This window comes from Callorhinchus milii, unplaced genomic scaffold (assembly GCF_018977255.1).
Source record: "Callorhinchus milii isolate IMCB2004 unplaced genomic scaffold, IMCB_Cmil_1.0 Scaffold2, whole genome shotgun sequence".
In the NCBI taxonomy this organism is placed as follows: Eukaryota; Metazoa; Chordata; class Chondrichthyes; order Chimaeriformes; family Callorhinchidae; genus Callorhinchus; species Callorhinchus milii.
The window spans coordinates 122667293-122738290 of NW_024704743.1; the positions used below are offsets into that span (position 1 = coordinate 122667293).

General features: G+C 46.4%; 3 protein-coding genes across 4 annotated transcripts; 1 reads left to right on the forward strand and 2 right to left on the reverse strand.

Annotated features, from left to right (window-relative positions):
* Positions 1-3780: 3780 nt before the first annotated feature.
* Positions 3781-20454, reverse strand: rnmt (RNA (guanine-7-) methyltransferase). Its single transcript, XM_042332346.1, has 10 exons — positions 20196-20454; positions 17680-17815; positions 15712-15834; positions 14075-14190; positions 13199-13380; positions 11881-12045; positions 10893-11010; positions 10334-10432; positions 7146-7179; positions 3781-4714 (listed from the first exon to the last, which is right to left on the reverse strand). The coding sequence occupies exons 1-10, from the start codon at positions 20406-20408 to the stop codon at positions 4677-4679; spliced, it is 1224 nt and encodes a 407-aa protein (XP_042188280.1). The 5' UTR covers positions 20409-20454; the 3' UTR covers positions 3781-4676.
* A 7580-nt stretch (positions 20455-28034) lies between these two features.
* Positions 28035-47314, reverse strand: LOC103179646 (leucine-rich glioma-inactivated protein 1). The gene is made up of 8 exons (XM_007895025.2): positions 46921-47314; positions 46487-46558; positions 41921-41992; positions 41260-41331; positions 32747-32818; positions 30499-30668; positions 29833-29997; positions 28035-29271 (listed from the first exon to the last, which is right to left on the reverse strand). The coding sequence occupies exons 1-8, from the start codon at positions 47112-47114 to the stop codon at positions 28451-28453; spliced, it is 1638 nt and encodes a 545-aa protein (XP_007893216.1). The 5' UTR covers positions 47115-47314; the 3' UTR covers positions 28035-28450.
* Positions 47315-54856: 7542 nt separating this feature from the next.
* On the forward strand, positions 54857-69529 carry fam210aa (family with sequence similarity 210 member Aa). 2 transcript variants are annotated; one of them, XM_042331924.1, is made up of 4 exons: positions 54857-54907; positions 60707-61273; positions 65821-65932; positions 68952-69529. In XM_042331924.1, the coding sequence occupies exons 2-4, from the start codon at positions 60744-60746 to the stop codon at positions 69246-69248; spliced, it is 939 nt and encodes a 312-aa protein (XP_042187858.1). In that variant the 5' UTR covers positions 54857-54907; positions 60707-60743; the 3' UTR covers positions 69249-69529. The 2 variants fall into 2 exon arrangements, with proteins under 2 accessions (XP_042187858.1, XP_007893214.1); XM_007895023.2 differs by lacking the exon at positions 54857-54907 and adding an exon at positions 55840-55986.
* The last annotated feature ends 1469 nt before the right edge of the window (positions 69530-70998 follow it).

Sequence of the window (70998 nt, forward strand, 5' to 3'; positions counted from 1 at the left end):
ACAAGTATCCTTTCGTATAACTGTATAATGGTTGAAGGCAGCACACAGTCTAAACAGTTTACACAATCATGCCGGCAACTCAGTCATATGACAGTTTAAAATGACAAGCGACATCCTATATCAACCTCTAGGATCATTTTAGCGGAGTGATTCCCTTAAGGTACTTCACATCAAAGCTGTTGGTCGAAATGTGCGCACAATTTCGTAATGCTAAAAGCTGGATGGCGTAGGTAAAACTCTTGCAAATCCTCTGAGTTTCAAGCTGATCCCTCTCAGGATCTCAAGAACAATTTTGTGCTGAGTTGATTCCTCCCTTTCATTACCAAACTCTCGAGCTTACGTGTGTTTATTAATTGATAGTTTAATCTATTGTTTCCTCCCATAAATGGAGATGATGGCTTAATTGTTTTTCTTGTCCCCCTTGGACTTTTCACTTCCTCATTTTCCACATGTTTTTACCCGTTTTGAACGTCTTCATTTTCCTGGTGTCCGTACTTACTCATCTCCCTCGTGCTTGTATTTACGCCTTGTCCCCGTGCTTGTAATTGTTTCGATCTTCCTTATTTCTCTTGTGCTTTGTCTGGTTAAGTCTCTCTGTTTTCTTTTACATCACTTTATCAGTTTCCTAATTGACTCCCCTCTCCCCTCAGCCCCTCTTCGCAGTTTTAGCTTTACGCTGGGCTATTGTAACTTCACTATGGACAGCCAGATACGGTCTGTGCTCTTTCGTGTGTAGAATTATCCTGGCTCGTGACCCTTAGTCCAGGAGAATCTACCTTCAAGAAGAATTCCCTTATTATTAAGGATAACTCTGGTGTTTCTCCTGCCTCACAGGTGCCACAATGGGAATCCGATAGGATTGGTATGTGACTGTCGCACATCATTATGTGTGGATCTTACCATAGCCACTGAGAGTCCTGGAGCCCTGTAGTGTAGTGGTTAGAGCACTCGCCTCGCAAGCAAGAGGACCCGGGTTTGATTCCCGGACGGGGCAAAAAGTTAGGCAAGTTTCCTTACTCCGCACACCTCTGTTCGCCTAGCAGAAACTAGGAACCTTCGGTTGTTAGTCGATTGGCGGTGGCTTTCTGGGGGTAATAATCCCTTCAAAAAAACAATTTGGTCGCCCAATCCACGACTGTGCACGATTGCACGATAGTAGGCACCTCTCCGACCTACTATTCCCCTACCTACCTGCCCATACCCTCCGTTCCTCTGGCTCCGGTCTGCTCCACATCTCCCGCCCCAACCGTCCTACCATCGGTGGCCTTCAGCCCCGAGGCTCTGGAACTCAATCCCCCAGTGCCTTCGCCGCTTCCTCCCTTTCCTCCTTCAAGGCCGGTCTCAAGACCTTTCTCTTTGACCGTGCCTTCAGCTCCCCTCTCGACTCTCTACCCCCTCCTCGCTCTCTCCCTTCCCTCCCCTCACCCTGACCATTTCCCCCCCCAATGCTCGAGTCCTGACCCAACTGTCCAGCACTTTGGGACGTCCTCCCGACGTGAAAGGCGCTCTATAAATGGAATCTTGTTTTTGTTGTTGTTGTTGTTGTTGATTGGCTTCTGAGTTTCGCCAACAAAATATTCACTTTACGGTACATTCTGTGAAGTGCTTTGAAGCTCCCCAATGTGGTGCCAGGATTATCGTGAGTGCGATTGAAATCTCCCAACACTTTTCCTCCTTCAATTAATAGCTCTCTTCTGCCCTCTGCAGCATCGCATGGAACAGAACACGTGCCTGGTGGTGGAGATCTCATTCCCTCAGCACAAAGGATCAACATTTTGATGATAATAATAATAATAATAATCCTTGCATTTTATAGAGCACATTTTCATGTCATTGCGACGTCTCAAAGCTCTTCACACAATGTACCGTAAAGTGGATTGACTGTGTATTCTGTGGGCGAAACACGACAGTTAATTGGACACAGCAGCGTCCCACAAACAGTCGTGGATTGAGAGACCAAATTCTAATTTGTTTCGCGAGATTATGACCCCCAAGAAAGTGATCCACCAATCGACCAACAACCAGGTTTTTACTTACTGCTCGGTAAACGGAGGCGTGTGGAGTAAGGAAACCCGCCTTATGGGTTTCTCCCCATCCAGGAATGGAACCTCTCATCATTGTGCTACAGCACTCCACTGCCGACAATCTCATTTAATTAAAAAAAACCCGTTGCGCAGTTTATGAAGTTAATTAATTCATGTCACTTGGCTGAAGATTCAAGCACAGTGAGGGATTTTCTACGCAAACGTTCACACAACAGATCAATATTGATAATAGTTCTTTCATCCTATATGCGTCAGGAGGGTGTCTCAAAGTGCTCCAAGGGTTTTACGTGAAGTACAGAGGCAACCAAATTGTGCACGGCAATGTCCCAGAAGCAGCCATGAAGTCAGTAAAGTGAATTTTATAATCATAATATAATAATCCTTGCATTTGCCCACATTTTATTTGGAGGGGCGATGGAAGGATTATCAGAAATATTTTGCCAGGTCCCTGAAATGGCAGCTGGGTCCTCTCGCTTACGAGGAGAGCGCGCTAACCACTGCGCTGCAGGACTCCACAGGGCACACGACTCAGAGAGAGACTGCCAACTGAGCCAGGCTGACACCGACAAAGACTGGCACCATAAAGAATTAGAGTAATCCTGTACCGTGCTGAACTGCACTGAGGACTCGGTTCATTCATTATGCGAAGAGGTTCTTGAACCGACAAAGACTGGCCACATAAATAAAGAGTATCCACCATCAGTTCAAGAATCTTTGCACGTAATGAATGAACAGAGCGCTCGGTGCAGGTCAGCATGGTACAGGATTACTCTAATTCTTTCTTGTGCTTTCTTGTGACCTTAATTCACCTGACCTCGTTGAATAAATTGTAATGCTGTACCGTTTCTATCAAAGCTCCTCTCATTCTTCAAGAAGTTTGCTTTGGATTAGTCACAACGCACTAGATTGAATTACCATTTTATTTGCCCTCAGGCACAACAGTTTTAAAATTTTCAGCACATCCTCAAATCAATTCCCAAAGGAGTTTTTTTCCTGTCAGGAATTGCAAGCGATTAAACCCTCTCGTCTGCATCATTAATCTTTCCAACCCTACCAATAAAAGCAGATGACTTTTTTTAAAATTACACTTTAGTCACTTTCCTCCAAACTTCTCCAGGCAATTTGTGTTTGGCTAAAAGTTCTTCCAGTCTCCTCGGAGCTCTTTTCTTTCTTTGCAAACTTTTTTTTTGTTCTGCCGAGTTCCTGACACGTGAAGACCCATCACCATGTTTGAGACCGAGCTGAGAATTCCCTGCCTCCCACCTACACACGGAAATCCCGGAGATATATTGTTGGAATGCGCTCTCTCTCCCTGGAGGGACGCATCCTGTTTACCTAATTCCAGAACGTATTAGGCACAGGTAGGCGAGTCAAGGTTTGGGGACCCCAGTGTGTGTTGGGGTAACTGCTTGAGTCTAACCAGCTAAAACCATACAGCTTGCCAATAGCGCTGTCTGGCAAGCTTTCCCGCTGATTGAACAGGAGCTGAGTGGGATGATTCCCTGGTCCAGTCACTGGTCTGCCCTTCCAAGTCCTGGTGATGAGCCAGTTCAGCTTTCCTCCCCCCACTTCCCCCCAAAAAGCAGATTGCCTGTACTATTCTAGACACACTGTACTTAGCGAACAGGAGATGGTGGTTATATACATAATTGGAAGCTGAATAGGAACAAAGCATTCACAAAGAATGTGATATTTCAACAGTCAGGTATTTATTTTTTAAAAAAANGAGTCTGAATTTCGCTTTCAAAACACTTTATTGTTAGCACTGATTTCAATGCCAGCATATTAAACAAAAATAATCTGACCCAGCTGTCACCCTTTTTCGCAAATAACTATTTACAGGTGAATGCTACACGACGTTGCAATACAAGGAGAAACAGTAGTGGGAAATATGCCAGGACATTGCGATATCGTTGAAGTGTTCCGACTGCCTGTTCAGAAGCTCAACACCAGATCTGCATCAACAGGACCACAAAAATCACTCTCTTTGATCAAACATTTACAGGATAGTACAGTAAACCTCACATAAGTCGTATCAGTTGGGACCATACATTTAATATGACTTACGCAAACTACGAGTTGTGTCAAACTTGCATAGAATATAAACTCTTGAATAGGACTCGGGCAGATGTACAACTTAGGTAATTATATGATTTATACAGATCAGACTTATGCAAGTTTTACTGTAAAATATTGAATAACCAATCCAGCTTTGTAACCTTTATCTAAGCTTAACCGTATTCAAATAACCTTCAACAAAAATACGGTCAAAGTAAAAATACCATTCAAGACCTTTTTTTAAATAAAATATAAAAAATGGAAAATTAGCTTCTTTGCAGCTAAAACATAAGCAAGTTCTATACAAAGCATTCTTTTTAAAAAAAAGAAAATTCATCATCAGACAACACGAACATTGAGGAATCCATCAATTTCCTTAACCTTTATCTTCATTTGAGCACATGGAACTCACTGAAATGCCACCTTCTTGATGTAAATGTCAATATCTTAAAACACTGTATTTTAAAGCAGCTGAAAGTTGTCCGTTGATGTACTTAAGAGGAGAGACTTCTTGTGAACTGCTGATGAACAGCTTTCGATGCCAAAGTAATTTCCAATTAATATGCTCTTTTTTTATGGCTGCTTCTCAAATGCAAACACTAAGTATATGCCTGAGGAGACGAGGGATACAAGAAAAAAGATATTACTCTCACGTTACATGATGAACCTGTACAATTCAATTACAGTTCCATAGTGAGGTTGGGGAAAGGGATAATGATTTTAATATCTTCACAATTCATTTGGGTCTTGAGGTAGCTCATGAAAACCTCTCTCACGGTTAATGAGGGCCAGACGGCTAAAGGGAAAGCAAACAGATGTCACCGTATTGGCAGCTGAACGTTGATAATGATTTTCAAAGACAAGATTTTTTTAAAAAAAACATGAAAGCCTATTCCCCAACTCTTACAACAGCCTGTGAAAGTCCACAATGACAACTGCAGACATGACTGTGAGAGAAAGCAGTTGGTATGACGGCCTCAACAGCTCTCACACCACCCAGCGTCAAGAGAAGCGAATTGCAGGAGTCTCAAAGAGCAGGCGAACATCAGCTGAGCCCAAGCCAAGTGATTTACTGAACTCAAAGCTCTTTTAGAGTCCAGCCTTTACCCACTGTATGTCAGCCAGGCTCAGTTGGTAGGAAGCTTGCCTCTCCGTCACACATTATGAGTTCAAGCCCCATGTCCGGACTTTAAGCTCACAGCCGAGGGTGACAACTTCAATGCATTATCGAGTTGCATTGTCAGAGGTGATGTGCTTTGGACAGACATTAAACCAATGTTCCCTCTACTTATTCAGGTGGATCCCATGGCACTGTCCGAAAAGTGAAGGGAGTTTCCCTCGGTGTCATGGCCAACAATAAAATCAGTCATCCATTTGACGGCTGTTTGTGAGGCACTGCTGTGTGCAAATGAGCTGCTGCTTTTGTCTACTGCACTTCACAGTAATTCCTGTGAAGCGCTTTGAGACATTTCCACAACATGATAAGGAGCTGTATCAAACGCAGGGATGATAACATGCGAACATTTACCAGCATCACAAGATATCTATTGTAGCAGCCCAAAGGCCTGGTAAATATAGATAAAGGCTGAACTAAATCATACAGATTTAGGTGCAATCATGGACTCTACTGTGTTAGCTGCTCTCAATCTGAAAACATTAGGGCTCATTTGGTGCCATACAACAACAAATGACATTTACATATCACCACATTCCCCCAGCTCAGGCTCCGCCACTGTTAAGCGCTGAGAAGCTACCCTGCATGGAGGGCGATATACAACAACAAAATGACATTTATAGAGTGCCTTTCACGTCGGGAGGAGGTCCAAAAGCACTGAACAGTCAGGTGTCGGGGCCCGAGCATGGGGGAGGGGTGGTGTAGGGGTGAGGGAAGGCAGAGTGGTGGGAGGGAGACCAAAGGCACGGTCGAAGAGAAGGGTCTTGAGACCGGCCTTGAAGGAGGCGAGGGAGGAAGAAAGGCGAAGGGACTGTGGGATGGAGTTCCAGAGTGTGGGGGCAGAGAGACTGAAAGCCCGGCCACCGATGGTAGGGCGGGTTGGGCAGGAGACATGGAGCAGACCGGAGCCCACTGAATGGAGGGAGCGGGCAGGTTGGTAGGGAGTCAGCAGGTCAGAGAGATAGGAGGGGGCAAGGCCATGGATGGCCTTGAAAGTGAGGACGAGAATCTTGAACTCGATCCTCTGGGAGATGGGGAGCCAGTGGAGTCGGGTGAGGGCGGGAGTGATGGGGTCACGGAGCCTGGTGCGTGAGAGTACACGAGCTGCAGAGTTTTGGATGATCTGCAGCTTGTGAAGGGAAGAGTTGGGAAGGCCGATGAGGAGGGAGTTCCCGTAGTCGAGCCTTGATGTAATGAATGTTTGGGTGAGGGTTCAGTAGCCTGAGGGGTGAGGCAGTGGCGGAGTCTGGCAATGTTACGGAGGTGGTGGTAGGCAGTGGCAGTCATGGTGTGAATGTGGGGGAGAAAGGACAGTTCAGGGTCAAACAAGATACCCAGATTCCTGGCTGGCTTAGTGTAGCCGTGGAGGCTGAAGCTGCCAGAGCCCGAGGTGCGGAGGCGCTGGTGCGAGCCAATCAGGAGGGTCTCGGTCTTGCTGACGTTGAGTTGGAGAAAGTTGGCCCTCGTCCAGGACTTGTACAAGTTTCATGTCGGGAGGATATCTCGAGGCGCTGGACAGTCAAAGATTTGGACCCGAGCTGGTAGTTGGGATCAGGAGGAGTGGAGGGCAGGAACGGTGGGGGGTAGGAAAGTGACCGAAAGTGCAATCGAAGAGGGTCTTGAGACGGGCCTTGAAGGAGGCAAGGGAGGGAGCGAGGCGAGAAGAATGTGGGATGGAGTTCCAGAGGGTGAGGGCCGAAAGGTTAAAAGCCCTACTGCTGATGGTGGGGTCGGCCAAGCGGGGAACATGGGAGCAGGTCAGAGCCTGCTGAGCCGAGTGACAGGATCATAGAGCTTGGTGCGGGTTACAATAAGAAACAGTTGACTACAAGATGAAATCATGGAAAGCAACAAAATGATCTGCTTACTTGTAGCCTCCCACTCAGCCTTGCTTAATGTTCCCTGTATGAGGAGTGAAGGGACATAAAATTACAATAAAGAACATGACCGCATGAGCAATAAATTATAAAAGTCGTGATCTTCATAGGATCATAGCAAATGCTCACCAGCCCTTTATGCATCAGCGCAAAAAAATAATTTGGGCTGTAGATTTTATATCATCTTGAAAACGTTTTACAACCCAGGTCATTCTGCAACAATACGAACAGATATCCAATCAAAAGTGTCATTTCATATCACACAGGCAACTTCAGACCCAACTATACAATCGTTTTTAATTCAACAGCGCTCTCAATGGCAAGCTGTGTGGTTCCAGCTGGTCATAATCCAGCAGTTACCCCAAGTGACACTCTTGAGATCCCCAAGCCTTGGCTCTTGCCAACCTGCGCCTAATACTCTCCGGAATTAGGTAAGCGGGATGTGTCCCTCCATTCCAACAATCTATCTCTGGGATTTCCGTGTGAAGGTGGGAGGCAGGGAACTTTTGCATCAGGCAATGTATTTTGAATTTGGGTGAGCCGGAAAATGATAGTCTGACCATACTGCAGGTTCCATGTTAGATTCAACAGTGTCACACTGCATTGAGTCTTACTCAATCCGACAGCTCAAGGCTTACCACATCAGGGATCTGATGCGCTGTTAAGACACATTGGAAAAAAGTTTCAAAAATCCACTCTTCAGAAGGGTTGCTAAACACAAATGCAAGTCACAGGAAAATGCGTCACACTTGGACTGTGAATTATAACGCTCTTCATTCCTCCTCAAGAAAGTAATTACCATTCGGAGCTCTTTGCTTAAGATCCATTTTCCCAAACCACCACCACTATACATCATTAAGGCTTTGGCAGATGAGCTAATTACCACCTACGGGTATTTATACACTGGATCGATTTAAGATACAAAATGATTCTTTGCTGGATGAATGGTACACTGCTGTACAAACATTTAGTCATGGGTTAGTCAGACAAACAGAACCAGCAGCAATGTGCATGGGCCATCAACCCCCAGGGCCTTTTTTTATAGAATCATAGAATCTTACAGCACAGGAGGAGGAGGCCATTCGGCCCATCATACCTGTGCCGGCTCTTTGAAAGAGCTACCCAACAAGTCCCAATTTTCCATAGCCTTGCATTTTTTTTTTCTTTTTCAAGTACTTATCTAATTCCCTTTTGAAAGTTATTATTGAATCTGCTTCCATCACCCTTTTAGGCAGTGAATTCCAGATCGTAACAACTCTCTGCGTAAAAATAATTCTCCCCATCTCCCCACTGGTTCTTTAGCCAATTATCTTAAATCTGTGTCCTCTGGTTACCGACCTACCTGCCAGTGGAAACAGTTTCTCCTTATCTACTCTTATCAAAATCCCTCATAATTTTGAACACCTCTATTAAATCTCCCTTTAACCTTCGCTGCTCTAAGGAGAACAATCCCGGCTTCTCTAGTCTGTCCACATAACGAAAGTCCCTCATCCATGGTATCATCCTAGTAAATCTCCTTTGCAGCTTCTCCAAAGCCTTGATATCCTTCCTAAAGTGTGATGCCCAGAATTGGATGCAATACCCCAGCTGAGGCCTAACTAGTGATTTATAAAGGCTTAGCTTAACTTCCTTGCTTTTCCACCCTATATCTCTATTTATAAAGCCAAGAATCCCATATGCTTTTTCAAACAGCTTTATCAACTTGTCCTGCCGCCTTTTGACAACCACTAGGCTTCTTTCTAAATGTAGTCCCAAAACCTAGCAGAAATTTAAAAATCATAAGAGATTTAGTTCACTTCTCTTCTCTTTACAAAATACACGCACAACTAATTTTTCAAACAGGTCTATGGATTGCTCATGGGAACAATTCAACAACCCACTGAGTAACTTTGGAACTCCCTTCCTCACTCCCTTCGCCTCACCCGCTCTCTTCCTATTTTCAGTCTCGGCTGAAGACCTTTCTTTTCGACCGCACCTTTGGTCACCTTCTTCCCCCTCCCCCTGGCTTGGCCCCGGGATCCATTATTGTGAAGCGCTCTGAGACGCCGTCCGGCGTGGAGGGCGCTATATAAATCCAAGTTGTTGTTGTTGTAGTAACTGAAGGAGCAATTAACTGCACACGTGCAACTTAGTGCAGAGTTCTCAGCTTCTTTGGGTCACACACAACAACAGAGGCTGTTTTACAATACTTCACACTCCTTGAGCAGGCTCGTCTCCATAGGCAAAAGTCAACAACAACAACTTGCATTTATATCATGCCCGTTACAAGGGTAACGTCCCAGAGCGCTTAATGGTGGCAGAACCTGACGCGAAGCCAGGGGCAGCAGAAGGTGACCGGTGGCACAGTTGAAGAGGAAGGTTTTCAGGGACAACCTGAAGATGGGGTAGGACGAGGGCAAAGTGGGGAATACAGGGAGCGTTCCAGAGTTTTGGGCACAGTGGCTGAAAGTACGGCCACCGAAGTGACAAGCAGGAGGTCGGAGCCAGTCAAGTTGAGGCAGCAGGTAGTGGGTTGGGGGGTAAGCAGTTCAGAGAGTGGAGTCCTGTAGCTCAGTGGTTAGAGAACTCGCTTTGCAAGCGAGAGATCTGAGTTCAATTCCAGGCAGAGGGCGAAACCTTGGGCAAGTTTCCTTACTCCACACAGAGCCTAATAATAATCCCTCCAAAACCAAAAACAATAATAAATTGGTCATTTTCAATCCATGACTGTTTGTGGGACATTGCTGTGCGCAATTGGTTGCCGCGTTCACCCACAAATATACAGTCAATTCACTTTCCAGTGTGTTCTGTGAAGCGCTTTGGGACGTCCTCCTGATGTGAAAAGCGCTAAATCAAATGCAAGGATTATTATTATTATAGAGGTAGGGCGGTGGCAGGACATGAAGGGACTTGAAGTGCAAGGTTCTTGAAGTTCATCAGTTCAGCGATAGGGAGCCAGTAGAGCCTGGCTAGAACTGGTGTGATGGCGCACGGAGATTCTTGCGGGTGAGTATGCAGATTGCGGAGTTTTGGATCAACTGGATTTTGTGGATAGTGCAGTTGGGGAGACCGGCAAGGCAGGCATTTGAATAGTCATGTTGGGAGGTGACGGGAGTCGCGGAGTTTAAAAGTGGCTCATTAACACTCGCTTAACGGCATAAGAGGGAAACTTTGAATTGATACTTCGAATGCAAACTTACAAGTGGCACTTTTGCTTGTGGATTCTTCAGATAATCTTCTGCGTGGTCATAATCTGTTTTATCGGTTACGAGGCTGCCATTCTCTGGAGCAGGATATTGCTACAACATGAACATGGTAAGCAGATGGATTAAAAAAATTAATTACATTGATATAAACATGGATTTGGACACGAGCTGGGGGTTGGGATCAGAAAGCTGGAGGGCAGGGAGGGTAGGGGTCAGACGGTGACCAAAGGCACGATCGAAAAGGAGGGTCTTGAGACAGGCCTTGAAGGAAGCATGGGAGGGAGCGAGACGCAGGGACTGTGGGATGGAGTTCCAAAGGGAGGGGGCAGAAAAGCTGAAGGCCCAACCGCCGATGGTGGAGTGAGCAGGGCGGGATACCCTAAAATATACAGCCAATTCCTTTTACTGTATTCTGTGAAGCACTTTTAGACATGTCATCGATGTGATAAGGCGTTAAATCAAGTGCAAGAATTATCATTACAACTTTTTTTAAACAGATATTGGCAACTGATGGAATGTTCGGTTTCCATCGCAAGCTATCATTTCACGTTACCTCTAAAGATTGCATCTTTTTCAGCAGTGTTTTGTGCTCCGAATTTTGAACTTTGTCTTTGAAAAATTCGGCAAAAGTCTTTTTGAAGACGAGCTTCATCTTGTACTTTTTCGCCATCCTAAAAAGGACAAAATAATAATAATAATAATCCTTGCATTTGATATAGCGCTTTTCACGTCGGGAGGACGTCCCAAAGCGCTTCACAGAATAGACTGTAAAGTGAATTGACTGTATATTTGGCGAACGCGGCAGCCAATTGCGCACAGCAATGTCCCACAAACAGTCGTAGATTGAAAATGACCAATTTATTATTGTTTTTGTTTTGGAAGGATTATTATTAGGCTCTGTGTGGAGAAAGGAAACTTGCCCAAGGTTTCGCCCTGCCTGGAATTGAACTCAGGTCTCTCACTTGCAAAGCGAGTGCTCTAACCACTGAGCTACAGGACTCCGAATACCAGTTACTGAGTCATTAACCATGTAAATATTGACATAATATAACATCAGTGTAAAGGACGCCCCCATCACCCACCCCTGCCCCCCCCCACCCCACACACACACACCAAAGGAACCGACCAATTGACTAATAGACAACAGAGCACTAAATGCCTGGAATCCAAGGTGAATGCATTATCTGTAACAGTTCAATCCAATTTGTTTATTATTAGTAGTAATCCATGCATATAGCACTTTATAATGACATCTCAAAACGCTTCTCAGACATACTATATAGTGACTGTATTTTGTTAGTCAATTGGCAGATCGCTTTCCAGGGGTAATAATCCCTTCGAAATAAATAAAATAATAACTGGTCACTCAGTCCACGACTGTGTGCAACTGGCTGCCGCATTTTGCTCACAAAATACACAGTAGATTCTGTGAAGCTCTTTGAGAAGTCTCGACGACGTGATAAGGCGCTGTATCAAACGCAAGGATTATTATTTTTTATTATTATTGAATGAGACCACCATGGTGTAAATGCAGAACTTACTCTTCGAACAGTGGGAAGTAAACCAAGAATTCTGGTACATTGACTACCCCTTCCAGGTTAAAGTCATACTGGCAGCCAAACAGAGGGTAATCTCCCTTCTTTTTAAAGGTTACACTGTACAAGTCGTTTCCAAAGGCGTTCGTCTCTGATGCTTCCAGGCGTTTGCTGTAGGGAAAACAAAGGAATTAACCAAAGCGATACTCACAGAGCAAATGCACAACCACAGGCTCATTTTAACCCCAATCTGCAAGCTTCCTCCAATATACTGTTAAAGTTTTTATCTCTTGCATTTTTTTCAGAACTTCCCCAAATTCCTTAGAATATTTCAGGCAATTTAAATATCCCCCACACAACAATTTTATTCCAGGGGTCATGTACAACAGTCAACTGGAGTCCCCAATGCTGTGGTTAGCGCGCTCGCCTCGCAAGCAAGAGGACACGGGTTTGATTCCTCGGGTGGGGGGGGGGCAAAACCTTAGGCAGGTTCCTTCACTCCACAGGTCTCTGTTTACCTGGCAGTTTGCTAACTGGCGGATTGCTTTCCAGGGGTAATAATCCCTCAAAAAATAATTTGGTCACTCAATCCACAACTTTTTGTGGGATTCGCTATGGGCAATTGGCACTAAAAAAAATAGCTACCAACTGATAGCATCAGCACTGCAATAGATTTCACCAATCTCCTCCAGTAGTTTGATGTTTGCAAAGGACAAAAATAACTACACCAACAAAGACAATTTTACATTCATATTTGTGCATTTCACATCAGGAGGATGTGTCAAAGCACCTCACTGAGCTGGCTGAGAGCCTGAACGAGGGGGAGCTGAGGATAATAATAATAATCACCATTCTTGAATTTGGTATAGCACCTTATAATGTCGAAAGGTTGTCTCAAAGCGCTTCACAGCATTTACTGTGAAATGGAATGATTGTGTATTTGTATTTGTTGGCAAATGCAGAAGCAGTGTCCCACAAGCAGCCATGGAGTGAGCAACCAATTTTATTTGGGGGATTGTTAGCCAGGACTTCGGGAGAGAGAAACTCTCTTCTCTTTTCAAATAGCCCCACGGGATCTTTAACATCCACCTGAACAGGAAGATGGGACCTTGGTTTAACATGTCATCCAAAGTGGGCGAAGGTGGAGGAGAGGGAAGGGTAATAAAAAATCTGTAAATTTTCTCCTGAAGGCAGTTTAACGTTTCATCCGAAAGATGGATGGTGGGGGTGGGAAGAGTTGACCAAAAGCTGAAAAGAACGGACGAGGCGGGTGTGGGTGAGGTGGACCACTCTGGGATGGACACCTGGATGAAAGCGGACTCACACAAGTTCATAAGCATCGGGTGTGGTGCCAATGAAGTAGCCTCCAGGGCGAAGACGTTCACACGCATTCCGTAGCATGGTGTCCGCCTGTTCCTGGGTCTCAAAAGAGTAGTGGTACACAAACTGACAGCTGCAGACATCAAAGGTGTTTTCAGGATCCTTGTACTTTTCAGTCAGAACCTCCTGGAAATACAAAAGTTCACCAAAAACAATCACACTGATCAAACGAGAACCAAGCATCAGAGTTAGTCAAAGAGTTTGACGGGTACACACTATTTCTCTTTTAACATCATTTCTCTCCTAAGCAGCGGGAAAGCTTCCCAGACAGAGCTATTAATGGCAAGCTGTGTGGTGTTACCTGGTTAGACTCGGCAGTTACCCCAGCGCACATCCTGGGGCCCCCAAGTCTTGGCTTTTGCTAACCTGCGCCTAATACTCTCCAGGATTAGGTAAGCAGGTGTGTCCCCTCAGGGAGAGAGTGTGCATTCCATTCCAACAATCTATCTCTGGGATTTCCATGTGCAAATGCTTCCTGATTCACTCCTAAATGGCCTAGCTCTAACATTAGAGGACCTTAGCACAGTGGTTAGAGCACTTACCTCTGGATTCCCCCACCAGAGGAAATAGTTTCTCTGTATGTACCCTCACAAATCTCTTTATCATTTCGAACACCTCAATTAGATCACTCCTCAACCTCCTAAAGTTAAGGGAGTGCAAGTCAAGTTTATGCAAATTGTCCTCTGAATTTAACCTTATTTAAGTCCTGGAATCATTTTGGTGAATCTGATGAATCTTGCTCATCAGATTTCTCATATAGCTGTTGTAATGAACCGAAGCAGGTAAATACAGTAGATATTTCTAAACTAACGGTTATTACCTTGGTGCAATCTGCAGTTATAAATTCTGCTGCATAAAGAGGTTCGTTGGAATGGCCTCTGCTTTTCATATCACCGTATCGCTGGGAGCACTGCTGCACAGAGACCTTAGCAATATCTTTTAGGGGAGGAAGAAAAATGAACAATTGAAAAATAACCAATGAACAACCAATTATTGAACCAAATTAGTTATCAGACAGCTTCTAAATAGAGCAATGAAAACATCAAAACAGCCTCCAGCTTCCACCTCAAAAGTTAACAAATGCCTCAAGAACCGAGACACTACATCAAGCAGATATTTAATGTCCACCTGACCAAACAAACTGATGTTTCAATCGAAGGACGGCACCTGCAACAATGCAGCACACGCACCCCCACCTCCGGAGCATCAACCTAAATGATGAGACCAAAGTCCCAATGTTTTCATAGGTGCATGGGACTGCCAGGAAGGTGGAAAGCGAATTAGATGCACCTTGGTCTTTTTTTTGTACAGCTGTTCTTATGGTATGTTCTTATATTTTCACATAAAGGGAAGTGGAAATCTGAAATTGTCTCCATTCCCCAAAAGGCTGTGGATGCTGGATCCATTCACATCTTCAAGATTGAAGTGGATAGATTTTTGTTAGGTCAGGGTATCAAGAGATATGGGGCAAAGGCGGGTAAATGGAGTTGAGGTACAGATCAGCCATCATCTAATCAACTGAGCCAAACTGATAAGAGGTATCAAGTGCAAGCATTGTGAGGGAGTATACATGTATACACACACTCACATACACTATGTAGACATACAATCTTTCCAGCAACTACCTCAACTGTATATTAATTCAACTTCTTCATATAGTGGATGCATTATTCCAAAGAAACCCTAATTAAAACCGGAACAACAACAAATTAAGGTCCTCACGCAAGGAAGCATCCCAGAGCTCTTGACAGTGGCAGAGTTAGTTGGAGGTGACCGAAGGCACAGTCGAAGAGGAAGGACATGAAGGGATTTGAAGACAAGTGTGAGGATCTTGAAATCAAACCGTTTGGCGATAGGGAGCCAGTGGAGTCTGGCTAGAACTGATGAGAAGTTCTAGCGCCTTGGGACGTCCTCCCGACGTGAAAGGCGCTCAATAAATGGAATCTTGTTGTTGTTGAAGTGGGTACAGAGTTTAGTACGGGTGAGTACCCAGGCAGCAGTTTTGGATTAACTGGATTTTATGGATAGTGGAGCTGGGGACAGGTGAGGAGGGCATTCGAATAGTCGAGGCGGGAGGTGACAGAATAAGACACAGAAAAAGTTCTGGGAAGAATATTCTAAAGTTGACATATGCAACAGAGACAAAAGCAACAACAACTTATATAGATCGGCAAGGAGGGCATTTGAGTCATCGACACAGGAGGTGACAAATGTATGGACGAGTGTTTCGGCTGTGTTTAGGGTAAGGTCTGAGGTGGGCAACGTGGCGGAGGAAAGTGGTCCTGGTCAGGGATGAGACAGAAAGGTATGGGTCGAACCTGACGTCCAAGTTGCCCACCGGTCTAGTAAGTCTCTGGAGGTTAGGCTGGGTAGAGCCAGTCGAGCAGAGGCAATGGTTAGTGGGTTGGGCAGTAAGCAGTCAGGAGTAAGCATGAAAGGATGTGAAGAAGTGCTTACCAACGCAAACCAATTTGCTGATTCCTCCTTTTTTCCACTTCAGCAGATCACCACCTTTCCCACAGCCCAGGTCTAAAACCCCGATGTCACGTCTGTTCTTCCTCATCTTTTCAAGGCACTCCCCTGCAAATCACAAAACCACAGAGTCTAACAGAAAAGATTTGGTCAGCCCATCATGTCCAGGCTGGTGTTTTTAATAATAACAACAATAATTTGTATTTGATATACTACCTTATCACGTCGTTGAGACGTCTCAAAGTGCTTCACAGAATATATTGTAAAGTGAATTGACTGGATATTTTGTGGGCAAAACACAGCAGCCAATTGCGCACAGCAATATGCCACACAGTCATGGAGTGAGTGACCAAATTATGTTTAGTTATTATATTTTGAAGGGATTATTACCCCCGGAAAGCGATCTGCCAATCGTCTGACAACCAGGTTTCCACTTACTGCTAGATATAAACAGAGGTGTGTGGAGTAAGAAAACTTGCCTAAAATTTCGCCCTGCCCGGCAATCGAACCAGAGTCCTCTCACTTGCAAGACAAGTGCTCTAACCACTACTCTACGGGACTCAACGAGTTTTCTCATATTCTTCGTGAAGCACTTAAAAGCATCAATCCTACATGAAAGGCACTAAACAAGAGCAATTGCTTGAGCCCGGCGTCCTCGTGATCGCTTGGAGAAATTATCTATAATCAAATAAGAATATTTCAGCCAATGGAGGCTTTCATGAAAATGTGTTCATGAAAAGTGACTGCCCTCGATTTGGATGCATTCTGCTTGACAGATTTCTAATAACAATTCTTACTTTTGATATAATGCTTATAATCTCAAAAGGTCTCAAAATGCTTCACAGAGAGAATTAATGTCAAGTTTAATAATTTTGTATCTAAACATAGCAGACAATTTGCACACAATATCCCATTAGCAATCATGAAGTAAATCACCATTTAATTTAGAGTGTTGTTGACAAGAACTCTGGGAGAAATGCCTTTCTTTTTTCTAATAATTCCATGGGATCTTTAACGTCCACCTGAACAGGCTGGTTTCTTTGGTATCATTCCTTTCACGTTAGAACGTCATAAAACGCTTCACAGGATATGTTGTAAAGTGTGTTTTGTTAGCGAACAGATGTCATCTCCATCGATGCATCACTCCCTCACAACTGTCCACGCACAGAAAGCCTGGACATTTAACTCAAATTGATGGAACAGGCTTATCAACTGAATGTCATGCTCCTGTTCTTGTTTTTTCTATTTTTTCTATTTAACCGCTGACATAAGGCTTGTTGTTTGATCAGCCAGGTCTGACACACATGGAAACCGATCACCATGATTAAGGGTACCCAAACCAGACAGCGTGCCATGTACATTATGCCACTTACACATGGAAATTTCCATGCAAGTGGAATGGAACATGCACTCCTGCTTCCCTAATTCCAGAGTGTTAGGCGCAGGTTGGCAAGAATCAAGACTAGGGGATCCCAGAGGGTGTGTTGTGATACTGCTGTTTTAACTTGCGAAAACCAAAGTGTTTGTCTGTTTCATTGTTTGGCAAACTATCCCGCGGTTTGTCCAGCTAAGACCACCCTACTTGTTAGAGCTTTGGCTTGCAAGGTTAACAACAAATCTTCTCTCGCCTTTCACCTACAAAATACACAGTCAATCCACTCTACAATATATTCTGTGAAGCACTTTGAGACGCCTCAATGACATGATAAGGCACTGTATCAAATGCATGGATTATTATTATTATAATTTGTATAGTGCCCTTCACGTGGGGTGGCCTCCGGAGTGCTTGAACTGCGTGGGAAGAGTTCCTGCCCATAGTGACTGGTTTTCCAGGCTGGCTGGTCTGTTATCAGCAGTGCCCTGGAATACCAACTGGCTCAAGAATGGGACGACCGAGACCGCCACAGAGGGTTGGCTTAACTCCAACATAGGACTGCCGTTCACACCACCTACCAATAAGGACACTCTTGATCCAGTTGTTGAAGTTGCGTAAGAAGAAGATGCGGCTTTGGCTGCGGGCGGCCAGACCGCACTCTTGCAGCTCGTTATAATGTGCAGCCACCTTGCTGCAGTGCCCTTCACTGGTTTTCTGTTTGATAAGAGGAGATAAAACATGGCTAAACATTGCATATAAAAGAGAACGTTTAGGAGAAGCAAGACAGACCTGAATAAGTTAAACCGCAATTCTTAGTTAATGACCGTGAATTCAGAACTCAAATCAAACATTGCATTGCAGGAGCAAACACCCAACTGTTTGCTAAACTATCAGTCACTGTGTTGCACATACAGGGGACAACAACTTGCATTTATATATTGAACAACAACAACTTTGATTTATATAGCGCCCTCCACGCCGGACGGCGTCTCAGAGCGCTTCACAGTAACGGATCCCGGGGCCGAGCCAGGGGGAGGGGGAAGGTGACCAAAGGCGCGGTCGAAAAGAAAGGTCTTCAGCCGAGACCTGAAAATGGGAAGAGAGGGGTCGAGGCAAAGGGAGTGAGGAAGGCAGTTCCAGAGCCTCGGGGCGTAGTGGCTGAAGGCACGGCCGCCGAGGGTGGAGCGGAGGACTCGGGGGACGAGGAGGAGGCCAGACCCGGTGGAGCGAAAGCAACGGGTACTGTTTTGAGGAGAGAGGAGGTCAGAGAGGTTGGGGGGTGCAGAGGAGTGGAGGGACTTGAATACAAGGGTGAGGGTCTTGAAGTCGATCCTCTCTGGGACAGGCGGCCGGTGCAGTCCGGCCAGGACTGGGGGGGTCGGGGAGCGGAGTTTGGCGCGGGTGAGAATGCGGGCGGCAGAGTTTTGGACGACCTGGATTTTGTGAATGATAGCAGAGGGGACAACACCCGAGGCAACCTCTCGGAACACTTAACAGCAGCAGAGCCCGACCTCAAACCGGGGGAGGTGGGGGGAGAAAGGTGACCATAAGCATCGAACTGGAAGGTCTCTTTTAGATCACAACTAATTCACATTCTAAAAGAAGGGCACGAGGGGGGGCAAGGTGGAGGGCACGAGGGGGGGCAAGGTGGAGGGCACGAGGGGGGGCAAGGTGGAGGGCACGGGGGGGGGCAAGGTGGAGGGCACGGGGGGGGCAAGGTGGAGGGCACGGGGGGGGCAAGATGGAGGGCACGGGGGGGGCAAGATGGAGGGCACGGGGGTGGCAAGATGGAGGGCACGGGGGGGGCAAGATGGAGGGCACGGGGGGGCAAGATGGAGGGCACGGGGGGGGCAAGATGGAGGGCACGGGGGGGCAAGATGGAGGGCACGGGGGGGGCAAGATGGAGGGCACGGGGGGGCAAGATGGAGGGCACGGGGGGCAAGATGGAGGGCACGGGGGGGGCAAGATGGAGGGCACGGGGGGGGGGGGGCAAGATGGAGGGCACGGGGGGGGCAAGATGGAGGGCACGGGGGGGGGCAAGATGGAGGGCACGGGGAGGCAAGATGGAGGGCACGGGGGGCAAGATGGAGGGCATGGGGGGGGCAAGATGGAGGGCACGGGGGGGGCAAGATGGAGGGCACGGGGGGGGGCAAGATGGAGGGCACGGGGGGGGGGGGGTAGGGTTAGGCTTGGGGTGGGGCATCGTGACCGCAGCGGCATCTGACTTTGTCGGCATTAGTTCTGAAGAGGTTTAAATTCATTGGGAAAATTATTTAGTCTCCGCGCCCCCTCCCCCCCCCAACCCCCACACACCCTCCCCCCCCACACCCCCTCCCCCCAACCCACACACCCCAACCCCCCCACACACCCCAACCCCCTCCCCACACCCCAACCCCCTCCCCCACAGACCCCACACCCCCTCCCCCCCACACCCCCTCCCCCACACCCCAACCCCCCCCACACCCCAACCCCCTCCCCCACAGACCCCAACCCCCTCCCCCACAGACCCCAACCCCCCCACACCCCAACCCCCTCAGACCCCAACCCCCTCCCCACACCCCAACCCCCTCCCCCACACCCCAACCCCCTCCCCCACACCCCAACCCCCTCCCCCACACCCCAACACCCCCTCCTCCCCCCATTCACTCTTTCCCACTCTCATTCTCTATCCTCCTTCTCCCCTCACTCCCTCCCCCTCTCTCTCTCCCCCCCTCATTCCTTCTCCCCCTCCCCCCCTCCCCCTCACTCCCCTCCCCCCCACACTCCCCTACCCCCCTCACTCCCCTCCCCTCTCACTCCCCTCCCCTCTCACTCCCCTCCCCTCTCACTCCCCTCCCCCCCCTCACTCCCCTCCCCCCACACTCCCCTCCCCCCCCACACTCCCCTCCCCCCACACTCCCTCCCCCCCTCACTCCCCTCCCCTCCCCCCCTCACTCCCCTCCCCTCCCCCCCTCACTCCCCTCCCCCCCCACTCCCCTCCCCCCCTCCCCTCCCCCCACACTCCCCTCCCCCCCCTCACTCCCCTCCCCCCCCCACTCCCCTCCCCCCCCCCCTCACTCCCCTCCCCCCCCCACACTCCCCTCCCCCCCCTCACCTGGTGTTTCCTGTCCCTCTCCCCCCCCTGGTGTCCCCGCTTGGCTGAGGCTGTGGCTGTGGCTGAGGCTGTGGCGGAGGCGGTGTCGGGGCTCGAGGTTGAGGCGGCGGCGGCGGCGCTGCTCTCCGGGGCCTTGTCCCCCGCGGTGTGCGGCTCAGCCTCGGGCTCGGGCTGGGCCGGGGCCGAGCTGCCGGCGGTGTGCGCGGGCTCCATGGCCTCTCCCCCCCTCTCTCTCTCTCTCTCTCCCTCTGTGTGTCTTTATTCCTTTATTCTCTCTTTTTCCTTCTTCCTCTCTTTTTCTCTCTATTATTTTCTTTCGTTTTCTTCTCTCTCTTCCTTTCTTTCTCTCTCTCTCTCTCTCTCTTTCTTTCCTTCTCGCTCTCTCCCTCTCTCTCTCTCTCTCTGGACCGCTTCAGTGGTGGAAAGGAAACGACGTCACTCTGACCGGGGCTCACCTGCCTACGCACTTCCGTTTCCGCTTTCACTTGGGCAGCATGAGGTGACACACCCCCCCCACCCCCATTGGAGAGCCCCAGAAGGTTCCGGAAGGGGCGATCAGGTGAAGCGGACAAATGAATACGTACGTAAACAGATTATATTTAGGTAAATAGCCGTGTCAGCTCCGGGAGGGGGAGGGGGGCATCGTCATCTTCATCATCGTCATCGTCATCGTCATCGTCATCGAGGCTTCTCAAAGCGCTTCACAGAATACACTGGAAAGTGTAGTGACTGTGTATATTTTTGTGGGCGAAAACACGCACACACGCACAGACAGACGGAGGGAGGGAGGAGGGAGGGAGAGACGGAGGGAAGGAGAGATGGAGGGGGGAAGGAGGGAGGGAGGAAGAGACGGAGGGAGGGAGGAGGGAGGGAGAGATGGAGGGAAGGAGAGATGGAGGGAGAGACGGAGGGAGGGAGAGACGGAGGGAGGGAGAGATGGAGGGAGGGAAGGAGAGACGGAGGGAGGGAGGGAGGGAGGAGGGAGGGAGAGACGGAGGGAGGGAGGGAAGGAGGGAGGGAGAGACGGAGGGAGGGAGGGAGGGAGGGAGGGAGGACTCCACTTAAAAGTATTTAGTTGCCGATACGTCAATGTCGGAAGCGCTTGGAATCAAACGCTGTGACGGGAGCGAAGCCCCGGTCACGGGTCATTCTAATTCTAATAGCCCTCGCGTTCGACCGTACCGTCTCGTCGGGTCACCGAGGCGTCTCGACCCCTTCGCAGGACGCGACTTAGTTGCTGTGGGTCAACTGTCCTCCGTGGGCGAAACGCGGCAGCCGATTGAGCCCAGCCGTGTGCGTCGTAGGACGTGTGTGGGGGTAACCGCGGCTAAACCAGGATGGTGGACGTGACTCCAACCTACAAGACACGGGTTATTTAGGAAAGATTGGGGCAACAGGACGGGTTTCTTTGTGGGAGGTTAAGGTAATTGAGCCAACATCGCAGGATCAATCATGTTACGAAATTCTCTGGTTAGATGTGCTCAACGATATAAGACCAAATAAAATTTTGAGTGAGTGGGAGTGGGAGTGGGGAGTGAGGTAGAGGGGGAGAGTGAGGTGGGGGAGAGAGAGAGAGAGAGAGGAGAGGAAGAGGTCTTTTCTCGGGAGTTGTCTACAGACCGCCAGACCAAAGCAAATAGAATTACTCCCTCCGCTCGGCGGGCACTGGCCTGCTCCATGTCCCCCCCCCCTCCCCGCCTGCTCCACCATCAGCCTTTCTGCCCCCACCCTCTGGAACTCCATCCCGAGCTCCTCCGCCTCACCCCCTTCCCTTGTCTCCTTCAAGGTCTGTTTCAAGACCTTCCTCTTTGACCACGCCTTAGGTCATAGGTGCAAGCCTACACTGTCCAGCACTTTGGGATGTCCTCCCGATGTGAAAGGCGCTGAATAAATGCAATTTGTTGTTGTTGTTGTTGAACAATTAGGAGCGTACGTGAAAAAAAAGAAGGCAGCACAAATGGGGAATTTCAGTCAGCCAACACAAGGGCGGGAGAGGAAAGACTCGGAGGACGTAAATGTAGTGCAGGATTGCTTCCTCGCTCAGTGAATCAGGGAGCCCACAAGGAGGCACCTTTCCTTCAGTTCCAGTCAGTGACCGAGACGGTACGCAGGGAGCGGAAGTGATTGATCCGCGAGGGGACAGTGACTACAGCTCAATAAGCTTCAGTTTATAATAATCCTTGCATTTGATATAGAGTCTTATCACATTGCTGAGATGTCTCAAAGCGCTTCACACAATATACTGTGAAGTGGATTGACTGTGTTTTGTGGGTAAAAAGTGGCAGCCAATTGCATACAGTAGTTTTTCACAATCAGTTATGGATTGAGTGACCACATTTGTTTTGAGAGATTATTATCCCTGGAAATATTATTGCCCCTACTTACTTCTATGTAAATAGAGGTGTGTGTGGAGTTAGGAAACGTGCCTAAGGTTTCGCCCTGAGCGGGAATCGAATGCTTGCGAGGCGAGTGCTCTAACCAATACGCTACAGGACTCCACAAATAAAAAGGGAGATAAAGAAAACAAAGAAGATTTATTTTTGGAGAAGGTTGGAGAGCTTGGAATCGAACCAGGCAAGGGCAAGTCTGCGAAGATTGAGTTGAGAGGAGAGACGGTGTAGGAGGATAGAATGGTCAACAGTGGCAAAGGCAGCAGAGAGGTCAAGGAAGACGAGGAGACAGAGAGAGCCGTGATCAGATGGACAGAATGTCATTAGTGACTTTGACCAGGGCTGTTTCTGTGTGTGGACAGCACGGAAACCCGATTGGAAGGGTTCATAGAGGGAATTGCGGGAGAGGTAAGAACGAAACTGGGACGCAATGACTCGTTCCAGGGCCTTGGAGAGGAAAGGGAGGTTGGAGGTGGGGCGATAGCTGGAGAGTAGGGATGGGTCCAGTTAAGGTTTTTTGAGGATGGGGATGATGACAGCTGTTTTTTATGGGGGTGGCAATGGTGCCAGTGGATAAAGAGAATTTGATGATGTGGTTGAAAGGGGGGCCAGGAGGTGGAGATGGGAGGTGAGGAGAAGGGTGTGGATGGGGTCGAGGGAGCAGGTGGTGGGCTTCATTTTTGAAATGATGGAGTTGAGGGAAGAGGGGGAGACAGGGTCAAAGGTGTATAGGGAGGGAATGGGTGGGGGCCGGGGCGTGAGGAAGAGGTGGCGAGGGGGTAGTGTAACGGTTAATTTAAATTTGTGACCCTGCGGTGAGATAAGGACTGACACAAATGTTATACAATTAATCAAGGTTTGTTAATTCAGATTAATAATGGTTATAAGTAATTAAAAGAATACATCCAATTATCCTTACGTATCCACGTATACTGTAGTTCACAACGATTTAAGTTGATCAAACCAAATGCTGCGGGAGAGATAGAGGAGCAATGTCCAATTTAATGTCCATTTTATCCAAATATGTGTCTATCAAAAGGTATCGCAAGTATTGTTGTACGGTTCCCGTTCAATATCACCCAAAAGTATCCAGGTATTATTGTACATTTAGTGTTGTTTAAATTATAGTTTTGATCTTCCTTCTTTAGAAGCTGGAATATGGTTCGCGACTCCAAGTTCCAATTTCCTCCTCTCTCAAATCGATCTCCGTTTATACCATTAATTAGCTGACCTTTCACTTATTGCCTTTTGTAAGATGGTTCCTTTGTAAAAAAACAACATAGGTCTCTCCAACTGCAGATCATTTTTTCCATGAGAAAATGACTGATAAGAAAATGAAAACAGTCTTTTGTTTTTCCTCCTTGAGAAAGGATCTTCTTCGAAGCTAGTCACAACCAGCTCCCCTCATATGAGATTGATCATTGATCAAATATATAAACATTACAAATATAATTTGAGACATTACTTTCCACATTATTTACAGAATCTTACAGTACCGGTGGACGGGGGAGAGGTAGCCGAATGAATCCCCTCGATTTTGGATTCAAGGAAGTCCAACATCTCAGTCGGAATTGGAGGGGAGAATGGGCAAAGCGCGGGAAGTTGGACGGAGGAGGTGGTTAGTGGTAGAGAAGAGAAGCCTGAGAATGTCCTTGGCCTCCAAGGTTGTCTTGGAGTAGAAGGATGATTTGGCGGAGGCGAGGGCGGAGCGGTAAGTCTTAGTGTGGTTGAGCCAGATCTGCAAGTTGCAATATCACACTGCAACATAAGGGGGCTAAGGAATTAACTATGATCAATGATTAGGCAACAACAACAAGAAATTAGATTGGTATAGCACCTTTCACATCTGGAGGACGTCCCTAGGCGTTGAACAGTCAAGGATATGCACCCAAGCTGGGGGTTGGAATCAGGAGGAGTGGAGGACAGGGAGGATTGGGGTAGAAGGGTGACCGAAGGCGCAGTCAAGTTATTATTATAAAGATTTCTGCTCCACATGCCCTTTTGTCCATGATATGAACTGCGCACAATAAATAAATCATCAACAGAAGTAAAGAGGGAAATGCGTCAATCTATTGGCAGTAAAATTAAACGATAATTTAGTGAGCTCCTTAAACATGTTACAGATGCTCAGACAAATTGGTATTAAATAATCACAGCAGGAAATTACATTGGCATATTATACGTGTAATTGAAGCTAACAGAGCATGAGAGTGAACTCTGTATTTCTGTCTTGGAAAGCAGAAGAGATACAGGTATTTTTAATGAGGACCAAGGATTGTATAATAATAATCCTTGCATTTAATATAGCCTCTTATCACATAGTTGAGACATCTCAAAGCGCTTCACAGAAATGTACCTTATCGTGGATTCCATCACACCCAATTTAGTTGTCGGCTTGACTCAGTTGGTAGCACAGGTAATGCTCTCACCTCTGGGACAGAAGACTGTGGACTCAAGCCCCACGTTAGTCTTGAACGATAATCCAGGCTAATACTCCAGTACAGTGAGGTATGTGGGGAAATGTTGTACTGCCAGAGGTTCTGTCCCTTTATATAAAATGTTAAACTGTGTGTGCTGTTCAGATGGATGATAAACATAAAAAATAGGAAAAGGAGATTCAGTTAAAACCATGATTATCAACAACAACAACAAAATTACATTTATAGAGCACCTTTCACGTCGGGAGGACGTCCCAAAGTGCTGAACAGTCAGATGTCGGGGCCCGAGCATGGGGGAGGGGTGGTGTAGGTTGAGGGAAAGCAGAGAGGTGGGAGGGAGATCAAAGGCACGGTCGAGGAGAAGGTTCTCGAGACCGGCCTTGAAGGAGGCAAGGGAGGAAGCGAGGCAAAGGGATCTTGGGATGGAGTTCCAAAGTGTGGGGGCAGAGAGGCTGAAAGCGAGGGCCACCGATGGTAGGGCGGGTCAGGCGGGAGACATGGAGCAGCCCGGAGCCTGATGAACGGAGGGAGCGGGCAGGTTGGTAGGGAGTCAGCAGGTCAGAGAGGTAGGAGGGGGCAAGGCCATGGATGGCCTTGAAAGTGAGGACGAGGATCTTGAATTCGATCCTCTAGGAGATGGGGAGCCAGTGGAGTCGGGCGAGGGTGGGAGTGATGGGGTTACGGAGCCTGGTGCGTGAGAGTACACGAGCTGCAGAGTTTTGAATGATCTGCAGCTTGTGAAGGGAAGAGTTGGGAAGGCTGATGAGGAGGGAGTTCCCGTAATCGAGCCTTGATATGACGAATGTGTGGGTGAGGATTCGGCAGCCTGAGGGGTGAGGCAGTGGCGGAGTCTGGCAATGTTGTGGAGGTGGTGGTAGGCAGTGCCGGTCATGGTGTGGATATGGGGGAGAAAGGACAGTTCAGGGTCAAACAAAACCCCCAGGTTCCTGACTGGCTTAGTGGGGTTGAATGTGCAGCCATGGAGGCTGAAGCTGCCAGAGCCTGAGGTGTGGAGGCGCTGGTATGAGCCAATCAGGAGGGCCTCGGTCTTGCTGACGTTGAGTTGGAGAAAGTTGTCCCTCGTCCAGGACTTGATGTCGGACAGGCTGTCAGTCAGGACCTCAGTAGTCCTGGAGTTGAGGGCGGAGGCAGAGAGGTAGAGTTGGGTGTCATCAGCATACATATGGAAATTTACCCCATGTCTGCGGATGATGTCACCAAGGGGGAGCATGTACAGCATTTTGTGGGGAAAGAGTGCCAGATTTCAACTACTCCGGGTGAAAAACTGCCTTCTGAAGATCCGCCCTTCATGCAGAGTAGCGTCTCAGAGCACTTAAGAGCCTTAAGAGCCTAACACTGAGCCAGGGGGAAGAGAAGAGGTGACCGCGAGCATGGTCGAATAGTAAGGTCTTCAGTTGTGATCTGAAAGTGAGGAAGGAGGCGGCCAGGCGGAGGCAGAGAGTGCCAAAGCTTCGGGGCATACTGGCTGAAAGCGCATGCCATCGTTGGTGGGGTGGAGAAGACTAGGGACAAGCAGGAGGCCAGAGCCAAGCGGAGGCAGCGGGTAGCGGATTAGGGAGAAAGCAGGTCAGAAAGGTGGGGAGGAGCCATGGTGTGAATTTTATTGGGCATCTGTTCCACACATTAACGGTTACTTCTAATTTCTAGTCTCGCTTGAGGCTTGTTAATTTCAAACCGGTGTCCTTTAGTTCTGTATCCAAGGTCTCGGCCAAATAGTTTAATTATATCTGCATTATTTATGTCTCTGAGATTTTTAAAATACCAAGATCATTCTACCCTTCAATCTTTTCTCCAATGAAAACACATCCATTTCCACAAATCTCTGTTTGGAACACAGAGCTCTTAATCTACAAATCTCTGTTGCTCTGCTCTATCCACTAATGTGCTTTTGAAGGTAAATTCCCTGTAACTCACAATGTAACATTACCAGTCGACTAAAAATAATAATCCTTGCATTTGATATAGCGCCTTATCACGTCTTCGAGACATCTCAAAGTGCTTCACAGAATATACTGTAAAGTGAATTGACTGTGCATTTTGTGGGCAAAACTTGGCAGCCAATTGCACACAGCAGCGTCCCACAAACAATCATGGATTGAGTGACCAAATTATTATTATTTTTTGAAGGGATTATTCCCCCGGAAAGTGATCCGCCAATCGACTGACAACCGGGTTCCTGCTTACTGCTAGATAAACAGAGACATGTGGAGTAAGGAAACTTGCCTAACATTTTGAATCAAAACAAACCTAGGTCCTCTCGTTTGTGAGGCGAATGCTCTAACCAAGACGCTAAAGGACTCCACAATCTATATGAGCTAAGAAATAATTTCTTTAAATTTACAGTCAAATGCTCTCAAGATTCAACTTGGAATTTGAATAGCTTTGTTGGTATTGGTTTCACATAAAGAGTTTTACATTCCGGTCCGGAATTAGATAAGCAGGTTACGTCCCTCCAGGGAGAGAGTGCACATTCCTTCTCTCTTCTGGCATTTGTTATATCATCTAGAATAAAGAGGATTAGCAATCTCTGTTAGCAGAGAACAACCTTTCCAATATTTTATACTTAAACCCTATCTATCATTGTCGACTATAAAATGCATCTGCCACTCTTTAGCCCATCTGTTGAATTGACACAGATCCTTCTTCTATTAATTGTTCACCTTCAAGTCATTTACAAATAATGTTATAAGCAAAGGACCCAGAATGGACCCATGTGGAACACCATTAATTTTGTCCAAAAGCCACGAAACAGGTCACCTTCTACTCTCATCTGGCATTTGTTCTACAGTCTAAACTAGACTAATTCTACAAAAATATTAACAGAGCAAATGTGCACTGAATAGCAACATCCTTTCTGCTTTGAACCAATTTACCGTAAAGTACCCAAGAGTCATAAATAAGATTGTCGGCTCAGCGACCAAAATCTTCTCGTCCTAACTTATGTACTAAAAAAAATCACCGTGGGAAATAATTTGCCTTAAAAACACGCAAAAATGTAAAGATTTTATTTGTAAGATTGTTCATTCAGTAGAATAAATAAATGGAAATGTACATTTCAATCTTTCTCTTTGTAAGTACAACAGATAGGAGGATTGCAACAATACAGTATTTACAGCTTCCTTCATCAAACACAACAATTAAAATAGCTCACGGTGCCACAGTCAAACTTGTGAAACCACTACAGGTGATACGATCAAACAAAATGAAGAAAGTGCACACGAGGAATAGAAATACTTTTTCTAGTAAACTTGGAACCTGATGCCATTAATCTCAGTAACAATGTTATATCATGCGTACGGTTCGTTATCGCATCCATGTAAATGTGATTATCCAATAGTACTTTTAAGCTGTCATTTTTACAGTATTTTGTTTCGAAATGCATTGTTCGAACAGTCTATCTTTTGTTTTAGATTGTGCTTAAGTCAATGGTGACGTGTTTATAGATCTGGGTGTTGCCTTTGAAGCTGGAGCTGAAGAGGAACTCGCGATTGTCTGTAGACACGAACGTGAACGACCTTGGAGCTTGGATGTTTAGTTCTTGGAATTTCACGAACTTGACTTTCTCTGCGTCCCAGCGGTAGATCTGGGTGAAGGAGTAGTCGCTGCCTAAGATGGCGTATTGCCAACTGTTTATCCTCAGGGGCTGAAACACCATGGCTCCGCGGGAGGGGAGGGTTTGCATTTCCACGAAGCGGGATGATTCCCATTTCATCACCTTGGAGTCGCCTATGAACCTTGTCAAGCAGATGTACAAATCGCCCTTGACTTTGAAGTGCTTGACAGAATATACGTCCTCCATGTCGGGAATGTCCGTGCGCCTCACAAACTCTCTCTGGCTTTTGTTCCACTGGAAGATGACTGGGCGCTGGGAGCTGCTCGACAAGATCAGGTGGGGTTTGTTGGCTATTTCGAGGTACTCCACATCCGTGTCCCTATACCAATGGTGCAACGACTGGTGTGAGTAGAAACCATTACCGTTCCACTTGTATACAGTGGTCGAACCAGCCTTTGAGGTGTCCGCAATGATGAAGTACCATTCTCCCTCGATTTTGAAGGTCTCAATGTCATTGGGTTTTCTGATTTTAATACTGTCTATGTCTTGCATCTTGATGAACTTGTTTGCGAAGTTGTCCCTCTTGTAGATGTGGGAGCCACCAAACAGCTGGGCCACGATAATAAAGAGCTGGGTGTCAATCAGAAGTGGTTTGCAGAACACGGTAGAGCTGCCTGTGTGTGTAAAGATGTCATTACATTGTTATATAATAGATATAATAATAATATTTGCATTTGATATAGCACCTTATTGTGTTGTCAAGACGTCTCGAAGGGTTTCAAAGGAATATATTGTAAAGTGGAGTGACTGTATTTTGTAGGAGAAATGCGGCAGCCAATTGCGCCCAGCAGTGTCCCACAAAACAGTCATGAATTGAGTGACAAAATTATTGTTATTAATAATACAATGGTACAAGAAAACGTGGATTTAGGGCAACATGTAAAGGGCAATTTCAGGACAGACACCAGGACGTTATTTTCTGAAGGGATTATTACCCCCAGAAAGCAATCTGCCAAACGATTAACAACCGGATTCGTACTTACTGCTAGATAAACAGAGGCGTGTGGAGTAAGGAAACCTGCCAAGGTTTCACCCTGCCCGGGAATCAAACCCAGGTCCTCTCGCTTGAGAGGCGAGTGCTCTAACCACGACAGGATTCCACATATAAGCAATGTTAGCAATTCAAAACACAAGAGACCATGTTACCGCCATTCCCGTAAACTGCAAAGTCCTACCGATAATATTGTCGTAGTTCCTGAAAACCATCTCTACGTGATCCCATTCAAAGAAGCTGCATTTCCCAATGACTGGCTGGGCAATGGCCACTTTGACATCATTTTTGAAGGTGAAGGTTTCAATGGAGAGCGACTGGAACGGAAGAGACCGATCGAGAGCAAATTCTGAAAGATTCAAAAGTAAAAATACGAGACTGAAGGGTGAAAGGAAGAGTTGGACATTAATTGTGTAATAATAATAATAATTCTTGCATTTGATATCGCGCCTTTTCACATCTAGACGTCTCAAAGCGCTTCACAGAATATACTGTAAAGTGAATTGACTGCATGTTTTGTGGGCGAAACCACAAAAATGTTTTGTGTAAGGGTCTGTTGGTTCAAATGCTGATAGAGATTTTTTTTAGGCTATTTACAACAACTTGCATTTATATAGCTCCTTTCACGCGCTTAACAATGGCGAAGCCTGTCGCTGAGGCGGGCGGAGTGAGGAGGTGACCGTAAGCATGGTCGAAGAGGAAGGTCTTTAGTCATGACTCATGATCTAAAAGAGGGGAAGGAGGGGGCAAAGTGGAGGCATTGGGGGAAGAGTGTTCCAAAGCTTCGGAGGAAGAGAGTTCCACAGCTTCAGGGTGGAGTGGCTAAAAGCATTTATTCAGCTCTTTTCACCTGTGGTTATGCAGTCGAATTCCTTCAGTGAGAGGTTATTAATTTTATGACCCTGGTACTCCACAGGACTGGCACAGTAGATCTGATCCACAGTTGCATTTGTGTTGACCAACCATTCGACCAGCCACTTGAGTTTGCAGTCACAATGGAAAGAATTCCCTCTCAGATCCCTGTAAAAAGAAATACAGTAAAGCTTGCATAAGTCTTAGAATCATGGAATCTGACAGCGCATAAGGAAGCGATTTGGCCCATCGTGCCTGTGCTGGCTCTTTGAAAGAGCTGCCAATTGGTCACACTCCCCTGCACTTTCCCCATAGCCTTGTAATTTTTTTCTTTTCAAGTACATATCCACTTCCCTTTTGGAAATTATTATTGAATCAGCGCCTTGGGACGTCCTCCCGACGTGAAAGGCGCTCTATAAATGGAATCTTGTTGTTGTTGTTGTTGTTGAATCTGCTTCTACCACCCTTTCAGGTATTGCATTCCAGATCATAACAACTCTCTGCGTAAAAAAAATGTCTCCTTGTCTCCCCTTTAGTTTGTTTGCCAATTATCTTGAATCTGTATCCTCTGGTTACCGACCCACCCGCCAAAGGAACCAGTTTCTTCCTACTTACCATATCAAAACCCCTCATAATTTTGAACACCTCTATTAAATCTCCTCTGCTCTAAGGAGAACAATCCCAGACTCTAGTCTCTCCACATAACTGAAGTCCCTCATCTCTGGTCTTTGCTTTATAAATCACATAAGCACCTAAGTTGTACATTCACCCGAGTCCCATTCAGTTTCCCACCAAACCACTCAGATTTCTTTACACAACTTGTAGTACTCGTTTCCTAAGACCATTACTTCCCTCTATTACTCCCACACTTACCAGAGGCATTGAATCACAGGAAGCGTAGTCTTCATCTTTCGATGTATGTGCAGGAGAACTTCATTTCCCGCGATTCAATGTGATTCCAACACTTGGCGCTAAGTGCGTATGTGGTGAGGGGTCAAGACACATTGAATCGTGGGAAGCTTTGTGTTAACCCTCCCCCGCATGTGCACTTACCGGCTGCAGTGAATTATTGCATGCGCAGTGTAGATTGTTGATTAGTTGGGATTTTCTACGATTTCTACAGTTAGCCTGCAACTCGGACTTCGCGGAAATCATATTAAATGTTATGATCCCGACCGATTCAACTCATGTGAGTGTTACTGTAGCTCTTGTGAGCAAAGGTGCGTTTGCCATTTGACTCAGTAGCAACATTCTTGACTTGGTTTCCTGAAAAAAACTACTCTTCAGACTTGATTGCTTCAAACTCAAAAGCTGCAGTGGAACTTTATTAGCAAAAAAATCTTTTAACATCCTTTCTGGAAGGAAATCAAATGGGGTGGGGTGAGGGGAAATAACTATTTTCATCCCTACATCTGTTGTGATCTTTCTAGCCTTTCATAAGCTATTAATGATTCTTAACCGTATCGTGTTTGATAAAATTGATGTTTTATTCATTGGGTCTAAATTAAAAAAATGTTTTGGTCAGCCGGGTGTCTGACACATGCGGAAACCCATCACCGCGCTTAAGAGTCTCCAAACCAGACTGAGATTTCCATACCTACACATGGAAATTTCAGAGAGAGATTGTTGGAATGGAATGCTCCCTGAAGAGACGCATCCTGCTTACCTAATTCCAGAAAGAATTAGGCACAGGTTGGCAAGGCCATGGCGCGGGGATCCCAAAGTGTGGATTGAGCTACTGCTGGAGTCTAACCAGCTAAAACCCCACAGCTTGCCATTGATTGGCAAGCTTTCCCGCTACTTGTCCAGCTAGGACCACCCTACCTGTTAGGGCTTTGGCTGCAGGTTTAACAGGAGCTGAGTGGGAGGATTCCCAGTGACTGGTCGGCCCTTCCAGGTCCTGCCGATGAGCCAGGCCGGGCTGTGCTGCCATCAGCAGTGCACTGGAAAAATGCGGACCCACCTGACTCAGGAACCGGACTAGAGACCGGCACAGAGGGCTGGCTCGATTTTGACACTCCATTGCCAGACATGAAACACTCTATTTCAGTGTGCAAAATTTAACTCGTCAGCCTTGCGAGGCTGCATGACATAGACATGGTTCTGCAGAGAAAACGCAGTTTAAGTCGGAGGCAATGAAGGTGCAAGTGCTCTTTAAACCCCGCCGTCTTATTTTAAACACAGCACAGCAGCCAGAGCAGAAACAGATCAGCAAGCGAGTCATCATAAATCATGGAGGGTCTTACACAGTGGTCAAAGCATCCAGGCCTTTGAATACATCCTTTGGGATTGTCTGAAGGTTGTTGTTTGCCAGGCTTCTGTTAAAAAAAACAAAAGGTGGTGAAATTCTGTTAGTTGGTAATTCTTTATACGCAACAAGGCTGGAACCTATGTTGCCTACTGCCTGATAAGCAGCAGCCACACTACCTGTTCGAATCAAGCGGTGAGAAATACATGATTGTGGGATCCCCTGTTCTTGATACTGTCCGGCAATAACTGGCCACAGCTGACCACATACACATTTTGTTCAAACGAATGTTTAAATCCCGACGACAGCCGTTCTGATTTTCCAAACGCCCATTCCCTACTACTGACCATTCGTGTCAGATAAACTTCACGCCTCTTCGACCATGCCTACGGATATCTCCTCCCTCCCTCCGTCTTGGCGTCATGCTATGCCTCGGTTAAGTGCTCCGAGACACTACCCTGTGTGAGGGGCACTATATAAATGCAATTTGTTGTTGTATTTAGGTCATTCATCGACACGGTCACACTCCAGAATTACTGTAGTACACAAGGTTCTGCACCGACCCTTTTCCTTTCTTACATTATTATAATAATAATCCTTGCATTTGATATTGTGCCTTCGAGACATCTCAAAGCGCTTCACAGAAGTGAATTGAATGTATATTTTAATTGTGCACAGCAGTGTCCCACAAACATTTGTGGATTGAGTTAGCAATTCTTTTTTTTAAAAAGGATTATTTCCCCCAGAAAAGTGATCCGCTAATTGACTAACAACCGAATTCCTACTTACTGCTTGGTAAACAGAGGCGTGTGGACTAAGGAAACTTGCCTAACGTGTGTTTCGTCCTGTCCTGGAATCGAACTCAGGTCCTCTCGCTTGCGAGGCGAGTGCTCTAATCACGAAGCTACAGGATTCCATTATTATAGAAATTAGTGATCCCCACTGTGGTATGGTGGGGGGAGGGATTGGGTGGGTCTGAGGTGAGCAGGAAGCAGACAGGCAGATGCTAAGTCTTTGTTCACCACCGACTTCATTAGAATAACAGTAATAATTCTTGCATTTGATATAGCGCCTTATCACATCTTCGAGACATCTCAAAGCGCTTCACAACAACAACAACAACAAGATTTCATTTATAGAGCGCCTTTCACGTCAGGAGGACGTCCCAAGGCGCTGGACAGTTGGGTCGGGACCCAAGCAGGAGGGGAAATGGTCAGGGTGAGGGGAGGGAAGGAAGGGAGCGAGGAGGGGGTAGAGAGTCGAGAGGGGAGTTGAAGGCACGGTCAAAGAGAAGTTTACAGTAAAGTTTAAAGTGTCTCGCACTTATTACATTAATAGAAACGTACAACCCACTTTGAGCCGGCAGAAATACAACATTTAGATGACCAATTGTAGTTGAAAACTAACATACCACCAGAGAGATGGGTGACAAGTTGCTTTCCTTCTGCCATTGAGTGTCTGATTTTACTTGGGATGGGAGGATACTGAGTAAGGCTCTGACCATTCCTCATGATGGTGGATTGCCCAAGTGGGCCTCCTAATGGTCACAGCAACAAGACTGTGTGGGTTTTTTTTCGGCGAAACGCGGCAGCCAGTCGCACACAGCAATGTCCAAAAACAGTCATGTAGTGAGCCATTGGGGGATTTATTGGGCAGGACACCAGGAGAGAGAAACTCCCTTTTCTTTTTGAATTGGATCTTTAACATCCACCTGAACAGGCAGATGGGACCTCAGTTTAATATTTCATCCGAAGGATGGCATTTCCGACAATACAACATATCCCCATTGCTGCATTGGATTGTCATCTTAGACTGTGATTCCAAGTCCTGACGTGGGGGTTGAACCCACAACCTTCTGACTCAAGAGGCGAGAGTACTACCGCAGCGCCAGGCTGACACATAGTCCTGACACCTCACAGTTTCTAGAGAAATAAAAGCGAGATCAGTGGCCTCAACTGCCATCTTGGCAGCAATCTCCACACTTATAACGAAACCCACTGAAGTGAAGTGCTTTGAGACATTTCAACACAAGAAAGCACTTACGAAATGCAAGTGTTATTATTTATGCATAACAGATATTCCTGGTGAACTCAAGGCATTAATCTAATCTCTAAACCCAGTGACCAAACATAAATTGCTTGCTTGTTCTTTGCATTTAGGGATTGTAATATTATCTAAATCCTTTGATTGGATTAGAGGCTTCACTAATAGCTTATTGCTTAGAGTACTCGCCTCACAAGTGAAAGGATTCAGGCTCGATTCCCGGGCAGGACGAAACCTTAGGCAAGTTTCCTTACTCCACATGTCTGTTTACCCAGCAGTAAGCAGGAACCTGGTTGTTAGTCGATTGGCAGATCGCAAATGATAATCTTTTTAAAAATAATAATAATTTGATCACTCAATCCATGTTTGTGGCACTCCGCTGTGCATAATTGGCTATCACATTTCGCTCGCAAAATATAGTCAATTCACTTTACAGTACATTCTGTGAAGCACTTGAGATATCTTGATGACAAGATAAAGCGCAATATCAAATACAAGAATTATTATTATTATAAATCAGCCGGCAAACTGAGGAACAACAACAACTTGCATTTATTTAGCGCAGTTTACGCGGTAGGGTCTCAGAGCGCTTAACAATGGCAGAGCCGGATGCTGAGCCAGGGCGAGGTGACCGTAGGCACGGTCGAAAAGGCGGGATCTGAACATGAGGAAGGAGAAGACAAGGTGGAGCAATTGGAAGAGAGTATTCCAGAGCGTCAGGGCGTAGTAGCTGAAAGCACGGCTGCCGATGGTGGAATGGAGAAGAAGAGGGATGTGCAGGAGGCCAGAGTCAGCCGAGTGGAGATGGCAAGTGGTGGCATGGGGAATACTCAGGTCGGAGATGTAGGGAAAGCTCGTGAGTAAGAAGACAGGTCGTGGAATCCTGTAGCAGAGTGGCAAGCTCACTCGTCTCACAAGCGAGGGAATCCTTGGGCAAGTTTTCTTACTCCACAGGCCTCGGTTTACCTCTCAGTAAGTAGGAATCCAGTTGTTGTTGTTAGTGGATTGCCTTCCTGGGGTAATAATCCACCCCCCCCAAAAAAAAACACTCAATCCAGTAGGATTCAGTGTGCGCAGTGTGCCAGTTGGCTGCCAGAATTTGCCCGCAAAATACACAGTCAATCCACTTTACGATACAAGGATTATTATTATTATTGGTCTGTAAGGCTGAACATCTTCAAATGATTATGATACTGTATACATGGACCGAGTCATTCTCTCCTGCCTCCGTGAGGGACAGAGACTCAGTGCATTTACCGAGATGCTTTTTCCAAGCATCTCGGAGCACTTAACAACAACAACAAATTACATTTGCATAGCGCCTTTCACGTCAGGAGGACGTCTCAAGGGGCTGTACAGTCAGGGATCCGCACCTGAGCTGGTGGTTGGGATCGGGAGGGACGGAGGGCGGGGAGGGTAGGGGTAATAATAATAATAATCCTTGCAATTGATATAGCGCTTTTCACGTCTTCTCGACGTCTCAAAGCGCTTCACAGAATAGACTATAAAGGGAATTGACATTATATTTGTGGGCGAAATGCGGCAGCCAATTGCGCACAGCAGCGTCCCACAAACAGCCGTGGATTGAAAAATGACCAATTTATTATTGTTTTGTTGATGATGAGAGGAAAGAGCTGTGAGGAGAGGCTGGAGAGGTTAGGACTTGAAATGGCCTGGGATATGTGGCGGCGTAGGGTAGGAGGGTGACCAAAGGTACGGTCGAAGAGGAGGGTCTTGAAAGAGGCAAGGGAGGGGGCAATGCGAAGGGTCTGCGGGATGGAGTTCCACAGGTTTTGGGCAGGGAGACTGAAGGCCCGCCTGCCAATTGTGGGGCGGGCAAGGCTGAGAATGTGAAGCAGACCGCAGCCCGCTGATCGGAGGGAGCGGACAGACTGGTAGGGGGTTAGGAGGTCACAGAGGTAGGGAGATGTAAGGCAATGGAGGGCTTTGAAGGTGAGGACTAGGATCTTGAACTGTATCCTCTGAGCAATGGTGGAGCCTGACACCGAACCGGGGCAAGGGAGGAGGTGGCCATAAACACGGTCGAAGAAGAAGATTTTCATTCATGATCTAAAAGAGGGGAAGGAGGGGGCAAAGTGCAGGGATTGGGGGACAGAGTTCTAAAGCTTTGAGGCTGTAAATAATGATTAGTTATGAATGATCGTGTCATTATGTATGATCATGACTACAAGCATTGATTCATATGATTATGGTTAATGTACTCGCTGTCGTTTAATAAGGAAAATGGCCAATTGAATGACCTATAAAACCCCTGAAGTCAGCAGTAAAATGGAACCTAGCGGTCAGCAGGCTGGTACAAACTGGTTTAGAGCTATCAAAGAAGTTAGACAAAGTGACATTTTCCAGAACAAAGAATCATGTCAGAAAACAGTTTCAAGGCCAGGACAAGGAGATTGGGACGAGGAGATTAGGAGTCAGCAGTCACGAGGGGCAAAGGAATGTGTGAGAACCCATCACTGAGGGGTATCGATACAATGAGACCATGTGCAGGATAAGATGAGCAGATCTGAAGGAAGGTAATGGTCCAAAGGTGATGTGGATGTAAGAGTCAACACCTTTAGAAAACTGCTAAGTGAAGGAGGAGAGTGAAGGTCAAAACGGAAGAGCCAGGAATGCTGAGTTAAGAGCATTCCTGAAGATTAATTAAATCACAAGAGCAAGGGTCAAGAGTTAGGGGATGCAGGGCAATGACCAGGAAAGATCTGGTTATTGTCCAGATGCTGCTAGGGAGTATAAGAATAGGATCAAAATCTGAGTGAAGTTATCTCGGATCGGGGAGAGAACAGAGGAGGAGCTCTATGGTCACCCTGCGAGGGGCTGACCTCTCCGACTGAAACCACAGGAACTCAAGATTGGGAACGGCAGACTGTCAGTGAAAAAACAAACTTCTTGATCATCCAGCAAGTCAGTCCTTCGACAGAGAGAGAAGAAAGGAGCAGGCAGACCAGATCATCCGGTAACTGGTATCAGTCAACACCAGGTGGGGAGAGGCACACAGCCCATGTTGTGAGGATCGCCAGCTGCCCAAACCAGGAATCCACCTTTTGGAGGAGAACGAGAAAGGAAGAGAGTCACCGGTGCTGCTGTTTAATGGCTAGTATGTTTTCATTGGGGGACTCTTAGTGGGTCATTTAAGCCGTTAATTATCTACTGTTGCATCATGAATTACTGATTATCTGCTGTTGTGTCACAAATTATATTAGTTATCGAATAACCTTTATTCAGTTATTTATCCTAACAAAGTATAATGACAATACTAACATGTGCGTGCTACTAACGTACTCCTTGGTCCATAGAATACCCAGGTGACTATCTTATTAATGTTATACCTGTATTTACGTTTGAAACTCAGGTTGACTTACTGTACTAAAGTTGTGTTAATAAAATATTAAAATCGTGTCCGTCGCCTGCGTGTTTACCGACCACTCGTAAAATTTTACAAGGCATAGTGGCTGATAGCTCGGCCACCAATGGGGCAGTGGAGCTCAAGGGACCATATGAACTGCTGTTTTATACATCAAGCACTTTGTCAATTCCACAGAAACTGGAAAAGATCATTACAGGCCTTCTGGCCAGACTGGTAACAGATTTTTGGGGGAAGGACATCAATTTTATATGTCCTGGAAATTTTTTTTATTAAATATTGCACTTGATATAGCGCCTTATCACTTTGTTGCGGGGAAAGAACATGGAAATGGGATGAGAATAAAACAATGGGCCAACACCCTCTGCTTGTGCTGAACCTTGTGTCATTTTATGTTCTGAATGACATTACATGAAATTAATTCATGTCGTATTCAGGTTAATGGAAAAACGCAACAGCTTCTGGATTGTTAGGGACATTTTTGTGTAGGAATAACTTGATTATATTCCTATGTCAGTCATGTCACAGTCTTGGAACATCATAGTACAAACCCAGGAGAGCACGGAACGTGTGACACTCACGGAAACCCACCACCGTGCTTAAGTGTATCCAAACTGAGAATTCCCTGCCTCCCACCTACACATGAAAATCCCAGAGATAGATTGTTGGAATGGAATGCGCTCTCTCTCCCTGGAGAGACACAACAACAAATTACATGTGTATAGCGCCTTTCACGTCAGGAGGGTATACTAAGGCGCTGAGCAATCAGGGATTTGGACCCAAGCAGGGGATTAGGATCAGGAGGGGTGGCGGGCAGGGAGGTTAGGGGTAGGAGTGTGGCTGAAGAGGAGGGTTTTGAGACTTGCTTTGAGGGAGGCAAGGTTTGGGGAAGGGAATGTGAGAAGAGGTTCCAAATGGTGGGGACAGAGAGACGGAAGACCCGACTGCTGATGGTAGGGTGGGCCAGATGGAGGACAGAGCAGGCCAAAGCCCGCTGAGCGGAGGAAGCGGATGCACCCTGTGTACCTAATTCCGGAAAGTATGAGGCGTAGGTTGGCAAGAGCCAAGACTTGGGATCGCCAGAGTACGCACTGGGGTAACTGCTAGAATCTAACCAGTTAAAACAACAGTTTGCCATTGAGAGCACTGTCTGGCAAGCTTTCCGGCTGCTTGGCCAGCTAGGACCACCCAACCAGGGCTTTGGCTGCAGGGTTAACAGGAGCTGAGTGGGAGGATTTCCTGCTCCTAGTGACTGGTCTGCCCTTCCAAGTCCTGCCAATAAGCCAGGCCTGGCTGAGTGAACTACCAGGCAATGAGCTGAAATCCAGTACCGCTTGATAGTAGTACATTTCGCAGGAACACTGAAGCTAATTTGTATTTCCCATCATTGTCAGTAATGTCACAAAATGAATAGAACTGTACCCAGGATTCCTAATAATAATGATAATGATTCTTGCATTTGGTATGGTGCCTTATCACATCGGAAGGACGTCTCAAAGCACTCCACAGGATTTAATAATAATAATAATCCTTGCATTTGATATAGCGCTTTTCACGTCGGGAGGACGTCCCAAAGCGCTTCACAGAATAGACTGTAAAGTGAATTGACTGTATATTTGTGGGCGAACGCGGCAGCCAATTGCGCACAGCAATATCCCACAAACATTCATGGATTGAAAGTGACCAATTTATTATTGTTTTTTTTTTTTTTGGAGGGATTATTATTAGGTGTGTGGAGTAAGGAAACTTGCCCAAGGTTTCGCCCTCTGCCTGGAATTGAACTCAGGTCTCTCGCTTGCAAAGCGAGTGCTCTAACCACTGAGCTCCAGGACTCCTCGATTTACTGTGAAATGGAATGTATTTTGTAGGCAAACGCGGCAGCACAATCATGAACAGCACAATGTCCCACAAAACAGTCATAGAGTGAGTGGCCAATTTTATTTGAGGGATTGTTGGCTAGTACACAGGGAGAGAGAAAATTCCTTCTCTTTTCGAATAATGCCATGGGATCTTTAACATCCACCTGAACAGGCAGACGTGACCTCAGTTTAATGTCTCATCCGAAGGGCGGAGTTACCATCCATAAAGTGTGGATTGTATACTTCTCTGAAAGCTTCTATTATTCCATAATTTATTGATGGAATTTTATCCAGTTTTTGCAGGGTCTACTTGAGCTGGAGTAAGAGCTGCAGTAGCTCATAAACTATTCATCTGAAAGTAGTGAAGCATGTTGGCTTTCAGACGTGGCGAATGAGAGATGAGCACATAAGAGCTTCACAGGATTACTGTGAAATGCGGTAACTGTATATTTTATAGGACATCTGGAGAGAGAAACTCCCTTCTCTTTGTGAATAGTGCTTTGGGACCTATAACATCCACCTAAACAGGCAAACGGGGCATCAGTTTAACGTCTCATCCGAAGGACGGTACCTCCAACAATGCAGCGCTCTTCCCAGCATTGGACTGGAGTGTCAGCTTAGACTATTTGATTCCCAGTCCAAGTACCAAAGTGGGGTTTGTTAATGGTGTGTGTCAACCTTTCGCAGTGGTAGCATTCTCGCCTCTGAGTCAGAACCCACAACCTTCTGACTCAGAGCCAAGAGTGGTACCACTGAGCCAGCACATCATTAGCAATGTGTAACCAAAACATCACAATAACTATTACAGTTTAACAGGTATTGTTTCAAGATTTTACATTGTGGACTGATTTCGCTACAACAGAAACAGAAGATAACATATAATTGTCATTACTTCTGCATGTGTTTACCTCCTTTACTTATAATCCTTGTATTTGATATAGTGCCTTATCACGTCTTCGAGGTATCTCAAAGTATTTCACAGAATACACAGTAAAAGCAATCCGTCAATCGACTAACAAACAGGTTCCTACTTACCTCTAGGTAAACAGAGACGTGTGGTGTAAGGAAACTTCCCTAAGGTTTCCCCGCCTGGGAATCAATCCTGGGTCCTTTCACTTGCAAGGCGAGTGCTCTAACCACTACACTACAGGACTCCAGAAACAAGTACTTACAACCACTTACAATTAACTGTGATATACGTTAAATGCCCTGTAGTATACTTACAAGTGAATTAGAGACTTAAGTCCTCGAAAAGCAAGCCTCGAGATGGACTGGATTTTATTGTTTTCCACAAACCTGGGGAAAGATGAAGTTCAGCCTTCTGTTACCAGTTGCTGTTTAACAATGCAGTGTTTTACAGTGTTAAAGCGTTAAAGTGAATGGATTCCTTTCACCTCATCCAAAACTCTGCCACCCGCATACTCACCTGCATTAAACTCCGTACCCCCATCACACCAGTTCTAGCCAGGCTCTACTGGCTTCCTGTCACCAAATGGATTGATTTCAAGATCCTCTCACTTGTCTTTATATCCCTTTGTGCCCTGGAACCTCCCTATCTCTGCAACCTGCTTACTTCCCAACCCATTACCTGCTGCCTACGCTTTACTGGCTCTGGCCTCCTGCTTGTCCCTCCGTTCCACAATCGGCGGCCGTGCTTTCAGTCAACATGCCCCGAAACTCTGGAACACTCTTCCTCCATCCCTCCGTCTTGCCCTCTGCTTTTCCATCTTTAGGTCACACCTGAAGACTTTCTTTTCGACCTAAGGTCACCTCCCCCGCTCCCCCCTCCCCCCAGTTTGGCATTGTGTTCTGGCACTGTCAAGCACTCTGGGATGTTGCCCTGTGTGAGGGGTGCTATGTAAATGCAAGTTGTTGTTGTACTCACAGGTATTCAAGTTGAGGAAGCCCAAGGAAAGCATTATCTCCAACGGTGTCAAACGAGTTAGAAGTGAACAAGCTGTTCGGCGTAACAATCAGAAGAACAATGGTTGATTAGGGTACAAAATACCGTACAGTAAAACTCGCAAAAGTCTTATCTTTATAAATCGTATAATCGCCAAAGTCGTACTGAGTTCCATTCAGTTTCCTACCAAAAACCACTTAGATTTATTTGCACTAGTCGTACTTTATAAACTGGATAAACAGCTAAATCGTAACAGTTTCTTGGGTCCCAAATGCATCCTAAATGCTATGCAAATCATCTCCTAACTTGTAACGTCATTACCTCATTTACTGGCTCCATTGAATCGTGGGAAACAAAGTCTTGACCCATCACCGCATGAGCATTTACCGGCTGCATTGAAGTACACATGCGCAGTGTTTTGACCCGTCACTGCATGTACCCTTACCAGCTGCAGTGACAAAGTAGTGCAGACACAATACAACACAGTGAACTCTGTTGAAACAAGCGCGGAAAACAAAGTACTTGTTGACTGTTATGTGTTAGTCGTACAAAATCCGACCTCACAGTAATTCAAAAAATAATGTTAAATGGGATAGAGAATGTAAGCACAGAACAATATTTTGCTATATGCCAAGGAAGCAGAACAGGGGAGCACAGTGTCAAGGTTGTGAGGGCTATTTTGAGACAAACGAAGGAAGTATTTGGTTACTTCACAGACGTCAATCAAGAGTTGGCATGGGTTCAAGAAAAGCAGGTTGAGTCTTGTTCAATAGACTAAAACAACAACAACAAATTGCATTTATTTCATATCGAAACAACGTCCCAAGGAGCTGGGCAGTCAAGTGTTTGCATCCGAGCTGCGGGCTGCGAGTCAAGAGGAGTGGTGATCAAGGATGGGAAGGGTGGTGAGAAGGTGACAAGTCTTGGTCGAAGAGTTGAGATGGGCCTTGAAGGAGGCAAGGGAGGGGCCATGGTGAAGGGACTCCGGGATGGAGTTCCAGAGGGTGGATGCAGAAAGGCTAAAGGCCTGACCTTTAATCGTGCGGCGGGCTGGGCAGGGATGTGGAGCAGGCTAGTAACCCCGGAGTGGAGGGAACGAACAAGTTGGTAGGTTTTAGGAGGTCACAGAAGTAGGGCAGAGCAAGACCGTGGAGGGCTCTAAAGATGAGGACAAGAATATTGCACTCGATCCTCTGGGGGATGGGGAGCCAGTGAAGCCAGGCGAGGATGGGGGTGATCGTAACTTACTGCAGGGAGCTTAGACAAAGATTTAAGATGGTAAGTGCTAAAGGAGAGGCCATAAATATAAGCTAGCTAGTAGCAGATCTCAAAGGGAGTTTAGGAGGAACTTCACGTAACGGATGGTGAAAATGAGGAACTCACTGATGGAACCGTTGATTGAAAAAAAATCAATGTATTTAAGAGAAAAGGTGCTACATACATGAGGAAGAAAGGAAAAGAGGGGTATAAATGAGGGGAATAGGTGGGGTGGGGGCTTGTGTGGAATGTAAACACAGGCATGGCCTGTTTCCATGCCATATCATTCTATATAATAATCCTTGCATTTGATATAGCGCCTTATCAAGTCGTTGAGACGTTTCAAAGCCCTTCACAGGATTTTCTGTAAAGTAGATTGACTGTGTATTTTGTGGGCGAAACAGCAAGTAGCCAATTCTAAATCTACGTCTATTCTGATCAATTCTATATCAATTCTTAAATCTATATCATCTTGTTCTGCTGTTCTGCCTTGGTGCATCCTAATGTATTCTTCTGAGTTTTAAAATTGTGAACACATCCGAGACTTGTTCTCTAGCTTGTCTACTATTGCTCATCGCTAATTCCTCCAACCCTGGGGATCATCCATCCTCTGCACTGCTGCCCAGGGCAGATACACAGCACAATTGGCTGTACTGTATCTTTAATTCCTCCTCCGTTCCATGGTGTTTTCACTTCCTACCAGTGTTCTGTGAGCTGCAGATTGGGTAATTTGTGTAACAGTGTGTGAGCAGAGGAAAGGAATGGAGCAGTGGGCGGTCATTCTGCCTCTTTGTTGTTGTGAATTTTTGAAGAATGATGAGTTGGGTCACATCCCATTGAAGGCAGAGCTAAGGACTACGTATAGTTGTGACCCCTGAGAGATAAGGAGAATGATAACATTAATAAGCCTCCCATTCGATATAGCATCTTATTGAGATGCAAATGGGAGGAAAAATGCTTCACAGAATATACTGTAAAGTGGATTGACTGTGTATTTTGTGGGCAAAACCCGGCAGCCAATTGCGCACAGCAGTGTCCTACAAACAGTCGTGGACATAAATGATTCCCAGTCTGTGCTGAGTGAGCTTCTCCAGCCTGGGGCAGCACTTGGGGTGCAATACTTGGTCTGAGTGCCTCTGAGGGGGGAGGAGGACCCAGGGTTTCCGTTACTGATTCGGTGACCCACCCCCCCCCTCCTCCCCATTTGGAAAGTACACGGTGGAACAGCACACAAGGGCTCATCTGTGATAATATTAATAATAATCCTTGCATTTGATATAGCGTCGTATCACATCAGGAAGGACGTCTCAAGGTACTTCATAGGATTTATCGTAAAATGTAGTGATTCTGTATTTGTAGACAAAAGCAGCAGCAAAACTGCGCACAGCAATGTCCCATAAACAGCCATGAAATGAGTGACCAGTTTTATTTAGGGGATTGTTGGCCAGGACCCCGAGAGAGAGAAACTCCCTTCTCTTTTCAAAAAAGTGCCGCGAGATCTTTATCGTCCACCTGAACAGGCAGACGGGACCTCGATGATGGCCCTGTCCGGCCAACACGTAATCAACACCTGGCCCTGCAAATGAAGGATGGCCACTTGGGTGAAGGAGGAACCTGAGGGTGGCAAGTGACCACGGAACCATACTCCAGGTGAAGACAACAATAACAACTTGCAGTTATAAAGCAGCCCTCACACAGGGTAGCGTTCCAGAGCGCTTGACAGTGGCGGAGCACAGCACCGAGCCAGGGGAGTGGGGGGAGGTGACCATAGGCAAGGGCAAAGAGGCAGGTCTTCAGCCACAACCTGAAGATGGGGAAGGAAGGGGCGAGGCGGAGGGATAGAGGAAGAGTGTTTCAGAGTTTCGGGGCGTAGTGGCTGAAAGTGCGGCCACCGATAGTGGAGCGGAGGGGACGAGGGACAAGCAGGAGGCTGGAGCCATTCGATTGGCGGATAGTGGGTTGGGGAGTAAGCAGTTGGAGAGGTAGGGAGGTGCCAGGGCGCGAAGGGATTTGAAGGTGAGTGTGAAGATCTTGAAATCAAGACAAGCGCCATCAGGAGAGGAGGAGGGGAGAAAATGTTCCATTAAAAAAAATTGTAGCATGTTGATTTCTGATACACTTGCACTTCATTTGGTTTTTTTCTAGCACTTGAAGCTTTTTAAACGCAATAACAACTGCTCTTTCAGTCAGATGTTTGTTTCTCAATTATCTGCCCACTGCAAAATAGCATCCTTGGACCAAAGTAAAAAATAAATTGTATTCTCGTCCCTTTATAGTGGTGCAGTGTTGAAACTGCAGTACTCACGGACACTAAAGGAATATAATTCCCTTATAAAATTTGGGTGCAGTATCACAGACCTTTCAGACTATTTCACTCTTAATTTAATGTTGTAAATTTGCAAGGTTAATGCTTGTTGTAGTAACTATGTATTTTGCAAGCAAGCGACTCAATAAAACTGGTCCTCACATCAATAGCTTCCTCCTAGCTAAAAAAAAACAAGTAATTTCTCGAGAACAAATGGATGCTCCTTACACAAGGTAGCAATGCCTCAACAGCTTTGAGATTTTTGCCACCAAAATTAGTAATAATAAAAAATGATAAGAATTTGGTCACTCAATCCACGACTGTTTGTGGGACACTGCTGTGTGCAATTGGCTGCCGCTTTTCACCCACAAAATATACAGTCAATTCACTTTATAGTATATTCTGTGAAGCGCTTTGAGACGTCTCAATGATGTGATACAGCACTATATTGAAATCCAAGGATTATTATTATTAGGATACAGATGTTTGTAAATCAACATTCTGTACGTAGTCTCTACTATAATAATAATACTTGCATTTGATACAGTGCCTTATCAGCAGCGCCTTGCGATGTCCTCCTGACATGAAAGGCGCTATACAAATGTAATTTGTTATCTATTATCACGACTTCAAGATGTCTCAAAGCACTTCACAGAATATACTGTAAAGTGAATTGACTGTACATTTTGTGGGTGAAAGCTGATCATCAATATTTATCCTTTCTCTAATAGGCAATATTTAGCTGCAGTATAACTTGAAACAGTGTTTTTGTCTGTGATAAAACCTAGTACAGAATTAATTTCTCTGTTGTTGCTCTAGTGATAAATAATTCCTAGGCAACCAATTGCTGCAATGTAAAACATCCTACCCCTGAGGAGAATGCTCTGGATTGAGTACAGCAAACGATTCCACGCAATGAAATATGAAGGAAAAAAATAAACTGAGTCTTCATTGTACGATGGAATAAAAGCAGATTTTAACCTTACAGGAGCTGCAGGGATGGCATGTGTAAGAAACTGCCTTCTGGGATCTCGCTGAAACCCGACTTCACGAATGATCTGTAAACAAAATGTGTTAATTAAAATGGAGCCTCCGAACACACTAGGGATTTCAACATCCTTTTGATTCATCAAATCGCAGATCCTTATTTGGTAAAACTTAGGAATTGTCACTCGACCGGATCTATGCTGTGCTGCCCATCAATGCAAACTGACATTTGGGAAATCAATATGCAAATTAAAACGGTCTATTTTTAGATATCGGGTGTGAAGAGGCAGCAATAACATAGGTGATACCCTTGCAATTACGAGTGGTGTTATATAAAGCAGCTCTCCATCCTTACATGCTGATCTGAGCGTCTCTGCTTCCAACAATGTCAGATTGCAGCAAAATCATGCGATGTTACAGATCTGGTACTTACAAGGAGACCACGCCGGGAGGAAAATTGTGAGGAATGGATTTTCTGTTTTCACAAAGAGCGTTATCTTTGGAACAAGTGCAGCCCACGGGACACTTCATCTGTTTGGACGGTTTCCTCGCTTCAATCAGCAGCAACAGATAAACAACCCACAGGAGCATGGCAAACCCTTTTGTGGGCTTACTGGCAGTCCCCATGGTTCAGTACACACAGGGTGCGAAGAATTCGCGGCGAAGAATATCCCAGATCATGAACTGGTTTGTGCGATTATTCCTTTCTCTGAAGCCGAGCTACCTTCCTCTTACAACTGCTGTATGTGTAATCTGCAGCTGATTTATATTCCACCAGTGCAGCACAGCTTCACATAGAACGGTCCAGGTCCACTTGAGCTGCATAAAAGGTGAGATCCAGTTATGTTTTGCTGACAAACAGCACCAGCGGACCTGCGGAGCACGAGTCGGACGTGATTTTTAAAACATCCCGGGGACTCGCTTTCTTTACGTCGGCCGTGACGCTTCTGTTGTTTGGTTCCTCGTGGAAAATCGCGGTGTGTGAGGTGGCGCAATATGCATGGCGGACCCTCTGAGGCAGAATGGAACATGCTGAAAGCCTCTGGGAAAATATAAAAGGAAATGCTAAGGCTGGATGATCTTCCACCCCGACACACTGCTCCGTACACTGAATGCAGTGCAAATTTATGTGGAGCACCTTAGATATCAGTGTGTTGGAGAGAAGCTGAGGAGGAGACACACTGTTGAAAGACCTGTTCGTGATTTTTTTTTCAATGCAATTTGACCTAAATTGTGTTTACGTAGCGTTCTAAGAACTCACAGATGCTGAGCTATAAATTTCACGCACATCAGTTTGGGAACGCATTAAAGCATACACGTTCCTTGTCTCGTAATAAATAGTTTTCAAATTCATTATTTTAGCAATAATAATCCTTGCATTTGACATCGCGCTTTATCGTGTCATTAAGACGTCTCAAAGAGCTTCACAGAATATATTTTAAAGTCAGTTGACTGTATTTTGTATTTCAGATGCAAGGATTATTATTTTGGCAGTGAAACAAGGCAGCCAATTGCGCACAGCAGTGCCCCACAAACAGTCATTTAATTTTTTTAAAATCTCAAAATCATGGGTTACCAGTAGTGTACGCAGATACATCCTGCAATTTTCAACGTTAACTCTCTCACTGACATTTAAGGCTATATTAGGTTTGAACTTTCAGTTGCACTCAGATTGATATTAACTGCACAGCGTTTATTTTTTGCAGTTCTAACATTAATTTTTATTTTAAAATAAATGCCCGTCGCGGTAAGGTTTCAAAATCCACACATAAATATGCCAAGTAAATTCTGATTTGTATCAGCCTGGCTCAATAGGCAGATAGCACTCTCGCCTCCGGGCCAGAAGGTTGTCGGTTTAAGTTCAACATCAGCATCTTCAACCTTATGTTCTAGGCTGATGCTCCAATGAACCTTTTGTACTGCAGTATCCCTAGGCTTATGATGATAGTGCTCAGTGCACCATAAACCAATGCTAGATTTTCCCATGCCCTTAGGAGAGAATCAGATAATTCCCATTTATCTGATGCTCTTCTAAGAGTTTCAACTGGGAGTGACTTTGTACTCACTTTACTTAACAAAACTGGACAACACTAACAAGATACAGCTTTGATTCCCATATGGCAAAACCTTAGCAAGTTTCCTTACTCCTTACTCACCTAGCACTACGTAGGAACCCAATTGTTAGTCGATTGGCAGATCAATTTCCAGGGGTAATAATCCATCTCCCCCAAAATCTTGGTCACTTCAATCCATGACTCTTTGTGGAACAACAACAACAATAACTTGGATTTATGTAGCGCCCTCCACGCCGGACACGTCTCAGAGCGCTTCACAGTAACCAATCCCGGGGCCGAGCCAGGGGGAGGGGGAGGAAGGTGACCAAAGGCGCGGTCGAAAAGAAAGGTCTTCAGCCGAGACCTGAAAATAGGAAGAGAGGGAGCGAGACGAAGGGAGTGAGGAAGGGAGTTCCAGAGCCTCGGGGCACAGTGGCTGAAGGCACGGCCGCCAAGGATGGAGCAGAGGACTCGGGAGACAAGGAGGAGGCCAGACCCGGAGGAACGAAGGCAATGGGCACTGTTGTGAGGAGCGTGGAAGTCAGAGAGGTCGGGGGGTGCAGAGGATTGGAGGGATTTGAAGACCAGGGTGAGGATCTTGAAATCGATCCTCTCTGGGACAGGCAGCCAGTGCAGTCTGGCGAGGACTGGGGTGGTGCGGGTGAGCGGAGTTTAGTGCGGGTAAGAATGCAGACGGCAGAGTTTTGTATGACCCGGATTTTAGGGATGCTAGTGGAGGGGAGGCCGGCGAGGAGGGCGTTGAATAGTCCAGCCGAGAGGTGACAAAGGCATGGACCAGGGTTTCAGTGGCTTTCTGTGGCTTTGCGCAATTGCTGTGCGCAATATTGCCTGCGCAGTTTCGCCCACAAAATACAGTAAATTCACTACAGTATATTCTGTGAAGTACTTTGAGACATTTCAACGATGTAAGAAGGCGTTATATCAAATTGAAGGATTATTATTATAGCAATGATTGTAGTAGTAAAATAAGAATGTTAAGTCAATGCAATACGATATGGCACCAAACCTCAAGTGCTTCCGATGTGAATTCAGCAACTCTAGTGAGATAATTTGAATGAATATATGTAATTATATATTAGAAATAAGCCTGTTTCCTGTCAACCTATTTGTTTGCCAGGATACTGGGAGAAACTCCTTTCTCTTTTTGAGAAGTGCCAATGCGATTTTTAACCTCCAACTAAACAACAAATATTCCTCAATATGGAACAAAATTGCAGGTATAGAACGCTTTTCACATCGGGAGGAAGTCCCAAGATGCCGGACAGTCGAGGGGTTGAAACTGGGAGGGTGGGGAAGTATGATTGAAGGTATAGTCAAAGAATAAGGCCTTGAGATAGACCTTGAAGGAGAGCAGGATATAGGAAATCAGCCAATTTGGGGGGTCAGCAGGGTGCCTGACACATGCAGAAACCCATCACCATGCTTCCGAATATCCAAACCAAACTGAAAATTCCATGCATCCCACCGACGCATTGAAATTCAAGAGATAAATTGTGGAATGGAATGCGCTCTCTCTCCAAGGAGGGACACATCCTGCTTACCTAATTCTGCTCTCAATGTAAATTGCCAACACCGTGGTTCACACAAGCAACATTTTGCATTTATACAGTGCCGTTGATGCGGGGAGCGTATCAGAGATATCAATAACAGCACTGTTTGACACAGAACTGGAAAGAGAAGGGATGTGGCTGACCGATCGTATGGTCGAAAAGAAGTGTTCAGGTGCAATGTGAAGACGGGCAGGAAGGAAGCATCAAGGCAGGGAGTTAAAACCATGATTATCAACAACAACAATATTACATTTATAGAGCGCCTTTCACGTCGGGAGGAGGTCCCAAAGCGCTGAACAGTCAGGTGTCGGGGCCCGAGCGTGGGGGGAGGGGTGGGGTAGGGGTGAGGGAAGGCAGAGAGGTGCGAGGGAGACCAAAGGCACGGTCGAAGAGAAGGGTCTTGAGACCGGCCTTGAAGGAGGCGAGGGAGGAAGCGAGGCCAAGGGACCGTGGGATGGAGTTCCAGAGTGTGGGGGCAGAGAGGCTGAAGGCCTGACCGCTGATGGTGGAGCGGGTGGGGTCAGGGGGACACGGAGCAGCCCGGAGCCCACTTAGCGGAAGGAGCTAACAGGTTGATCGGGGGTCAGCAGGTCACAGTGGTGGGGAGGGTACAAGGCCATGGAGGGCTTTGAAGGTGAGGACAAGGATTTTGAACTCTATTCTCTGGGGGGCGGGGGCGGGGGTGGGGGGGGGGGCCGGGCGAGGGTGGGGGTGATGGGGGGGGTCACGGAGCCTGGTGCGGGGGAGGACACGAGCTGCGGAGTTCTGAATAATCTGCAGTTTGTGGAGGGAGGGAAGAGTTGGAGGGAAGTCTTTAAGGTCCATCCAGAGGACACACACACACACACACACACATGGCTCAGCTGATCCCCAAGGCTGAGAGAGAAAGGGGCCCTGATGCGCATGCTCGGCCGGGCGCGGCCTTCTGGGACCCGTAGTTCCTTTTCTGTTGTAGTGCGTTTGCGCCGAATGCAGGGCGCGGGCAGGGAGGCGCATGCGTGTCTGGCGCTGCGTGGAGGAGGCGCATCGGGGTGGCTCACAGGAACTCCACGACCCAGAGTGCCCCTTGGCGTGGCGCGCGTGCGCAGTGGGGCCCTCGGTGTGGAGGCGCTCGAGCCGCGGCGTTCGTTGAAGCGCCGCCTCCCCCTCAGCCTCAGCCGCCGCTCCGCGAGCCGCCGCCGCCGCCGCCCTCCCGCCCGGACCTCCCGCCCGGACCTCCCGCCGCCCTCTCTCTTCTCAACACGTGAGTTACAGAACGCGGGGCGGCGAGAGAAGTTGATAAAACTTTTAAGTCACAGCTCTCAGGGCCGAGGATTGACCGCTCAGTGCAGAAGCCACGCGGGTGCCCTCTCCCCCCCCCCCCCCCCCTCGGCCCCTGGGCTCGGCCTTGGGTCGCCCCCAAATAGAGGGGGAAAACAGACGTTGGCTTTGAAGTTGTCCTCCTCAGGGTCAGCGCTGTGGTGTGTTGTTTTGCAGGTGGGGGGTGGGGGCCTGGGCTGGGGGTGGGGGGCTGGGGGCTGGGGGCCTGGGCTGGGGGGCCTGGGCTGGGGGTGGGGGGAGCTGGAGGGTGGGGGAAGGGGGGGGTGGGGGGAGCTGGAGGGTGGGGGAAGTGGGGGGGTGGGGGAAGGGGGGGCTGGGGGGCCTGGGCTGGGGGAAGGGGAAGGGGGGGCTGTGGGGTGGGGGGCCTGGGCTGGGGGTGGGGGAAGGGGGGGGGGTGGGGGAAGGGGGGGGGGTGGGGGGCTGCTGCTGCTGCCGCTGCCAGGGTTTTGCCAGCAATTAAAATAATTTTTCTTTGTAATTATCAAATTCTATAATCTGACAGCACAGAAGGAGGCCATTCGGCCCATCGCGCCTGTGCCGGCTCTTTGAAAGAGCCACCAACTCGTCCCACTCCCCCGCTCTTACCCCATAGCTCTGCAAATTATTTCATTTGAAGTAAATATCCAATTCCCTTTTCAGAGTTATTATTGAACCTGCTTTCAGGCAGTGCATTTCTGCCCGTACTTTGTGCCCTGTTGTTCCACCATTGGCAGCCGCGCTTTCACCTACTATCATATAAAATGCTGGACGAAGAAAGACCAAGGTCCATCTAGTTCGCCTTCCGCCTTCCTGTCCTGAACTCCCTGTGCATTGCATCCCATAATGTTATTTCCTGACCTTGATTGACCTTGGGACGTCCTCTCGACGTGAAAGCCGTTACACAAAAGTAATCTTGTTGTTGTTGTTGTTGATCTCAAATGGAGAGAATCAAACAGTGCCCAGACCAGAGACCAATAAGACGGGAATACAAGAACATGTTTAACTGGAGGTAGACAGCACAGTCCTATGCTGTAAGTATGGTCTCGCCAATGGGTTATACAGTGGCAGGATTACCAGACTATTTCGGCTTGCTATTGCCTTGCCCCTTCCTTCTTCAGGTCAGGGCTGAAGACCTGCCTCTTCGACTGTGCCTACGGTCCCCTCCCCCAGCTTGGCATCATGCTCAGCCACTGTCAAGGACTCTGGGACGTTACCCTGTGTGAGGAGCGCTATATAAATGCATGTTGTTATAATAATAATCCTTGCATTTGATATAGCACCTTATCACATTGTTGTAATGTCTCAAAGCACTTCACAGGATATATTGTAAAGTGTATTTTGTGGGCGAAATGGGACAGCTGGTCCCACAAGCAGTCATGGATTGAGTGACCATATTTATTACCCCGGAAAGCGATTCCCCCAATCAACTAACAACTGGGTTACTATTTACTGCTCGGTAAACAGAGTAGGCCCCCAAATATTGTATTATACATTCCCGCAATTGTGGGTGAGCAGCAGAGTGGCCAATTTAGTGCTTTAAAAACTGCATGCAAGAAAAGATTGGGGGGGAGGGGGGTGAGAGAGAGAGATAAGGGGAAAAAACACGTTTTGCAGGTTTAAATTTAAAAAACAAATTAGGCACCCACACAAAACTTATTTTTCAAGCACCAAAGAACAACTCAGATGTTGGATGTAGAAACGCATATTCACAAACTCAGACTCCAGGTAACACCTTACAGCAGGTGTTGCCGCAAACTTCAGTTTCCTCATCAGCTTCTGTCTGGCAGCCTTCAATGTGGTGGAAGGACCTTTACAGGATAGTTTGTGATGTGCAAGTCACCTTGATGTTCTTGACGGCCAAGTATGGTCACTCAATCCACGATTGTTTGTGGGACACTTCTGTGCGCAATTGGCTGCCACGTTTCGCCCATAAATATACAGTCAACTCACTTTACAGTATATTCTGTGAAGCGTTTTGAGATGTCTCAGACGTGAAAAGCGCGATATCAAATGCAAGGGTTGTTATTATTATAAGTACAATGCTGCTTACCAGGCTTGCTAAACACCAGCTGCTTAATCCAGGTCCCCGTGAGGGTTTTTGGCAAATAGCTGTGCCCACTGTGAAGTTGCCTCTGCCTTCAGGATGCTCAGTGACAGGTCAGTGTAGGCCGGAGCCTGCCCTCCCTTCCTGCAGCAGCTTTCCATGTTTGCCATATTCCTACGTTCCTATCCTGGACTTTGCAAATAGGCCGGAGGAAGCCTCACGTTTTTTTTAAATACATGATGCTTTTTGCTTCAACCGCAGCTTCCAGCAATGGTTTCCACATTATCACCACCCTCTATGTGAAGTGATTGCTGCCAGACTCCCTGTTAGATCTACTACCGGTTATCTTGTATGTATGCGCTCTGATCTTGAGTGGTTTATTCGTTCAAACAGTTGAGGGAAGGACTTCTTGTTTTAATAAATCCACGAATAACCAACAGAACAGAATAATTTGATTGTATGGGATTGTATCCAACTGAACGTCAGCAAGACCGAGGCCCTCCTGATTGGCTCACACCAGCGCCTCCACACCTCGGGCTCTGGCAGCATCAGCCTCCACAGCTGCAACTCAACCTCACAAAGCCAGTCAGGAACCTGGGTGTTTTGTTTGACCCTGAACTGTCCTTTCTCCCCCACATCCGCACCATGACCGGCACTGCCTACCACCACCTCCGCAATATTGCCAGACTCCGCCATTGCCTCACCCCTCAGGCTGCCGAAACCCTCACCCACACATTCGTCACATCAAGGCTCGATTATGGAAACTCCCTCCTCATCGGCCTTCCCAACTCTTCCCTTCACAAGCTGCAGATCATCCAAAACTCTGCAGCTCGTGGACTCTCGCGCACCAGGCTCCGTAACCCCATCACTCCCACCCTCGCCCGACTCCACTGGCTCCCCATGCCCCAGAGGATCGAATTAAAGATCCTCGTCCTCACTTTCAAGGTCATCCATGGCCTTGCCCCCTCCTACCTCTCTGACCTGCTGACACCCTACCAATCTGCCCGCTCCCTCCGTTCATCGGGCTCCGGGCTGCTCCATGTCTCCCGTCCGACCCACCCTATAATCGTAGGCCGGGCTTTCAGCCTCTCTGCCCCCACACTCTGGAACTCCATCCCAAGTCCCTTCACCTCGCTTCCTCCCTCGCCTCCTTCAAAGCCGGTCTCGAGACCCTCCTCTTCGATCGTGCGTTTAGTCGCCCTCATGCGTGTCTGGCGCTGCGTGGAGGAGGCGCATCGGGGTGGCTCACAGGAACTCCACGACCCAGAGTGCCCCTTGGCGTGGCGCGCGTGCGCAGTGGGGCCCTCGGTGTGGAGGCGCTCGAGCCGCGGCGTTCGTTGAAGCGCCGCCTCCCCCTCAGCCTCAGCCGCCGCTCCGCGAGCCGCCGCCGCCGCCGCCCTCCCGCCCGGACCTCCCGCCCGGACCTCCCGCCGCCCTCTCTCTTCTCAACACGTGAGTTACAGAACGCGGGGCGGCGAGAGAAGTTGATAAAACTTTTAAGTCACAGCTCTCAGGGCCGAGGATTGACCGCTCAGTGCAGAAGCCACGCGGGTGCCCCCCCCCCCCCCCTCGGCCCCTGGGCTCGGCCTTGGGCCGCCCCCAAATAGAGGGGGAAAACAGACGTTGGCTTTGAAGTTGTCCTCCTCAGGGTCAGCGCTGTGGTGTGTTGTTTTGCAGGTGGGGGGTGGGGGGCGGGCTGGGGGGTGGGGGCCTGGGCTGGGGTGGGGGGCTGGGGTGGGGGCCTGGGCTGGGGGGCCTGGGCTGGGGGTGGGGCTGGGCTGGGGGTGGGAGGCCTGGGGGGGTGGGGGGCTGGCTGGGGGTGGGGGCCTGGGGGGGGCTGGGGGGCCTGGGCTGGGGGGGGGGAAGGGGGGGGCTGGGGGTGGGGGGGGGTGGGGTGGGGGTGGGGGGCCTGGGGTGGGGGAAGAGGGGGGCTGGGGGTGCTGCTGCTGCTGCCGCTGCCAGGGTTTTGCCAGCAATTAAAATAATTTTTCTTTGTAATTATCGAATTCTATAATCTGACAGCACAGAAGGAGGCCATTCGGCCCATCGCGCCTGTGCCGGCTCTTTGAAAGAGCCACCAACTCGTCCCACTCCCCCGCTCTTAACCCCATAGCTCTGCAAATTATTTCATTTGAAGTAAATATCCAATTCCCTTTTCAGAGTTATTATTGAACCTGCTTTCAGGCAGTGCATTTCTGCCCGTACTTTGTGCCCTGTTGTTCCACCATTGGCAGCCGCGCTTTCACCTACTATCATATAAAATGCTGGACGAAGAAAGACCAAGGTCCATCTAGTTCGCCTTCCGCCTTCCTGTCCTGAACTCCCTGTGCATTGCATCCCATAATGTTATTTCCTGACCTTGATTGACCTTGGGACGTCCTCTCGACGTGAAAGCCGTTACACAAAAGTAATCTTGTTGTTGTTGTTGTTGATCTCAAATGGAGAGAATCAAACAGTGCCCAGACCAGAGACCAATAAGACGGGAATACAAGAACATGTTTAACTGGAGGTAGACAGCACAGTCCTATGCTGTAAGTATGGTCTCGCCAATGGGTTATACAGTGGCAGGATTACCAGACTATTTCGGCTTGCTATTGCCTTGCCCCTTCCTTCTTCAGGTCAGGGCTGAAGACCTGCCTCTTCGACTGTGCCTACGGTCCCCTCCCCCAGCTTGGCATCATGCTCAGCCACTGTCAAGGACTCTGGGACGTTACCCTGTGTGAGGAGCGCTATATAAATGCATGTTGTTATAATAATAATCCTTGCATTTGATATAGCACCTTATCACATTGTTGTAATGTCTCAAAGCACTTCACAGGATATATTGTAAAGTGTATTTTGTGGGCGAAATGGGACAGCTGGTCCCACAAGCAGTCATGGATTGAGTGACCATATTTATTACCCCGGAAAGCGATTCCCCCAATCAACTAACAACCGGGTTACTATTTACTGCTCGGTAAACAGAGTAGGCCCCCAAATATTGTATTATACATTCCCGCAATTGTGGGTGAGCAGCAGAGTGGCCAATTTAGTGCTTTAAAAACTGCATGTAAGAAAAGATTGGGGGGGAGGGGGGTGAGAGAGAGAGATAAGGGGAAAAAACACGTTTTGCAGGTTTAAATTTAAAAAACAAATTAGGCACCCACACAAAACTTATTTTTCAAGCACCAAACAACAACTCAGATGTTGGATGTAGAAACGCATATTCACAAACTCAGACTCCAGGTAACACCTTACAGCAGGTGTTGCCGCAAACTTCAGAGTTTCCTCATCAGCTTCTGTCTGGCAGCCTTCAATGTGGTGGAAGGACCTTTACAGGATAGTTTGTGATTTGCAAGTCACCTTGATGTTCTTGACGGCCAAGTATGGTCACTCAATCCACGATTGTTTGTGGGACACTTCTGTGCGCAATTGGCTGCCACGTTTCGCCCATAAATATACATTAAACTCACTTTACAGTATATTCTGTGAAGCGTTTTGAGATGTCTCAGACGTGAAAAGCGCGATATCAAATGCAAGGGTTGTTATTATAAGTACAATGCTGCTTACCCGGCTTGCTAAGCACCAGCTGCTTAATCCAGGTCCCCGTGAGGGTTTTTGGCAAATAGCTGTGCCCACTGTGAAGTTGCCTCTGCCTTCAGGATGCTCAGTGACAGGTCAGTGTAGGCCGGAGCCTGCCCTCCCTTCCTGCAGCAGCTTTCCATGTTTGCCATATTCCTACGTTCCTATCCTGGACTTTGCAAATAGGCCGGAGGAAGCCTCACGTTTTTTTTAAATACATCGATGCTTTTTGCTTCAACCGCAGCTTCCAGCAATGGTTTCCACATTATCACCACCCTCTATGTGAAGTGATTGCTGCCAGACTCCCTGTTAGATCTACTACCGGTTATCTTGTATGTATGCGCTCTGATCTTGAGTGGTTTATTCGTTCAAACAGTTGAGGGAAGGACTTCTTGTTTTAATAAATCCACGAATAACCAACAGAACAGAATAATTTGATTGTATGGGATTGTATCCAACTGAACATCAGCAAGACCGAGGCCCTCCTGATTGGCTCACACCAGCGCCTCCACACCTCGGGCTCTGGCAGCATCAGCCTCCACAGCTGCAACTCAACCTCACAAAGCCAGTCAGGAACCTGGGTGTTTTGTTTGACCCTGAACTGTCCTTTCTCCCCCACATCCGCACCATGACCGGCACTGCCTACCACCACCTCCGCAATATTGCCAGACTCCGCCATTGCCTCACCCCTCAGGCTGCCGAAACCCTCACCCACACATTCGTCACATCAAGGCTCGATTATGGAAACTCCCTCCTCATCGACCTTCCCAACTCTTCCCTTCACAAGCTGCAGATCATCCAAAACTCTGCAGCTCGTGGACTCTCGCGCACCAGGCTCCGTAACCCCATCACTCCCACCCTCGCCCGACTCCACTGGCTCCCCATGCCCCAGAGGATCGAATTAAAGATCCTCGTCCTCACTTTCAAGGTCATCCATGGCCTTGCCCCCTCCTACCTCTCTGACCTGCTGACACCCTACCAATCTGCCCGCTCCCTCCGTTCATCGGGCTCCGGGCTGCTCCATGTCTCCCGTCCGACCCACCCTATAATCGTAGGCCGGGCTTTCAGCCTCTCTGCCCCCACACTCTGGAACTCCATCCCAAGTCCCTTCACCTCGCTTCCTCCCTCGCCTCCTTCAAAGCCGGTCTCGAGACCCTCCTCTTCGATCGTGCGTTTAGTCGCCCTCCCACCTCTCTGCCTTCCCTCACCCTTACCCCACCCCTCCCCCATGCTCGGGTCCTGACACCTGACTGTCCAGCGCCTTGGGAAGTCCTCCCGACGTGAAAGGCGCTCTATAAATGTAATATTGTTGTTGATTGGGCCTTCAGCCTTTTTGCCCCAACAGTCCCTTTGGCTCGCCCCCTCCCTTGCTTCCTTCGAAGCCCATCTCAATACCCTCGGTCTTCGGTCAAGGCCTTCGGTCACTTCTTATCCACACCCTCCCTGCCCTCTATCTCTCCTGATCCCAACCCCAGCTCAGGTGCAAATCCTTGACTGTCCAACGTTTTGGGATGTCCCCTGACATGAAAGGCGTTGTACCAATGTAATTTGTCGTTGTTGTTGAGCTAATTAATTGTAACCATGCATTGCAACACATTACCTGCCCAGGTCAGGCAGCCCTATCCATCGAAGCTTTGATTTTCATGGTTTAGGACACATTTACAACTCTTAATTTACTCTTGGATTACTGTTGTTATAGTTCAGACCCACTCGAACGCTTCTTTCTTTCACCATTCCCCTGATGAGTACTTTTTTAAAAGAATGGACAATTTTAATTTTATTGAAAGGATTCTAGGAATTTGAACGCCCGAATCTTACCTTTTTTAAGTCTGGAGCAGACATGACAAGCTAAATGATTGGGCGCCAGGGCCTTACTGAGATGCCCTGCCAGTCTGGTTGACTGTATAATTTGGAAAATCAACATTTGAATAAGCAGTCTCCGACTACATTAAATGTTGAGTTTTTTCACAACTCAACGCTAAATAGAGTGCACCAGGAAGCTCCAAGATGTGTTCTAGATATGTTCCCAGTTTGACCTGTGGTTGGTGCTGAGTTGGGTTGTTCAAGAAGACTTGTGGAAATGTGGCAATTCATTTTACCAGCCATGGCGAGACTGAGGAATGATTAACCAGAATTCCTGTTCCTGATTACCATCTATTGACTTTTTTTTCTACATGTATATGTATATTAAATGTGTACAAGGCCACTTGCAGGAGTTACTAGATATTACTGATGTTTCTGGAGCTATATCCCAGCATGAGTCAACATCTTAGAGAGAGGAGGCTGAACAGCTGTAACTATGATTCATGTGGATAAACAGAACCATCCAGTGTTTCCTTCTGACTGTTGCTTCACGTCCCCCTTTCTCCTGCCCCGCCATTGGCGGGCGGGCCTTCAGCCACTCTGCCCCATCCTCTGGAACTCCATCCTACAGTCCCTCCATCTTGTCCCCTCCTTTGCCTCCTTGAAGACCCTTCTCAAGACTCTCCTCTTCGACCGTGCCATCGGTCACCCTCCTTCCCCCCCTGCCTCCCACCCTCCCCAATCCCCACCCCCAGCTCAGGTCCAAAACACTGATTGTCCAACGCCATGAGACATCCTCCCAACGTAAAAGGTACTATACAAATGTAATTTGGTGATTGTTGTTTGGTCACTGACCAAACTCTGATGAAGTGGAGGTTGAAATTCTAAGCTGTGATCTGATTGATAGAGGTAATTGGTCTTATGACTAGTTATTTGGGTGCAGTATTTCACTTACTTTTTATAACTGTATAAGTACAGTAATGCTGTCCAATGTAGCTACTGTATGCTATAATTTATTTAATGCCATGAATAATGATAGGCTCATCTGAATATCTATGACTATACATTGTTGTTATCTTCAGATGTACATATACCAGGAGGGCACTGCACCCTTGAAGGCCATTGCTCGACTGGCTCCGACCTTTTGCACGTCCCTTGGGTCCTCCGTTCCACCATTGGTGGCTGCGCTGCCTCGAAACTCTGGAACACTCTTCCTCTATCCCTCTGCCTTCCTTCCCGATCTTCAGGTCCTGCCTGAACATCTTCCTATTCGACCGTACCTACGGTCATCTCCCCCCGCCGCAGCGTCGTGCTCTGCCATTGTCAAGCACTCCAGGCACTACCCTGCAAAAGGGGCGCTATATAAATGCAAGTTGTTGTTGTCATTGTCTGGACAGTAAATGAAAAAGTACTGTCCTATAACTTGTGGTTCAAGAGTTGTTTTTCACAAATGATACGTATTTTCCACGTGTCTTGTGGAGTGCTCTAAATCTGAAGGAGGGCGTATCAATATTAATTTTAAGACATGAGGTCTGAAGTCAAAAATTGTATTCAAGTTAAAAATTAGGGATGAGATGGTAGCGAGGGAGGGATTTGTAAACCTGATATGTAAAGCAGACTTGAATAGGGTTCTTCATTAAATCCTGCAATTGACGTCCCTCCAGGGAGAGAGAGCGCAGTCCATTCCAACAATCTGTCTCTGGGATTTCCATGTGTAGGTGGGAGGCAGGGAATTCTCAGTTGGGTTTGGATACTCTGAAGCCCTGTGATGGTGCTCCACATGTGTCAGACTCCCGGCCGACCAAAGATGGTAAAGAAATGCTTAATCACGCATGAAAGGAGAATCTAGGGTTGTTTTATTTTAAACATTTTTCTATTTTTTTCCAGTTCTTCAAGACGGGACAGGAACATATTAAACTACTAAATGAAAATGCAGAGGTATTTCTTTCAGTCTGTGCTCTGGAACTCAAAAAGAGCATTCAGTGGTGCCTTGACAAGTCCCGCTCACTTATTGCCAACGACATGTAGTAGTAGACTGCTGGTGCTGAGCCCTCACAGGGGCCAGCTGCTACACGCGTCACGGTCCCTCAGTGTGTCCGAACACAGGAAGACAAACCCACAGAAAGAACCGAGGAAAAGTCGCCCGCATGAAAAACAGTCGCCTGCGGCCCAAGAGAGTCCTGACCAGCCCAACCTTTTTGACCCAACTACTTTGTCAGGAAGCGGGGAGGGGCAGCAAAGATTGCCAAGTGACTCAATTCAGGAAACCTATTATTATGATACTAAACAGGAACAAGAGGCGGCTCCTGTAGAAACCGATCCCCTCCAGGACAGCTCGATCAGTCTCTTTCAGCGATTCAAAAAGACTTTTAAACAGTATGGGAAAGTTATGATTCCGGTTCACCTGTTTACGTCCACTCTATGGTTCGGTACGTTTTACTACGCAGCAATGAAGTAAGTGTCAATTGAAATATATCCACTGATAGGCCAGCTCACAAGAATTGATGTCGGTAGAGACCTGATGACTGGCTTCCTGCGAGCTAAAAGTGACTGACTTCTGGGTCATAAAAATCATTGCGTCACTTTCTACTTCATCGTCCTAATAATAATTGCATTTGATATCGCGCCTTATCACGTCGTTGAGATGTCTCAAAGCGATTCACAGAATATACTGTAAAGTGGATTGACTGTGTATTATGTGGGCAAAACCCAGCAACAAATTGCGCACAGCAGTGTTCCACAAACAGTCACGGATTGAATGACCACATTTTTTTTAGGGATTATTACCCCTGGAAAGTGATCCACCAATCAAATGACAACCAGGTTCCTACTTACTGTTCGGTAGATAGAGGCGTGTGGAATAAGGAAACTTCCTCAGGTTTCGCCCCACCCTGGAATCAAACCCGGTCCTCTTCCTTGAGAGTTGAGCACACTAACCACTACGCTACAGGACTCCACTTTATACATGCGCAGCACACAGTGGTGACAACAGAGGTAAACTGATAGCCCAAAGTTATCTGTTTTAGTGCAGGAAGCAAGCCGGCCGGCTACAACACATAATGAAACTGACTAACATGGCCTTGTTAAAATGCAGGTTGAGATTATATGGAACCTAAACCGCCATGTTATAACCGGGCTTCTCTGTATATTCAATTGAGCATAATGCATGTTCACTCCCAGTATGTAAAGCATAATGAAAGAATAATATAATAATTCTTGCATTTGATATAGCACCTTATCACATCTTCGAGGCGTCTGAAAGTGCTTTACAGAATATACTGTAAAGTGAATTAACTATATTTAGTGGACAAAACATAGCAGCCAATTGCACACAACAGTGTCGTGGATTGAATGACCAAATTATTTAAAACATTTATTGAAGGAATTATTACCCATGGAAAACCGATTCAGCAATCGGTAAACAGTGATGTAAGGAAACTTGCCCAACGTCTTCCCCCACCGGGAATCAAACCCAGATCCTCGAGCTTGCAAGGCGAGTGCTCTAACCGCTAAGCTGGAGGACTCCAAAATTATCTGTGGAAGGCACAATACATTGTCTTAATGCAATTAATTCTGATACATCTGTAATGTAGTGGGTCACTTTGGCTCAGTTGCTAGTACTTTTGCCTCTGAGTCAGAAGATAGTTGGTTCAAGCCCCACATCGAAACTGAACTCATACAGTCTAAGATGATCCTACAGTGCAGTCCTGTGGGTGTCTTGCACTGTTGGAGGCGTTATCTTTCAGGTGAGATGTTAAACTGAAGTCCTATTTCCTTGTTCAAATGGACATTAAAGATTCAATGGCACTATTCACGAAGAGAAGGGAGTTTCTTTGTTCTGGCCTTCAGGCCCCCAATAAAAATTGTCCTCCACTTCATTGCTGTTTGTGGGACATTGCTGTGTGCATATTGGCTGCCACGTTTGTCCACAAAACACACAATCACTACTACAACAACAAGATTACATTTGTGTAGTGCTTTTCACGGCGGGAGGACATCCCCGTGGCTTTACACTACGCTACACTTTATCACTACACTACACTATGCTGTGAAGTACTTTGGGACAACTTCCCAATGTGAAGGGTGTTATATCAAATGCAATGATTATTATTAATGGGAAAAGCTTTTTGTAGTTTATTTCACACCACATTTGATGAGTTTTATACTCTTTATTTACTGTTTGCAAAGATATTACCAAATACTGTTATTTATTTTCAAGGGCAAGTAGCAATCATCGCTGACCAGTGAAGTGGGATTGAGTACTTCACAAAATGTTCTAGAAAGAGAGCCATAATTTATAAATACTTTCTTGTTGGGTTTGGATTTCAACAGGGTTACCATCAATGTCACTGTCAAACTGAATAGGTCCAGCTGCATCTCAACCCTCATGTCCAGTTAGACCTGCCACATTCTGACTGCACTGGTTACTTTTTTTTAAGATGAATTTAAGGGTTTAGTCATTTTTCAGTAAACCAAGAAGTGCAAAAACTAACTGAATATAAAGTTGACCTTGTGGATGAGACATTAAACCAAGATCTCATCTGCCTGTTCCGATAGACATTAAAGATCCCATGGCACTCTTCAAAATGAGAATATTCTTCCATGTCGGGAGGATGTCACAAAGCTCTTCACAGAAAACAGTGATTGTATATTTTCTATACGTGTATTCATTTCTTTTTAATTCTTTAAGAAAACTTTCACAAGAGTTAAGTTTACGATGCCACAAGTATGACGAACGTGAAAAGTAAGAATCTAATATTCTGAAGATTTAAATATTGGAAATTGTGCAAAAAAATCATTGGTAGCCAGACTGTAGTTGGTTACACAGGAGCCAACTACAGATTAGGAAGTTTATATGTTCTGAACTGTTTTCCTCTCTGCTGATCGAGTGGTTGTAAATGTTGGATTCCCCCCACCCTTTCTCAGGTGTTGGAGCTTGCTACATACACTGGGTGGGGAGATGCGAGTACAGCATGGGACTAAATAACAAAACATGCAGGAGTAGGCCATTTGGCCCTTCGAGCCTGCCCCGCCATTCAATCAAGGCTAATCTTCTAATCTAACTCCAGCTAATAACTGAAATATTATGGTTAATATTATGGTCAATATGGTTAATAAATATTAACCTAAATATGACTGTGCCATCTATCTTCAGTTAAACATATTCCTGTATTCCCTGTTTGTCTCTGGTCACTGTTTGATTCTCCCATTTGAGGTCAATTCCATTATTCTATAATTAGCTATAATGAGGGGGAGATTCAAAATCAAGTTTTATTTTTTCTGAATTTCCTAGGATAATATAAACTACAGACCAGTAAGTTTGACGTCCACTGTGGGTAAAATTATGGAATCTCTTATTAAGGATAAAATCATGGAGCACTTGGACAGAAATAAAAATATCAAAAGATCAGTAGCAGCTGAAACAGTGGGGTAATCCTGTCACTCTATAAATCATTGGTGAGACTGTACAGTTCTGGTCACTGCAGCACAAAAGGAATATTGGAGAAATCGAGAAGATACAGAAGAGGGGAACGAAAATGATTGAGGGAATGAGGGACTGGACTGTGAGGAGCGACTCAGTAAATTGTGTATGTTCACGCGGGAAAAGAGAAGATTGAGAGGCGACACGATTGCTGTCTTTAAGACTCTAAAGCGGCAAAACAATTTGCCCAGAATAGGGGGTAAATTCAGAACAAATCTATGCAAACGCTATTTCAGTGAGCGAATAGTGACCCTGTGGACCAGGCTCCCGGGGAGACGGTTGAAGCAGGAAACGTTGATTCCTTCAAACACAGATTAGATAGTTTTTTAGGAAATAACATTATGTGATACAGTACATAGGGAGTTTGGGACACATGTACATGCAACCACCAGGAAGGTGGAAGCGAACTAGAGGGACCCTGGTTTTTTTTGTCTAGCATTTCTTATGTTCTTATATTGATGGTTACTTTTATTTAATTAGTTTTTTTCAATAATTCTCCCACTTGCACAAACTGAGACATCGACAATTGTAAAAATATATCCACATTTATTACCTGTATAAAAGTGTGTTTTAGACACCTGTTGGTGAGTGTGTTCGTTCTCTCCGTTCCTCTTTAACCCCAATGCAGTTTCTAAGGCTCCAGCTATGTTTTGTTTTCATTTGTTTCCTTAATTCTTCTGCCTTGCGGCATTGTAAAAAAATTATTTTTATTGCTCTATCGCCTCTCAGTCAGAAGATTGTTGGTTCAAGCCCCACATCATAACTTGAAGTCATAGTCTAAGACAGGGTGGTCAAACCGTTTGGCTGCAAAGGTCCAGATACCCTATTTGAGAAATGTTCGTGGGCCTCATAAGTAATATTTTTGTATTTCACTTCCAGAAACATAACAACTTTTTCACATTGGAAGTACATCTAAAAACGCTCGACACTGCCAGCTGGGCATCCGAGCCGAGAGTGGGAGCCGAGGGAGGTGGGATTGGGAGGGGAAAAGATAAATGTAGTAAAAAAGTAGGTCTTGATGTACCTTGAAAGGGAGGGAGCGAGTCGGAGGGACTCCAGGGATGGAGATCCCGAAAATTGGGAGAAAACGTATATGCAGATTGCAGAACATACGCATAAGAAACCTGATAAATATTGAAACTCTGAGTTTTATCAAATCTAGTCAAATCTATTTGTTTATACAAAAGAGCTCAGTCAAGAAATTCAGTATACCTCACTGGGAATTGAGTACATTTGCAAATATTCAAACACTTTCCTAAACGAAAAGTGTTTTTTAAAACAAAACTACAACAACTTGCATTTATATAGCGCCCTTCATGTGGGGTGAGTGACGAACAGGAGATTGGCTGAACCCAGCCATCTCCTGCTCCTTCCTCACTGTTGGTTGTGGAATGAAATGGCTCCATGTGACCCAACTGAAGAACAGTGGGGGGAATAACTTTCAACGTTATATATTTGTAAAAATAATTTTGCAAATTAAACTGATTAGGTGCTAAAATAATGTTCTCTTTACTTTCAGAGGTGTTAATGTGGTTCCGTTTTTTGAGTTGCTCGGACTGCCTGATAGTTTATTAAATCTTCTGCGAAAATCTCAGGGTGGAAATGCACTGACTGCTTATGCCTTGTACAAGGTGAGTAACAGTTATTGAAGACTATGCACTGCTCTACTAGTAAATTGTCAAGTTACCAGCTGTGTTGTCAAACTGCTTTTTTAAAAAATATATATAGTAGAGTTAGGTTTCAGTTTACAGACTAGGATTACGTATTTTTGATCAGCTGTGTCTGAAACACACGGAAACCCATCTCCATTCTTAAGAGCATTTAAACCAGTTCCACCTTCCACGGAAATTGGATTATTGCACTGTGCACAGTAAGAAGCTGTTTCTTAAACCTTTCTCATTCCTTTTACAGACTCACGTTTAGCATTTCTTTCATGTAATCTCCCAAGTGGATTCCTGAAATTGGACACTTACTTTTCTGCTTGTGGGATGCATATTGGCTGTAGGGTTCATCTACAAATACACAGTCATTACACTTTATAGTCTTCTAGCATATTGGTTCGAGCACTCACCTCGCAAGCGAGAGGACTCAAGTTCTATACCTGGGTTCAATTCCCGCATAGGGCAAAACCTTGGGCAAGTTTTTCCTTACTCCACGCGCCTCTGTTTACCTAGCAGTAAGTAAGAACCCGGTTGTTAGTCGATTGGTGGCTTGCTTTCTGGGGGTGATGATCTCTTCAAAAAAAATAACAATAATTTGGTCACTCAATCCACTGCTGTGTGGGGAGACACTGCTGTGCCCAATTTCCTGAAGCTTTTAACTGGACCAAACAGAAAATAACACTGTTGATTGATATGTGCTCAAAAACATTGTCTGCAGTGATGCGTGACCTGCCTTTGATCAACCCTCCATGACTGAGAGGATCACAGTAAGAGCCAGGTTTTAATTTCAAAATAAGTAACTACAAAATGTTTTTAAAATAGACTACTGTAGACACAATACTGACACCATTTAATGAATTTGAGTTAGTTCCATCAACAGCAACAAAACTATATGTGTATAGCGCCTTTCACATCGGGAGGACATCCCAAGGCGCTGGACAGACAGATTTACCGACCCGAGCTGAGGGGAAGGGGGGAGGGCAGGGGGTTAGCAGAAAGATCGAAAGCGCAGTCGAAGAGGAGGGTCTTGAGGTGGGTCTTGAAGGGGCCGAGGGAGGGGACGAGACGGAGGGACTGCGGGATGGAGTTCCAGAGGGTGGGGGCAGAGTGGCTGAAGGCCCACCCGCCAATAGTGGGGCTGGTGAGGCAGGGGATGTGAAGCAGGCCAGAGCCCGCTGAGTGGAGGGAGAGAGGAGGATGGTAGGGGGTTAGGAGGTCGCAGAGGTCGGGGGGAGCAAAACCATGGAGGGCTTTGAAGGTGAGGACCAGGATCTTGAACTGTATCCCCTACGTGATGGGAAGCCAGTGGAGTCGGGCGAGGATGGGGTTGATAGGGTCGCTGAGTCTAGTACGGGAGAGGACACGGGCTGCAGAGTTCTGAATGATCTGCAGTCTGTGGAGGGAGGAGTTGGGGAGGCCGACGAGCAGTGAGTTTCCATAGTCGAGCCTCGATGTAACGAAGGCGTGTGTGAGGGTCTCGGGGGCTGCGGTGTGAGACAGTGTCAGGGCTGGGAGACGTTGTGGAGGTGGGGAAGGCAGAGCAGGTCATGGCGCAGATGTGGGGTAGAAAGGATAGTTGAGGGTCAAACAAGACCCCGAGGTTCCAGACTGGCTTAGTGAGGTGGAGTGAGCCCCATGGATGGTGATGCTGTCAGCGCCTGTGACAAAAACCTCATTTAGGAAGTTGAAATGAGTAAGCCAGTGAACTGATCGCGTTCCTCTGCCTGAAATTGTTAACCGGTTACATGGTATAGGAAACATAAATGACTCCCCTTCTCCCATTTTCTTATGTACACCAAACAAGTCAAAATCTGAAGATATTTGTATTTGTTGCATTTGCCACTGACAACATTGTTATCACTCATAATACGTATGTGGCAAAACTCTTTAGTGGACAATTGGAAGAGAGTATAATAATCCTTGAATTTGATAAAGCGTCTTATCAAATCGTTGAGACATCTCCAAGCGCTTCACAGAATACACTGTAAAGTGAATTGACTGTACATTTTGTGGTCGAAAGGGGATAATTGATATTTAGCTTTCCCTGCTGCAGTATAATTTGAAACAGTATTTGTCTACGTTAAAAACCCAATACAGAATTAATTTCTCTGCTGTTGATCCAGTAATAAATTATACCCAGGCAACCAATTGCTGCAGTGTGAAAGCACTTCACAGAATATATTGTAAAGTGAATTGACTGTGTAGTTTTGTGGGCGAAACGCGACAGCCAGTTGCGCACAGCAATGTCCCACAAACAGTTGTAGAATGAGTGACCAAATTATTATTTTATTTTTGGAATATAAAAAATTAAGAGAACACGGTAAGGCTATTTGAGGAGGTGACTCATTAAAATAAAATATCCACCCACAAGGGTCAAATTCAAAAATGTTCCCTTCATGTCTGCCACACTTGCTGCTCCCCAAAATAATCAAATGATATTCCTTCCCGCAATCTGCTGTAACTCATGGAGTCATGTAGCTTATTGGTTGGAGCACTTGCCTCGAACCTTAGGCAAGTTTCCTTACTCCACCCACCTCTGTTTGTCCAGCAGTGAGTAGGAACTGATTGTCAAATCAATTGATGGATTGCAAATCCCTTCAAAAAAAATAATAAATGGTCACTCAATCCACAACTGTTCGCAGGACACTGATGTGCACAATTGGCTGCCGTTTCCTGCCCACAAAATACAACAACAAGAAGATTACATTTGTTTAGCGCCTTTCACGCCGGGAGGATGTCCCAAAGAGCTGGACAGTGTACACCATTTCAGCTTTGAGATCAATCGAGCTTTGAGATGTCTCCACGACATGATAAGGCGCTATATCAAATTCAAGAATTATTATTATTATTAGGAGTTTAACAGACTAATCTCTTTCACTGTGAATCTTTGCAAGTGTTCTCTTTGCTTGGGACACTTAAATGTGGATTGATTCCCGAGGGAATTAAGTCCCATAGGCTTGATTTTTTTTCTTTACGTTTTATTTTAAAGATTGCAACACCAGCCAGGTACACGGTGACCCTGGGAGGAACATCCTTTGCAGTGAAATATCTCCGCACCCATGGGTATATGTCAACACCACCTCCAGTGAGGGACTACATCCAGGATAAGATGGATGAAACCAGGGAGCGGTTCTCAGAGAAGATGGAAGAGACAAAAGAAATGCTTAGTGGGAAAATGGAAGAAACAAAGGGCAAAATATCTGGGAAAATGGAGGAGACAAAGGACAAAATATCTGGGAAAATACAAGAAACCAAAGAAAAGGTCTCCTTCAGGAAGAAAAAATAAAGATTCCACAAAATATTGTCCGCGTAAATGCACTTGGCAAATACAAACTCATCCATTAGCTCATCCACTGTCTATGTTCAGAATTAAATGTCAGACAATACACGAGTACCCTCCGCACTGTTAACCATTGGCACCCAGTGTTTGCTGCTGTCTTTTTTTGTGGTACAAAGTATGACAATGAACTGTTTTTATGTAAATAAAGTACCTTACTCCAGTTATAACACAGATCAGGTACATATCTTAACACTATTAGTGGAGTCCTGCAGCTTAGTGGTTAGACCGCTCGCCTCGCAAGCGAGAGAACCTGGGTTTGATTCCCGGGCAGGACTAAACACACGTTGGGCAATTTCCTTACTCCACGCGCCTCGGTTTCCCCAGCAGTAAGCTGGAACCCAGTTGTTAGTCGGTTGGCTGATCGCTTTTCCAGGGGTAATAATCCCTTAAAAAATGTGGTCACTCAATTCAAGACTGTTTGTGGGACACTGCTGTACGCAATTAGTTGCCTTGTTTCCCCCACAATATACACAGTTAATTCACTTTACAGTCTATTCTGTGAAGCGCTTTGCGATGTCTTGAAGATGTGATAAGGCGCTGTACCAAATGTAAGGATTATTATAGATGGAAGTGATCTCCACTTATTCCTATTTAAAAACTCAAAACTGGATTGGCTGTTGCTACATATTCTGAATTCAACGCTATTTAATCTGGTTCAGGCTATACTTATTTCACTTGATACAACTGGTCTGATATAATAAATGCTATCTACTAAGAGTGTTTAACGTGGTACCAATTTTTGTGTAATGTGATTTTTAACAACAACGTTAACTTGCTCGTCGGACTGTAAATCTCAAAACCATTCAGCGCTCTTGTGTAAAGTGGCGATTAAAAAATATAAAATCAAATTTCTGAATAGGGAAGTATTTCCCTGTAAAGTATCCACCCGGGCATCAGTGATTAAACATCTTAGATATAAAGCCTTCATCAAAAGCCTACAAATACGGTCCCTTAACTCTATACCATATCTTGTGAAGAATTTTAAGATGCCCTCATGATGTGAAAAGTGCTATGTATCAAATACAGGGATTTTTAAAATCACAATGTATTATGTAAATCGAGTTAAGCAGAAGGCAGGATCAAACTTCAATAATCATTTACAAAATTTACAACATCAAAAACTGCATTTGATGATTGGCGGTGGAGCATTGTAATGATGGACTAATTAAATCTGTCCGGCGCAATAAACGAGGCAAACGGGATACTGGGCTACATTCCCTAAATACAGCAAACCTTGGCTCACTGGACGGACTCCAGGGATCCAGAATTCATACCTACCCGGACCGCGGCCTGGAACAGAAGCCCATGGGTAGATTCCAGACTGCCCAACTCTCTGATCCCGCACCCTGCCTCACTGTCCTTACTGCCTGCCTTCAGTAGCCAGAGATATTGACTTTGTCTCAGTTTTAATCCCGAAGCAGAGGATTGCTTATCTGTCATAATCAGTTACAATGCCGGCACCAGAATTTACCGGCACCCAAAAAACAGTAAACGTCACTACTGACCTTGTAATTAATAATACAATTAATTGTGGAGTCCTGTAGCTCAGTGGTTAGAGCACTCGCTTTGTAAGAGAGACCTGAGTTCAATTCCAGGCAGAGGGCGAAACCTCGGGCAAGTTTCCTTACTCCACACAGAGCCTAATAATAATCCCTCCAAAACCAAAAACAATAATAAATTGGTCATTTTCAACCTA

What these genes read in the sequence shown, in the direction of transcription:
- rnmt (XM_042332346.1), bottom strand. Translation starts at nt 20,408, where the DNA reads ATGGAGCCCGCGCACACCGCCGGCAGCTCGGCCCCGGCCCAGCCCGAG. An exon ending in CAGCAAATTGGTTTGCGTTG is followed by an intron (nt 14,191 to 15,711) that starts GTAAGCACTTCT and finishes CTCCCCTAAAAG; the next exon opens with ATATTGCTAAGGTCTCTGTG. An exon ending in TAACTGCAGATTGCACCAAG is followed by an intron (nt 13,381 to 14,074) that starts GTAATAACCGTT and finishes TTGTATTTCCAG; the next exon opens with GAGGTTCTGACTGAAAAGTA.
- fam210aa (XM_042331924.1), top strand. Translation starts at nt 60,744, where the DNA reads ATGAAAATGCAGAGGTATTTCTTTCAGTCTGTGCTCTGGAACTCAAAA. An exon ending in TTTTACTACGCAGCAATGAA is followed by an intron (nt 61,274 to 65,820) that starts GTAAGTGTCAAT and finishes CTTTACTTTCAG; the next exon opens with AGGTGTTAATGTGGTTCCGT. An exon ending in CTGCTTATGCCTTGTACAAG is followed by an intron (nt 65,933 to 68,951) that starts GTGAGTAACAGT and finishes TTTATTTTAAAG; the next exon opens with ATTGCAACACCAGCCAGGTA.
- LOC103179646 (XM_007895025.2), bottom strand. Translation starts at nt 47,114, where the DNA reads ATGGGGACTGCCAGTAAGCCCACAAAAGGGTTTGCCATGCTCCTGTGG. An exon ending in CTTCCTCAACTTGAATACCT is followed by an intron (nt 41,332 to 41,920) that starts GTGAGTACAACA and finishes ATCTTTCCCCAG; the next exon opens with GTTTGTGGAAAACAATAAAA. An exon ending in GAACTACGACAATATTATCG is followed by an intron (nt 29,272 to 29,832) that starts GTAGGACTTTGC and finishes TTACACACACAG; the next exon opens with GCAGCTCTACCGTGTTCTGC.